We start from the raw sequence: 72,089 nt of genomic DNA on the forward strand, positions 1-72,089 counted from the left end.
CATGTTTCAGTCTTCTGATACCATGGCTATTGGCATATATTACTGCTACATAAAAGCATCTCACTGGGCATGACCTAACATTTTCCAAGGGCTCTTGTTTGCTTTGTGCAGAATAAGATGGCTCCCAAACATTCCCACATTGGTGGAATCTTTCCCATTAGCAAGAGAGGGACATTTGTGTGATTTCTCTTATTTCTCTTATTGTCTGTCTAAGTTAGGTGAAACAAAATAATTTTTAGTGGTCACAAGGATGTGTTTTAGCAGCACTTAGTCTTAAAATGAGAATTTTTGTTGTGACACGAGCTTCTCTGTTATAGATATTCTTGAAATTGACTTGATCTTGGAAAATTCCTGCTGAGTCTAAGTGTCATTTCTAATCATGCAGACATATTTTAAACTTCTAGACATGCATAAATATATGGATAGATTACCTGGTTCATGTACACATGTGGTTTTGGTCACCTTTGTTAGGAGACACTGAGTCCAGCAGCCTGAGAGAAACAGAGCTGGTGCAGCTCCATGGTCAAGCTTCCTTGGTCCAGCCAGTAGCATGTATTCCTTGTGGTAACACGTGTATATACCTGATACACACACATCAGCCTGGATAGGCACACAAATTCACACAGACAGAAGCACTCATGCAAACACAAACTGTCTAATCAAAGATGTACAGGAAGAGATAAACAACTAGGTGCTCAAGACAACAAATTCACTATACCTTTAAAATGAACTAAATTGTAGTAATTTACAAGTGAGCTTTTAGAAAATAATTCAATATTCTCCACTTTTACAAGGTTAACTTTTCCATAGCTTCTTGATCACACAGATATCTAATCAACATCCCAATTTAGCTTTTGAAAGCATTTTCTTGCCCTCTGGTTTCCTTCAATGCTATTACAGTGTGTAGTTTAAATCTTCTTTAATCTGCTTCAATTCTGGCAGACTGATTAATAAACATTAATTATAAAGATGCTGAGTAGGCATTATGAAAGAAGAGGATGAAGAGGAGATACTGGCTAGGGAATGGAGGATAAAATGTGGTGATCTTTCTAGTCTGATATGTCATTCTCTGTGAGTATGTCTTTATGTTCCCTGTAATATCAAGTCCAGCAAGCAATCACAGGTAACTAACCCCTGACTTCTGCTGCCACTCAGCCAGAGCTTCCTCTCATGCATCTGCACCCCAGCCTCAGTCCCTACTCTCCCCTGTGACAAAATGTTACAGACCTTGTCCATCTTGGGTTTGCCATCTGGTTATACCTGGCACTCAGCAAAGCCCTGCTCATGAGCACACTCACAGTCAGTCCTGAGCTTGGATTTCCCTCATTACCCAACACACTGCTGGCATCCTTGAGCCCATAAGCCAGCACAGCACTGCTCCGTGCATCCCAGATGACATGTCCTGAGCAGCCTTCGTGCCAGACCCTGGCACTGAGAATGGGCCTTGCTGGGAACAAACTGCTCTATCCATTTTCATTTTCTTCACTGTGAGTTTTTTGACTCTTGGTTGAATAAAGTTAAAAACAAGAAAGGCTGCTTAACCAAACATAAAACCACCAAGACCCATCAGTTTGTGCCCCTGAAAGCTCAAGGGATAGTGTCAGCAATGGAGGGTGATGAGATAGAGCAGGGTCTGATGTTTTGGCAGGAAAAGCCAAAGAAACCATAGAAATTTGTGGAAGACAAGAAACTTATTTTCCAAGTCAGAAAAGTGAAATAAGGATAAAGTACTCTGGGAATAGAAGTAGAGAATAAAATTCCTGCTAATAGATCATATTAATTCAGGAAGATATTTTTAGACCTGCTGAAAAGTAGTAACAAATATTTATGGGTACAAATTGTGATTAGAAAAAGCATGTCTCTAACTTCTCTTACTTGGTAAATCAAACTAACACGGTATAAGATTCCCATATCTATTCATTTGACAATATGATGGTGTGGATGAGTTGGTGGATTAACTTACTGTTGGTCTGAAAAACCCATTAAAATAGGGTACTGTGAGAGATTAAGAACTTCAACTTTGGAAGCAAAATCCTGTGCTTTCTGATTCTACTTGATGACTGCCAGCTGGTTTCCATGTCCTTTCTATGGCTACTGTTCCTTTATTACATCAAAAAACCTCTTCTCTTTCCTATGTGAAGCCATTAAGTTGTTTATCTAAAGTCTCACTAAGCAGAGTGATATCACTCACGGAGAAAGGTAATCTTTCACCAGCCACTATTTGTTTTAACCATAAAGACCTAAAATCCTGCAAATGGTTACACAATCATCCCTTGACTCTGAACTGGAGCAGGCTTAGGCTTAGGAAATCCAGATTCTTCTCTTTCTCTGGTCATGGGTTTCTCCTATTGTGTTGGGCAGTGGCTTAGGCCAAGAGTTAAAAACATTTCTGTATCTTAACTTGAAAAATTTTAAGCTAGTTTTCCAAGAAAAGGAGCTAAGAATATTCAGGAGGTACCAAATAATTTTTAAATGCTACAGTTTCCTTCCCATTCTTTACTTTTTTAAAAATTTCAATGCCATTGTTATTAGCATTTGTATTGAATGGAGTAGCTACATGAGCTGAGAATTCAAAGTTTAAAAACAAATCTCTTTCAGAAAGTCCTGATTTAAACCCTTAAGCTTGGTGTTCTCAGTGTTCATTAGTCACTTGTGGTCCTCTTAGTATCCCTCTTGCTGGGTGTCAGCAGGACAGGCACAGTACAAATACACTTGCACCTAAGCGAGGTGTGCTGTGGAAAGATTTGGAATAAAACAGACCTCTGAACTTCAGCGATGACTAAGTGGCAAAAGTTTCTGTCATCTTTCCCTGAAGGCTTTGCTGCAGGGTCATTATCTTTCCCTTTTATGTTAAATGCCCTACACATTTTAGAAAGTTTTCACCATAATGAAAGGACATAAACTTAGATAGCTACAATGACTGATTGCTTTTTCTGTGTTACTACACTGTAGTGTTTTACATTTGTGTCTTCAATTTCACGGTGGATTAGAATATATTTCTACTTCGCTAGCAGAAATTGGCGTCTGTTCAATAAACTATCCCACAGATATATTCCTTCTTATGGAGGTGATGTTCTAATGCTTCCTTCCATTTTCAAAGCTATTTTGAGGCACTCAAAGTCAGCTTTATTAAGCTGATAGATCAAGAGTGGAGATTTAGGCACAGAAAAGCTCAGCACTGCTGAACCTAACATATGTGTCTAGTCCTCATAGTGTCATTTACACTGCTGAATTATGTGTCTGGGCATAGTATTTCATAAGGCTCTTAGGTCCTCCTGGCTTCGTCCCAAAACCCAGAACTTTTGGAAGACAGTTTTTGTTCTCCCTAGACCCCATTCTATTGTACTCATGGACACAACTCTGTGAAAAAGCTTCTAGTCTTCATGAAATATTACTTTCACATCCTGGCTAAATGTAGATTAATACAAGAGACACTGTCAAAAATGCACTCATATACTTTATCTGACAGAAAATGACTAATGATTATTTGGCAGTTATGGCATTTAAATATTGATAGTCTTCCTTTAAAGCTCTTATATGTCATTATTTAATATTTTTTTTGCTTTGTATAAATATGCAATCAGTTTGCACCTAGTTATGCGCTTGTCACTTAACTCCCACTTACAGTTTTCCACACTGCTACTCTGGATAAGCATGAATTAAAATTATTTAGCCATGTTGGATTGTTTTTCCTTGAAAATTCTTCATATCCATAAACATTGAGGTAATAATAAAGATAATAATGATGTTGGTGATAATAATAACAATAGCAACAGCAAAATAACAATAATAATAAAATAAAATAATAACAGTATTAAAAAATAATTATAACAAAATGAAGACAAAGAAGAAGAAGTAATATTCTACCGGAGTAAGAGTAAATTAATAATGCAAAGTACTGATGAAAGGTAGTAGCATCCATTCTAGCTATTACATCCAGATATCCATCGTTTTGGAAGGAAGATGTGATGGCAGGGTTTAATACGAGCCTTTAAAATATTGGCACTGAAAATGGAAATGAAAAAAGCACCACTGGCTAGACCTCTGACTGAAAGTTAGAGAAGGATTATCAAAAGGCAGGAGCTGTGAGAAAGCACAAAAAAGCTTTTGAAAGAGGAAGCATGATAATAGCATGATATTTACTCCATAGTAATTCTGGTACAATAAATTTTAATAATACTAATGTATTTTTATAAGGAGTAGACAAGAACAGTAACAACATCGCAGGAGGGACATTGATTAAGCAAATTAAGTCCAGAGGAGGGAGACCAAGATGGCTGGAGAAATGGAGCAACTCTCCCGTGAGGAAAGGCTGAGAGAATTGCAATTGTTCAGCCTGGACAAGAGAAGGCTTCCAGGTGATTGTATTGCAGCCTTTCAGTACCTAAAGGAGGACTACAAGAAATCTGAAGGGCAGCTGTTCACAAAGGCTTGTGAAGATACAGCAGGAGGTAATGTCTTCAAACTGAGAGTAGGATTAGCCATTAGGACAAAATTCTCTGCTGTGAGGGTGGAAGGCACTGGAACAGGCCTCTGGATAGAGCTCTGAGCAGAAGGTTTCCCTGCACACAGCAGGAAGTAGTTGATCTTTGAGGTCCTTCCCAACCCAAACCGTTCTATGATTCTATGACAATAGAGAATGCAATTCCAATTAAGTTGAAAAGCATATAAAAGTGAGAGATTTTGTCTAAATTTGTTCTTTAATGAATTTTCATTGCAAATGAAAATATGTGAAGACATAAAGTGTATTCAGAGTCACAAGGAATGCCTCAAAGACACTGCAGTAAAGAAAACCATAATAGTTAACACATGTAATATTAAGAAATAATAAATCCAAAGATGATTTAACTTGTGTTCCAAAACCCATTGTGCTCTTTAAGGAGAAAGAATTGCAGGACTTGAGGGACTGTGAATTAGCTGAAACTTGCAAGAATACAAAAATGTTTCTACTGCTGCCTGACCCTGCTCCCTGTACAGCAGCAGGTGAGGCAACATCCCAGCCAACATGCTGAGCAGCTGAAGCTGATTGCCCTGAGGGGGAAAGGGAATCTCCTGAAGTGTGAATGATGTTTAATATACTCTATCTGTACAAAAACCATATATCCATTAATAGCTCAAAACTCTCAACACATCTTTCAATATTTTTGGGGGAACTTTCACTAGGATTACTTGAAGATGTAACTTTTGGGTAACGTGTATTTATTATAAGTTTGTGATTGGTCTGATATCCCTCTGTAATTTCTGTATGTCAGAGCTACAGGAGACCTGTGTATGTGGTTGTGCACAGCAGGGGAGGTATTGCTTCCCTCCCATTTTGTATTTCTCAACACAAGAATATAAGTCCCCTTACGCCCTCATATTTTATTTAAACTGTGTTTCCCACAAAAGCCACAACTAGCAGTTTGTACAGAAGTGCTTGCAGTTTAGTACATAATTAGCAATGTGGATGGCTCTTTTGGCTTTTCAGCCTTTAAAAAAAAAAGATGTAGAAACACTCCTGAAAATATTTTCATAAGCCTAATGTTTGTTTCAGAATTTGGACTGCAAAGAACAGGGCAATGACTACTCCCATGGTATTTCCTGATCGGTCTTTTTGGTTGGCATTGGCAAGTTCAGAAATACAAATAGTGCACTTTTGCATGTTTTTGATGCTGAGACATGATGTAGCATCTCATGGGAGGTGGTTCCCCATGTGCTGAGGTCAACACCTGCTGAATCATTCTGCAGGCTTTATCTCAGCTGTGCACCTGAGCTTCCCTCCCATAGAAAGAGGGGAGGAGGGGAGTTGTTGTAGAAGTGCCTTGCCCTGAGGTGGAGGTGGGAGGCCAGCTGACCCACAGGCAAACCCACTCAGAAACTGTCCAGGTTCCATGGGCTGATGTTGTTCCTGTTAACTGAAGTGTGTTGGAGCAAAGAGGTGATAATAAAATCATGTAAGCGCAGCAATCATAAAGTGCTGAGGGGTAAAGAAGAAATAAACTCAGAGGCATCTAGGAGAAAAAACTATCAAAATTCAAAATGGGCTTCATTCAGTATGTAAATCAATCAGAATCTGCATTTGGTTTCTGTCTCACGGCAGTCTGTAATTAGAAGTGTTCTGACTACTCTTTGTTGCTGGCACAAGAGCCAAGAGAAATTCTAGTTAATTGCCTAACATTGCAAAAGCCTTATAGCTCAGAGAAGAGTTTCATTTAATGAATCAAATTCTGAATTTCGCTCCTGCTCCAGGAGCTTTTATACATCCTCTTTTTCACGCTAGAACATTTCTGACTATCCCAAAACCCAGCTGAAGGTTTGAGGAGAGGTATTACTAAGTTAAAAGTTTGACCCTGTCTGTCTCAAATTAGAGGAAAAGGTACTTACTGATTTAGTGAATGTATTTAGTATATACCAGTTCAGTTGCTTATAAGTCTCCTTAATAGCATAATAGTGCATTTTTGGGCCATGGATGCTGTTACTGGTTAACATTTCAAAGCACCTTCTAAAATATAATTTACAAGATACGTGGCCTTTAAGGACATTTTCAGCTGAAGGTCTTCTCTGATAGCTGCTGGTCACTTGTATGTCCTTGGCTTATAATATGTCTGGCAGGTTATGATGGAATAGCTCTTGATAACTCAGCACATCACTTTAAAGAAGCTACTTAGATTTGCTTTTATTTTTAAATTAACCCAGTCTAATGAAGACTGTTACCTTTAGAGAGAGGTCTGAATTGCCTAAAAAAATTAAAATGTTCAGATCACGCTGAGAAACAAAAATGAAGTATAAAGGACATAAAATGTGGTGATGTCACACAGCTGGACTGTCACATAAATAGCTTTAGGGAAAGATCTTGAGTCTTTAGTAAGATGCTCGATATTTATAACACAGAAGGCTGTCCTAAAGATATCAGGCAGCCCAGATTTTATCAGAATGTGATGAACCAGATTGTAACCATTCTTTAATACTCAAAGCCATGTAATGGCCAGTGCACAAATATGTTGCCCAGTTTAGTTATGTAATGAATTAAAACAGGTAACATATTAAATAGTTTGCTGGATGTATTTTCTTTACTAAATAGGCTTATGATGATTTCCTGATTCCATTCCCTTAGGGAGTCCTGATTCCATTCTTAGGGAGTTTTAGCTTCCCTAAATGAGCTCCAGTAAATTCAGACATAGAGTTAATTGTTGTGGTGAGGCTCTTATCCAAGTTTCAAAAACATTTGCCACAGAATTTTTTACCCACTGTCACAGGTTTGAGTCCTGGGTTTATATGCTGGATTTTAAAATAAAAATAAACAAAACATTTTAAAAAATTAACAATACAAAGATAAAAATGTACATCAAAACGAAATCTGATATGACATGAAAAAAAAATTATACATTCCAATTTAACATGCAATGTCTTAGGGACAAATTCATATGACCTAAACTCTATCAAAACCTATCTAACATGCCATCTGCTTTTGACTGGCTCTTTTTTTGAGAAGCCTAACCATGAAAAATTGTGGCTAATCTCAACAAAATCTTCCTAGGAAAACAAATCTAAATAAGCCAGTGTTTTGGTAACTGGTTTTCAGTCTTTATTTTTTTAAGAATTTCCATCCCTCTAAATCAATAAACTTTTTGACTTCTCTGTTTGGCAAGTTTTTCAACCAGAACTGCCAGAAGGGCGGGGTTCTGTGAGGTGATGCTGTAGGTGACAAAATCCAGGAAAAATCCCCCTTTCCTGCTAGTGCTCTTGCTGTGAGATCCAGGCGGCACTTGGGTGGTCCTTGAAGCCTCACAGTGAATCATTCTGTTTTAATAACATTTAGAAAAGCAGCATATATATCACCTGGTGTGACTTCGTGCCAATAATGAGTCATTTCTTCTCTTAAGATAATAAAACATTTTAATTATCATGTATTATCCCCGAGATTATAACAGAGATGTAGTATTCACTGCACAACTGTCTATAGATTTCTTCCACAAACATTTACAATAGTGAAGGTGAGTGTCACAGTGCTTAACAGCACCTTTTTCAGACAGAAATCAATTCCATGAGAGGTAAAATTCACAACTTCCATTGATTTCAATACAAATTAAATATTCATTTTTTCACAGAATTACATGTAATTAAGTGGGTATATGACATCTCACAGATGCTCTGTTATTAGTCTATGAATAGCTTCAGTTGAAAAAATTATCTTTGCTAACACTGAATTGCTCTAAAATAGACTTTGAGCATCGACAAATTTAAAGTTTTCTCTGCAGAAATCAAATGCCTTCAAACATTCCTTTTATCTGTAATCCCAGCAGCTCGTAGTGTAATTACATTCAGACTTATTGATGCACCTCTAATCACACTGGTTTTCCTCAGTTTTACTGACCACAGTGGCATGATGTCTTTTGTGCACAGCTTTCTGTCTTTTGATAATTTTTCTTCCTTTCCTCTTAAATATGTGATTTTTAGCATCACTTTGCTTGCCCTTTCCCATTTGCCCATAGAGTGAGCCACACTTACAGAAGATTTTTCCAACATTCCTCTAGATGCCTGTGCCAAGACTGCAAGTAGAGAGGATTCACAAAGTAATTTTACTTTCTTCCCTTGAGACAGATGCATGAGACACTCTAATCTTCACTTCTTCTGCAGTAATATATAACTTATGGCTATATTATTACATGCACTTTTCCCACTATGCAGTGACATGAAGAATTTGTAGCACAATCAGAACGCCATGGCACAAACTTTGCAATGAGTCCATGATGCTTGCCATGCCTATCTAATCAATCTTGGACATCCTTCTATGACTATAGCATAAATTGCTCAGCTAAATAACATACCAGTACCTCTTATGGGCAAACCTTTATCGTCATTTATAAAGAACTCCCTATATTTATTTTTTTTAAATAAATGAAAACTTCACCCACCTTAATTTTATTCTGTACAATGTGCAAAGATGTAACCTGACTCACATTGTCTTGATACTCCAACTACAAATCCTGAAAATGAGCCATTAACATAAGAAGTCTGAAAACATCCAGTTTTCTTCATTTGGCAAAGTTGCCAAAGAAGCAAAAAAAAAAAAGTATTGGCATTGCATTCTGCCAGAATGCTAATGGCAATTACTCTATCTGTCTATTAAGAGTTAGTTTAGTTTTCATGCACTGAGTCCTCCCTGTCTACACAAATACTGATAGATGAACTAACTGGCACAGAAACTTTGAAAAAACCAAACCAGTTTTTTTTCCAATCATGTAGATATGGTGAATACTCTCCTGCAGAACACATATTGACAAAAAAAGGAATACATTCTACCAGACTGGCAAAACAATTTTTATCTTCTTGACCTCTGAACTAGTATGTCCTGTGTGGTAATCTGCAGTATGGTAGGAAATAAATTACTCATTCTGATAATTGTTAAACATAGAATCATAGAACCATGAAATCATAGAACGGTTTGGGCTGGAAGGGACCTTAAAGATCATCTGTTTCCAACTCCCCTGCTGTGGACAGGGACACCTTCTGCTTTACCAGGTTGCTCAGAGCTCTATCCAACCCGGCCTTGAACACTTCTAGGAAAGGGACATCCACAACTTCTCTGGGCAGCCTGTTCCAGTGCTTTCCACCTTCACAGCAGAGAATTTTGTCCTAATGGCTAATCCTACTCTCAGTTTCAGAGCCAGAAGACATTACCTCCTGCTGTATCTTCACAAGCCTTTGTGAACAGCTGCCCTTCAGATTTCTTGTAGTCCTCCTTTAGGTACTGAAAGGCTGCAATACAATCACCTGGAAGCCTTCTCTTGTCCAGGCTGAACAATTGCAATTCTCTCAGCCTTTCCTCAAGGGAGAGTGTTGCGGTGTGACCACTCTTCTGTCCAGGATTATGTTCTATATAAGTTAGTTTTCAAGTTGTGTTTTATTGTTCAAGTTACTTAAAGTTGGTTTATTCCGTTTCCCCCTGTGTTCTGTTGTAAAATGGTTCTGCCTGGAGCTCTTTTCCCGCCAGTCCTCCTGCCAATTCCCCAGTTGTTATGGTAACTCCCATCCCCCTCCATGTCAATCCTTTGTCCCCTCCTTAGTTGCTATAGTTTCTCTTTAACCCCCCTCCTTGGTTTCCCTGACGACCACCCTGTCCATCACTCTCTGCCCACACCCTTACCCTAGAACCTTCTACCCTGGGCAGGGAGTGGTTGGATCAGGAGCTGTTTCCCCTCCCCAACGAGTCCCCCATTCGCTGGTTTGTTTTGTCACTCTTTGCGTACTATATTGTAACTGGCCCGGGGGTGGGTTGCTCCGCCCCTCTGGAGCCCTTTATAATCTCTGTTCACCCCACCCCTTTTGGCAGTTGTTTGCGGCTTTTTCCCTCGCCTGAATAAATTTTCTCCTGCTGCGGTCAACTGTCTCGCCTCCTTGGATTTCTTTCGTGGTCCGCGCTCGCTGGAGCTGTCTTCTAGCTTGCTTGACAAGGGCAAAGCATTCCCCACCAAAGTCGTGAGGGAGTTTGCCCTAGGCAGCCATACGACCGGCCCGTCTCCAGTCTGGAGCTGCTGCAAGGGGGCCACGCAGCTGTCGCTGCCACGCTGCTGGTGTGCTGTGGAGCTAGCCAGAGCTCAGATTTCCGCACGCCAGCAGGAGAGTTCCTCTATCTCTCTGACCATCTTGGTTTCCCTCCTCTGCACTCACTCCAACAGGTCTCTGCTCTTCCTGTTGGGCACCCCAGAGCTGATGCAGCTCTGCAAGTGGGCTGTCAGCAGAGCAGAGCAGAGGGATCCCCTCCCTGGCCCTGCTGCCCGCGCTGCTCTGGCTGCAGCCCAGGACACGTTTGGCTCTCTGGGCTGGCAGTGCCCATGGCTGGCTCATGTGCAGCTTCTCAGCCAGCAGCACCCCCAAGCCCTTCCAAGCAGGGCTGTTCCCATTCTGTTCATCCCCAGCCTGTGCTGATACCAGGGTTGCCCTGACCCAGGTACAGCACCTTGCACTTGACTCTGTTAAACCTCATGAGGTTTGCATGTGTTCATTTTTCAAGATCCCTCTGGATTCCTTATTTCTGACAAAGTTATAGTGAGGTCTTAAACAGAGTTATGTAGTACCTGCTGGCATGGCTGAGCGCTCAGTCATACAAATAGCATTGTTGGAGCCAAGAAAACTCCTCCCAGGGATCAGCCTTCACACGGCTGAATGAAGACTCTTTATCTGGCTTGGGGCTATTAGAATTGTTTCTATTTTCTCCTCTGTTTGAGATTGAAAGAAGCTGTCTCTGGTTTATGCTGAGTCTGTACCTTGTCTGAGGAGAAATGTGCTTCCAAGAAGATGATGTCATAGGAGGATTTATTATTTGCATGTGATTTATTGCATTTATGTCAGGTTATTGTATGATTATCTTGGGAACGCTGCAAAATTTTCACACACAATTACATTTCAGTAGCACACCATATCAAGAATTACTTAGTTAAATGAGAACAAGAGGTATATATTTTCCCTCAAAATATGTACTCTGTTCCACCAGCTGTGAGCCCCTCCATTTTCTTTCCGAAAAAGCAGAAGGGCTGGGAGGAGGATGAGAAAACAATGCATTCATTGACTGATCCTAGAGCAGACTTGTAATCCTGCTTGCCTTTCTGCCTTAAGTCTATTATTCTGGAAGCTCTTGGGAGCTAGCACTTCTTTTTCTATAACGTAATTGATTATTGGTGAAAAAGCAGAGCTGGGATCTGAGTTAGAGACTCTAGAAGCCCTTCTTCCTCTCTCAAGAAAGGCTGCAGTGGGAAAGTTGGGATTCTCTAAACTGAATCTGAAGTCAGAAAGGCTCATCACTCACTTGTGAAATAGCTTTTATGTTCAAGAGGAAATGTAAAAAGAATAGATACAGTAATAATTCTTAAATTATTTCTTTAAGCTTTGAAAACATAGAGGAAGGTACACTGTGACTTCTCTGTAACATTAGCTACTGTATCCTTCTTCAAATTAAGATAAGGCTAAATAATAAAATTAGATCTAAAAATAAGATAGTTAGATGAGGATTGCCCATGTTTTATTTTTTATTGCCAAGGAAAAGCAAATTCCAAGCAAAATTTGAATGTTGTTTTCATGCCATGGAGTCCAAATATATTCAAGTGATAAAGATGATTAATAACAATGCAAGTCAAAATTAGGGTAAATTGAACTGTAAATCATTAAATAGTAATGAAAAACAATAAAGAAATAAAATCAAGTGTATTTGCTTAAGTCAGTGCTAGCTAAAAATGTATCTGAATGTGCTCTGCCAAATACTAATTAAATCAAATAGTGTGCTACACTCTACATTTGTCTTCTCTGTTTAAAATCTATCAAGCTATAGGGTTAATAAGAGAAAAAAATAAAAGCTTGAACTAATACTTTATTAGCCTTCATTTAGCACTGGAAAAGCAAGGGAGGCACTCTGAATGTTCAGTAGGTTCTGTAAGAGGATTAACAGCAATGAGAATTGATAACTTTGACAATATGGTTGTACAAAGAACAAAAATTACTGCCAGCATTTCATAAGCTCAGCAATTCCTGTGTACAACTCCTTGATAAGTTTAACAGGAGTGTTTTCTTGCATAATATTTATTTACTTTACAAACTGCAAACCTTTGGGAAGGAAGGAAGGAAGGAAGGAAGGAAGGAAGGAAGGAAGGAAGGAAGGAAGGAAGGAAGGAAGGAAGGAAGGAAGGAAGGAAGGAAGGAAGGAAGGAAGGAAGGAAGGAAGGAAGGAAGGAAGGAAGGAAGGAAGGAAGGAAGGGAGGAAGGAAGGGAGGGAGAGAGGGAGAATTCTGGATCCTCTGTCATAAACATCTTTGTGAAACCCCATCCCTTTTGCAAATGTTCTGTCTTTGTTATCTTCTTGTACATGCTCCGTTCTGAAGCTGCCTATTTCTAAACAGCTCCATGAACATGAGTTTCTCCTCTCAGATTGCTGTAACAATGTCTCATGTCTCTCAGGCTGGCTCTGGGCCAGTCCAGCTTCTTAGTTTAGCTTTTTCTGTTCCAGTATAATAGAAAAGATAAGCCGCTATCAGTCTCCTTACAGCAAAGTCTTCACAAATTCCATTACTTTGGAAGGACTCCATCTCCCTGCTGTCTCACATAAAGTTATGGAGACTAGTTTGGCTAAAAAATATTCCCCAAGCACACATTGCATGGCACATTACACAAAAGCACTGCCTGTTTACAAACATTTTAATTAGAGATAATGACAAGAAAAGCCATGTTCCAGAAATGCGCATATGCAAGTGTAACACAGTTTGTCGTACATGAATTAATTCTTTCCAAGGTTAGTAGAAGGGATCTTAAATTCTCTATATTTGTATAGACACAAAAATATTGCAGCTCTTTCCTATATAAAGGAGGTCATTCAGATCTCCTGTTACCCTCACCCTGCAGCAATAGGTCCTTGTCTATCAGAAGCCCCACATATGTTGAGCAAAACCTACCAAGACAAAGCAATGGAACGATTTCTTAAGCAAGTTCCAAAACACTCTGTCTGTCAGGAAACAGTATCTGATGATGAATACATGTTCAGGGAAATATGTTAACTCTTATTGAACTGATAGATACAGTCAAATGAAAAAGTTGGTTTTGGCATAGGTGACATTGTTATGGTCTAAGACAGACGTAGCAAACTCCACAGGATGAAAAAGGTGTTTGGTAGCTGTGAAGCAGAAGGGGATGTTTGCAAGAAGTGAGAAGGTAGCTAACCCCTGTGTTTCAAAGAAATAGAAACAGGTATTTATCACATCTAGATCACTGAAAGAATGATTGTGGGAAAATTACAGTAGGAGGTAAAATCAGTGTCTTGATGGATTCCTTGATTTTAATATCTCCTAGACATATTTTAAAAGTAAGCCTGGATTGCAACAAGACATCCTCCACTCGAAACTGATTTGTTATGATGACAATTGTTTGCTTTAGGGAGTGTATCAGGGTGCATAACCAAAACAGGTTTGCCTCCACACGTTCTATGAAGGTATAGTGTGTACTGAATAAGGAGCATATATTTTCACTGATGTGGGAAATGAATTATGTGAGGAAAAAAGCATGCAAAGGAGCCTGGGAACACCATATATTTCCCACAGCCACCTTCTGGTTAACTCCACAGAAGGTGGTGCTAGTGGGAGATTGCGTTCTGCCTCTTTTTATTTATTTCTTCACTTAGTATTTTCTTGTTTAAGTTTAAAGCTGTTTAGAGCTACTACTGTTTGTAGAAACAGCTCTTGTTTTGTTAAATTAAAAAAAAAAAATCTTATTTCCAATTAAATTTTCTTTTTTTCAAAGTAAAGAAATTCTTCTTAAATATATTACAGCTATAGAGTGAATGTCTCAGAAATGCAGTCTCATGATCTGTAAACCTCACTGGAATGATTATTCCAAAATCTTTGGGTTTAGAACTAAAAATAAAGATTCTAATGGAAAAGCAGCATGTATTATGACTTGTTGTTTTCCAGCTGTGCTAGTGACAATTCTTCAGTCATTTGAAACATTTTTGCCTAACAGGATTCTCATTTTTGCAATTGTAGGGTGTGTTTTGGGATGAACTCTGCGGGTCTTGTGCTCCTCTCTGCTGAACAGAGCAGGAGGATCAGTGCAGCATGATTTTCTTCTTTCTGCAGGTCCACCTTCATGTCACACCTGAGGTCTTGAAGAAAAATATAGCAGGAATTAAAATGATTGGAGTGGGACAAGAGAGCAGTAGCTATACAAGACTGCGTGCCATCCTTTATAGACTGTGGAGAGTAAAAATACATGAAAAGACAAGACATAATTGTTGCATAAGCCAATATCCAAAATGACACTGAGCAAACAGGAAAACTGGACAGATGCGTAAGACAGTAATACTGGTGTTCTTCCATAAATCCTCGTAATACTGCACTGAATTTTTTAAATTTATCTTTCCTCACATGCCTTTAACTTTGCCAAATGCTTCCTTTGATTGCACATTTTCGTTATAAATGTTCCATGGCAAAAGTCAGTTACTTTCTATTTTCACAACTGAGCTTTACCCTGTGCTACAGAAAATGGCTAGTTATTTTTGGAACAGACCTGGCTGCTGCTGCAAGGGGGGAACAGATTAACTTCTGTGATTTTATCCAGTGGAAATCTTTTCACAGGCACAGCTCCAGCTAAAGCAAAGGTGCGTCAGCCACTGCCTGTCTCCAGTCCTAATCCAAAGCTGAAAGGATAATTCTGACTGTGGTTCACTGATTTACAGTAGCCAAACCAACAGAATGGCTGGAAAGATGCTGCAACTACACTATACACAAGTACCCATAAAAGATAAACATATTTGCTATTTAAAGTGTGCTCAAACCTTGTTGCCGAAAGATCATTTTACCAAGAAGCTTAATGGTAGATTAAGTAACACTACAGTGCAACAAATAATACATTTTGTTCTACATGCATCATCATAAATGTGATATGAAATCTCTTCAAACCTCTTTTTACAAAGGCTTACTGATGTAACGTAGCTTGGATGGCTGATATGACAGGGCAAAGATGCAGAGTTAAGATATGAAGCCATGGCCTCAGTATCCTGTTCTTATCTGGTATTAGCAACAATCACAAAACCTTAATGAAAGTCCTGAGGGCTCTTAAAACCCCAATTATTTTAGTAGAAACTTTCCTGAGGCATAAAGCTAAACACAAGTTATTTAGCTGGCTATCAGACTGTAGAATGAGTGATTTTCTTTGTACACTCGAAAATCTCTTGTCAGTGGGAACAAGGGCTCCCCACGAGGATCGTGGTTATCAAATGATCTTTTCCACAGTCTTGAACAACAAGTTTGCATTTTAAATTCAAATTTGAGAATGCTGTGAATCTATGTGCTTATAGCTATATACATTATGGCCCAAAAAAAATGCTTGCCACAGAAGTATGTTTGATGTTAATTTTGTTTGCTAGATCCTCAGGGAAGGCTATTTCAAAACAGTGCTGTTTTCAATAAAACATCAAAGCTTTTTCATTCCTTCAAAATGACTCTCTTATTGGAAAGCTGTAATAGCTTGGTTAAGGTTTATGTGAATGTGTGTATCTACCTTGCAGCACACACATAACTGACAAGTATCAGATTGTAGTCCCAGATGTTATATACTACATTACCAAATCCCAATCAGAATCACCTTTTTTATTCTATTAGCTTATTCTTCATCCGTAAATGTTGCAAACTAGAGAAGTTTTCCCATTTTAGACATCTAATCAGGACTAAATTATTTGACTGGGGTTTTTTTCTTTAGTTTTATGATCTAATCTACAGCATTATCTGCTGGGACAAATTATTTTTCAATGTCAAAAAAGAAACTAGTGTAGTACTTCTTTTCTAAGATTAAATTTTTTTGCCAAATAAATGCCAAGGATATATAGTTAAATGTGAACAGTTTGGGGAGGTGAGGGGGAGGTGAAATTTGAATAAATGTTTCCATAGGATAGTTCTCTAAGTATATAACCAACAAAACATAGACACCAGAAAACTCCACTAATTCAGATACTTCTTTGCCAGGATGATGAGTCATGCTGAGTTGAGGCGGACATCTATACCTGATCATCATTTTCATAGATGTTCAACTGAGCAACCAAATATGATTGTCATACTCCCACAGCTACACCTCATCAATAGATAAAGACTATACTAATATATTTTATTATATTTCTCAAATTAACATATTAATCATAAGATTTCTCATTTAGCAGAAAATTCATCCACAGCCCACAAGCCAGCTCTAGCTGGGCCCCTCAACTCGGTGGGATGAACTGACAGCTATTTCATTTTGCTTAAACATGAAGTTAAGCTGCTTTTTTTCTCTTGTGGAGGGGGATGTGTTATAATCTTACTAACATTGTGTCAGTGACTATGCATTTATGTTGTTAAAAGGTCAGTTTTAGGATTTCTTTTCAAAATGTTTTTGTGAGAGGATTTGGTGTAGTCTTGTAAACCAATCCTGAATTCAAGGGAGGATATTATCAAGGTAGCAAATATATTTATTTATAGGGAAACTTTAATCCTATCAAGCAGCTGCTTATGCTAGAAATGTAATCTCTGACTTTCTTTCTTCCATCCTGATATGACTGCAGTGCTGATCTTCATTTGATAACTATTATGTACAGAGTCACCATTTTGTGAAATACCTGGATATACTCAGTAGGGAAATCTTCCTGGAACTTTTAACTGATTGCTGCAAAAACAAGAGATGTTTAATCCTGCAATCTCCATCCTCTAAAATTCAGGATAGCTGATCTGGGTATCAGCTGCCTCTTTTCAATGAAACAACCATTTGGGATACAATTTTCTGTAGTTCTATACAACTACCAATTATTCACTGCCACAATGGACCATTAGGGTCCCATCACTCAGTGATTCATGTCTGCTAGTTATTTTAGATATCTAAAAATCTAGAAATTAAAAAAAAATAGGATTAAGAAAATAAATAGAAAATTTCCCAGTCTGCTTCCAGAAAAAAAGAAAAAACTTTGGTAAAAACATGAAATGAAATTTTCTAGAAGTCACATCAAGATAATACAAAGGACTGTGACTTGACTAAAACCAATATTGCAATGCAGCCAAAGAGAACATTTTTTACACAGGAGCAAGATATTTTAGTAGTGGGGGGTTTGAAAAAAAAGCTTATATATTTTATAAATTGTCACTAAACATTTCAGGCAGTGGCAGTACATATGGCTGTAGTGTATATGTGTAAGTATACAAACAGTTGGTTTTCCCTGTCCCCAGCAGGCCTAATCCAAATCATTCCATAATTGTGTCTGATAACATGCTGCCAGTTCTGTCTACATAGAGCCACCAGAGGACATTAGGAAATCTGATATTTTGCAAAAATTTTTATCTCATTTACTGCCATCTCAGAGAAATTCAGCTGTTCACATCTCCTGCTTATTAACTTCAACACAAAGCTGTACTGACACAAATATATGGGTAATGTACCTAAGAAAAAAAGTAGCTCAAGTATTGCCTTTTCCAATTCTCATCTCTTTCATGCAGCTCAAGGGAAACACTTGGAAACACACTGATAACCCAAGCTTTGAAAAGATCATTTGAATAAAGTTGGTACCAGGCACCCCCTGACACATACTGAAAAACAGATTACCTCTCCAAACAGCTACCCAGTCTTTATTTTTAATCATTAGCAAATCAGGTTTCAAAGAAAGCTCCTCAGTAGGCATGAATTTGTTATGGATATTTTTGTTCTTGTTCTTAAAGGAGTAGGTAATTGTCATCCTTACTGCCTTAGAAATAAAAATAAAGAAATAGTAAAAAAAAAAAAAAAAAAAGGTAAAACCCCAAATCTCAGAATTGAAATAAGTATATTTAATCAATTTTTCTACTGGACCAGATCCAATAATTTATAAATTGGTTTTTTGTCATCAGTAAATTGATTTTAAAACTGCTACTCTATAGAGTGATAGCAAATCAATCTTTTAAGAAATGATTTATATTGCATTTGTACCAGATCAAGATAAAAATAGAGATAGTAGTTACTATGAGAGCTCTAGTACTTTCTGAATGGACTCATCTGCATGTCTTGCTAATAAAAAATGGTAAATAGAGAAGCCAGTTTGCAGTAGATTCCATATGTAAATTTTTTGTCTTACCTAACATGCTCAAAGTAAGGAGAAAAAAGATCCCAGTTAAAAAAAATCTCAGGACAATCTTGTGTGGTATTTATGTATGTGAGGGAATATTTCTCCTTCATTTCTTTACATGACCATGCAAACCCATCTACAGAGTGATATGCTTTCACAGGGATCTAAAATAGATAATCTTTTTTTTGTGGCTAAAATTCTTGTGGAATTTAAAGAGCACCTCTGTCATATACGATGTCTTCAGGAGCTAAGATGTATTCAAATAGTTGTGTTTTGCAAAATGCCATATATTATGTATATGATATATAATCACCATATTTTTATCTTTAAATGTATATAAAATAGCAACATCCTTTGTTAATTTGATGGGATTATTTAATACTGAGAATAAAAAGTCCTTAGCTACTAGGCAGTTCTTAGTTTTTTGAAATAGACTTGACTAAACTCTCAGGTAAATTTGTTTAGTAAAGTAGGTTTGGGAATATAAAATCTTTCATGCAGCTCAGAAGGGATCCAAAAATCCTTATAAAATCATTTTTACTGGAGAAATCATTTAGAATGCTCAGCCGTGAGGCTGGTTCAGTTATCTGAAAAGTCACTTTTCCTTCTGATAGCATTAATTGCTTGAGGGCTGTGATGGATAGGGAGAAGTCTGATTGTTAAAATTTAACTGCAAGAGAGCAGGAACATTACATCTGCCAAGGAGCTAATGAGTAGCTGAATGATCAGAAAAGGCAGCACTGACATTCATGCAATAAAACCAGAAGAGATGAAGTCAAATTATGAGTCCTTCAGAGTAAATATCTTATTTTCCCCAGTGTATTAGAGCTAGCAATTAAACAACTGGTATTTCCAATATTAGATTTTATCTTTGACCATATGGTACAGCTTACAGAAGTAATTTGGGCAGAACCTGATGTGAGTTTTTTATGTGTTTGCTAAGTTTTTTCTGGGTGCAAGCAGATGCCAACATTAGAAACATATCACTGGGTACTATTAGAGTAGGTACATTAGCTAGACATTAAAAAAATGAGCCAGTCTATATTTTCCTCAATGAATAAGTATGCAATTCAAACTGCTTTAAATTCATAGGTCTAAGTCACTGGCCTTTATATATGATACTGATAAAGGACATATGTCAGAACCTGTAGATTTACTCAAAACTTCTCATACAATCTGAACTGTGGAAACCTGCTGACTGTGTGATTTGTGGGTGGATGGACAACAGCTCAGTGGAAAAGCAAGAGGCTGCTTTCAGAGAGAAGGAAATCTCAGCACTGCCTGAGACACACTGCTGTGTAATGCTGGCAGAAGCAGGAATGAGTTGTTGCGCAGGGTGATGCCAAAAGAGCATCTATAGTTGGATCAGAAAAAAATTTATTGAAGTTTGTTTCAAGATAACATGACTTTCACTACATTATAAGGAACAATTACCAGTTTCTCTGAAAAAGCAAGGCAAATCTGATGTTGGATTTCATAGGTTGGAAATGTTTGCAGCACTTTCTTTGATGCTGCTGTATGCAGCAGTGCTCACTCCTGATCACAAGTAGATTAACTCAGAACAGCTGATGCAGCCACTGCCCCCTCTGCCTCCCCCCATCCCTCCAGCAGATGCTAAATACAGTGTCAGGCATGAGAGTCTGGATCCAGAGCAACTAAATTCAACAGGAGCCATTCCTTTCTCTGCAGAGAAAATGAGCTAGTGCTTTGGGTTTCTGTGCTGACCCCCTAGGAAAGACTTGGGAAAATGCCTCCCTGTGTCCCTGGCTGCTGTTGCTTACCAAACACAGTCCATCAAACCTCAGCATGGCACCGACAGAAATCAGCACTCGGCAATGGCTGTGGGGAAGGAAGCAGGGACAGCCTCCCTTACACACTCCAAACCTTAATGTCACCAGGCTTACTCCCGTGCTCGGCTCCGTGCTGGCTGCACATCCACCTGCACACTGCTGGGAGCAGCAGGAGGGAGCAGCCAGCGAGCAGGCACGCTGCTGCAGGGCCGGGAGGTGCCAGGAGAGGCTGGCTGCTGATTCCTTGCTGCTGGACCAGCTGCTGCACCAGTGATGAGAGCTGCTTGCCCCCACGGTTAATGTGCCAGCTAAGCATGGATAACTGCAGCAGTAATGATTAATTTTGCAGCAGCATCCAGTGTTCAGTTGACATTGTTCTAATGTGATAGGAAATACATAAACACCTGGGAGGCAAAGATCTTTATTACATTAACTGGCTACCATTTTGCAACCCCTTGTTATGACAGCTGGCAAAACAGCCCTTTCTTTGGTAAATGGTATTTGAGGGTTATATACTAAATTCAGGATCATTTTGTTATGGTACTTCTAGTAGGTATATTTAGGATATAAAGGGATAATTATCAGAGGGAGTTTTAATATACACTGCTCATTTAAAATCTAAATGAAAGATACTATTTTCCATCAAACAAAAAACATCAACCATAATGTAGAAAATATTTCCCTTTTATTACAAGCTAAATGATCTAGTCTGTGTCTAAGCCAAGAAATTTTATAGCTGTTTCTCTTCATGCAGGTCATAAATGTCCTGTTTATATAAGCAGATTATGGAGGTATTTATGTAAAAATGGCATCAAAATCTTTTTAAAAAGACAGTGAAAATCTGAAATGTTATATTTCAAATCTGTATTGATTCCCATTTTAAAAAAGCTATATTGGGAAAAGAAGAGATAATTATTAAACTTTGACTCAAAAGTATTGGCCACAGTAACTAATACGAAGCAAAAAATTACCTTATATCAGCCAATGTGTAAAGACAGTCATCTGCATGCCCTTAGCAAATTTAAATTGGCCAGGTTCTTTGTATCTGAAAGCCATGGTAACTGAAATTACCTGACATTTTCTGTAGCCTAAATAAGGCCGTCCTGCTGAGTCTGAGTTAAGAGCAATGGTTCCTTAGAAAAGTCAGGTAATTCTACAACCTAATTTCTATTTCTAAATTGCTGCAAGGATAGGGATGGGGGATTGGTCCTGCAGGAGGGGGTGGGGCCAAGGGATGGGGCTTGGGGACAAGGTGGTGGCCAGGGTGGGGGTAAAATTAGACTCCCTGAATACTCCTTTTTGGAGTGCACAGGTGATGTGTGTATGCATTTGCAGGTGGATTTTTTGTTACCTTTTTTGTTTCTGATCTTTAAGTCTGCTTTCTTTAGTCAGAATACTCAGCCCTAAGAGCTGAAAGAATTTTATTTTTCAAATTTGCTTTCTTTTCCCAGCTGCATTTCATTGCTATCTCCTATGCCAAAAATGTTTGTTGACTTATTGCATCCTCAAGCAAAGGTCTTAAGAATTTTTCAGCATCTTGTATGGTCAGCTTGCTTCTTGAGAGAACTAGGAAACACATACAAGTTACCAATGACAGGAGCTCTGTGCAAGTGCACAGAATTTACTGGAATAATTAGGCATAGAAGCCCTTTTCAAAAATGAGAACTAGAATTTGTGGCATTCAGCCTAGCAACACAGAAATGGTGATTCAGACATGCTACATTCTTTGTTAATTTCCATGAAGGCAACACTTTCCAAACAACTTCTTTTGTATCAACAATTGTTAAAACATCACATGCCTATACTAATTGAAAAACATGTCTAGTCCCCAATTAACAAGTTTGCATTAAAATGATTGGCGTCAGGTGAATTGAGCTAGAGGAAGAGTCCAATTGGCTCTAACTGGCCCTAGTATGAACGGTGGGGTTAATCTAGGCCATCTCCCTCCCAACATCAGCAATTTTGTAATTCTCTTAATCTGCTAGTGAAATATCTGCCCTGCCATTTAAATTCTGAAATGCTTCTGAAAGGTGCCAGCTGACTGCAGTTCTTAAGCAGGGACCTACAGTTAGGCTTATTAGCACTTAATATTTTCTTGCAGCCATGGTTATCCTAACAAATCAAGCAGTCTGGGCTCTCCAACTGCTTGGTTTTTATCTCCAGCTTTTCAGCAGTGTTAGTGAACAAACCCTACAAAGAACTGCATTGCAGAAAACATTTGTTTTACCACTGGGGACAAGCTAGCAAAGAAATAGAGTGGGTTGACCCTGTCTGGACTCCAGGTGCTCCCCAAATCTGCTCTGTCACTCCCCTCCTCTGTTGGGCAAGTTGAGAAGAAATATAATGAAAGGCTCAGAGGCTCTCTCCCTCATAAGTGTAGGGAGAGACCACTCATCAATTGCTTTCAGAGATAGGAAAGACTCAACTCGGAGAAATTAATTTATTACAATCAAATCAGAGTTGGATAATGAGAGATAAACCCAAAACTTTAAAACACTTTTCTCCCACCTGTCCCTTCTTCCCAGGCTTTACTCTATTTTCATGTTCTCTACCTCCTCCCCACCCAGATGAACAGGAGGATGGGAATGGGGTTTATGGTCAGTTCATCACACCTTGTCTGTGCTGCTGCTTCCTCCACAGGGGGAGGGCCCTTCACACTCCTCCTCTTCTCCAGCATGCAGTCCCTCCCACAGGAGACAGTCCTCCATGAGCTTCTCCAATGGACAGTTCTTCACAAACTGCTCCAGTTGGGAACTTTGGATGTGGTTCAGCCCTTCAGGAACAGATTGTGTGGTGAGGGTCCCCCACAGGGTCACAAGTCCTGCCAGCAAACCTGCACCAATGTGGGCTCCTCTACACGGGACCACAGGACCTGCCAGGTAAAGCACAAGGGTCCCAGCCCCCCTTGGGCACATCCACCTGCTCCAGCATGGCCTCCTCCATGGGCTGCACGTGGATATCTGTTCCATCATGGATGTCCATGGCTGTAGGGACTGCTGGTTCTCTAACCTCAGCTTTCTCAGCATAAGCAAGCAAAGTTGAAAATAGACCCAAACTGAAACAGAAAAATAAGGCATAAGTTTCCTGATTAATTTCATTCTACAGGGGTTATTCATTCTCCTCCCTTTTTGTTTTCCTGAGTTCCTTTACAACCTTTACAAGTTTGGGCTGGAGGAAATAGGAGAAGAATAGTTTCTAGTGTTACTTCCTGGAGATAAAGATCATGTCTAAAATGTGAGACAAATAAAAGTGGTGAACTTTAAAACATTGATTTAAAACATCTTAAGCATGGAGCAGGTTAGGTGTTTTGGATGGAGCCACTGAATTTCATACTATATACAATGTTTGAGGCATATTATTTAGTGCTGTATCACAGCACAACACACTTATCTTGCTACCCATGCCATCACCTGGGAGATGACTGAGCTGAAAGCTCTTTAAAAGGTTATAGCTGAGGCTGGATTTCACAATACAGCTCTGAGGAGTTTGCAAGGCAGGAGTCACACAAAAAGCCTTCCTTGCTGAGCCAAACAGGATCTCACCCTGACCAGCATGGAGATTCTCCCCAACCGTTCCCACATCATCTGCCCAAAGCTGGTTCCCATAAAAGCTTACTGAATGGCTGGTACCTAATTTCCTTAAACAGAAGTCAGTTGAAACTTCATATCTGGGGTTTTGATAATCAGTCCAAGGCACACAATGCAAGCCCCAAACCAGAAACTTGATCTGAAGTGCAGCTCCTTTCAGGCAGTACATGACTCTAGCTACTGTCACCTTGAACAGTGCATAAAATGAAATATGTTTTCCACTGAAAATAACTGAAATACTCAAAAATCCCCAATGTCTTTTCAAGTTTAATGAGCCTTCTCTATGCACTTTCTTTTAACATTTCTTTCCCTTGAAGAACAAAGTTATTAGACAATGGTTTAATGCACTGTACATATTTACATGCAATATCCCTCTAGTATTGTAAGCTGTCTTGCTCTGCCTCATCTATATTTTTTCCACAACATAACAATATTCAGAGCCCCTATCTACATATTTTTATCAGTCCATTGTTCATTAAGTAAGTCACAAACATGTAAAGTTTTGATCAGTTTTGAAACAAAAACAGGGATATTTTTAGCTAATTTTCCAGCAAGATTTCCATCACCTCATTGATAAACCAGGTGAGTGGGTGCACAAACAAGTGAGAAACTCACTTTAACAATTAATGAAATCTGCCCTTTCTCTCATTTTTTATTAACTCTAAGGCTGACAAAGATGCAATATTCCGGAATTAAAACACAGGTGCACACTTTAAACATGATGGTAAGTATATCTATACTGGAATAGATCTTATTTTGTACAACTTAGGAAGAGAACCAAGCTGGTAATACTTATTCCACATATTTAGTCCTAAGGGTTTAAGACACTGCAGCACAGACTAGACAAACCAGCCACATTTAAATGAACTGTTCAAAGAATAAAAAGTAGCTCAGTGCAAACTTGGCTATCCTGCTTCTCCAACACATTTTTTCAGCTTGTATTTATCTATATTCTGTCGTGTCTGTACCAATAAAAATACTGGTGTTAAACAGTTTAGGGTTAGTGGTAGGTATATGCTCAATTATGTGTTACAGAATAAACAGTAGGGATAAGACTTTTCTAGTTTAAATGAAATAGGACTGACTGTAATGTGGATACCTAAAGAGCACTGCTGGACTCTTCTTCTAGAACCACACAGGATTGCTGGGGCATAAGTTTTAACTTAAACAAAGAATGAAAGATTAATTGATGTGCTTTGCATTCAGAATAACTCAGTATTTAAACCCATTTTCTGAAATAATTTTATGCTTCAATTTCCAGGATGGAACAAAGGCCATGCAAGTGAAATATATGCTAACACATAGCAAGGACAAAACATCTGTGGCAAAATGTGGGGCAAGGAAAATTAAACAAGTCCATTTGTATTATGCCACAGGGAATAAACATTGACACAAGATTGCAGGAAGAGAAAAGGATGTTTGTAACAGTGAAATATAATCCCTTCCCTAAGATGAAATTCTGCTTTTGTTTGCAAAAGTCAGGTGGGATTCTCTTTCATATAAATGAGAACAAACAATTTGATAATGAGCATTTTGTCTTCATTCCTAATGCATCTCAGGTGAGCCCTGCTCTTGCCAAGTACATAATTTGTCACCACAAATCTGTGGATATTCTGATTTCCTTGGGTGATGAGCAGGATCTGGATGAATGTATTCATATGAATATGCTAGTGTAATATATCATAAGAGTACCATTGGCACTGGTAAGACTTATTATTCAGAGAGCAGCACTGGCCAGCAGATCTGTATTGTGTATTTTATTTGTGTTAACTTTAAAACTTGACAAGGAAACAGAATCTTTCATTAGGAAGGGAAAATAAAGATGTGTAAAACAAGCTGCAAATTCTGCTAAGTTTTGTCAACTTCTGGGAAAAGTTTTACATTATTTCTGATTGTTAGGAAGGTATATGAGGAGAGGTAAACTATAAAGTGTTGCTACAGTAGTCCAAACCTAAGCAAATGGATATTAATTCATGAAGTATGATGAACGTAGCAACCCATTTTATTTGCAGCAATGATAGAGTGAGATTAATGTGAAAAAGGAGTAATACTATGATTTAAAATAATAGAACCCTTTTGTGTTTTGGCAGATTAATTTAAATGTCTTACAGAGGGACTGTATGTCAGATTTGATAGAATGGATATATTGGTATGAGCAACGAAAATCCACACACATGAGTTAAATTTCCTTCAATACAGATGGGCACAAGTGGCCAATTTTTGCTGTGCTTTTGAGAGGAAATTTGCTGACCTCGCTTTACACTTAATGTGATATTCCAGAAAATTTGGTTAGGTGAAGCCATCCTGATTTTAGACCATGGACATTTGTAACAGTAATTAAATAGTGACTAAAATAAAGCCGGGGTGAAAATAAGGCAAAGAATCAGATAAGTTTATTAACATCAGGAATGGCTTCTCTGAACCATTTTCTTAAATATCCTGCCACACATTTATCTCAGAGATCTTCACCCTTCTGGAATAGGCTGGCTTGAATTTTTTCACTGAAATGCGCTTTAATGAACATTGCTACTTTCATTTAGGCCAGAACTTACAAGAACCTGTGGTTTTTATGAAAAGTCACATGGAAGATCTAGAATTTTATTTCAAATGTAATTTTCAGACTGTGCTATATATTTATTTCTCATATGAACATAATGATCTTTCTGCTGGATTCTTACAAGTATTTTGAAGAGTTCTGCTGGTCGGCTCTTCTTGCAAAAGAAGAACTACTGCACTACTTTTTCTGTAGTTCAGTGTAAATCTCCTGTTGTTTACAGAGAAACAGTTTGCTTATACAGAAGAAAAAAGCCAGTTAAGTATAAGGATGGAAACCAATCCCACCACACAAAGAAAACCAATTCCTAACACTTCCCTTCTACAGTATGTGGGGAATAGAATAGGAATACACCATGGGATAAACAGCTCTCTCTCATTGATCTGTAGTTGGAGTCACAGTTCAATACCTAAATAAATCATTGTAGGTGTAGAAATTCTTAAGTCTGGTTTGATATGAGTATTGCTTGGATTAATTAATGTCTGATAAAATGCAAGTTCTTCTTGAAGATTTCCTGTGACTGCAGTGTCCATAGTAATTCTCTCCAGGGGAATCTTTTGTTTCTAGTAACATAATTGATCTCACTCTGTGGGGTCCCCAATGGTACAATGCCAATTTGACTCTTTCTCTTCTCAGCAGCCTATTTTCTTGCAGCTTGGAGGAATTTAATATTACTGAGCCCTCTACACTTCGGTCCAAAACTTTGTTTTAAAATAGCTGGTAGGCTCAAGGAGATACAGAATGACAGATTGTGTTCCAAAATACCATATATTCCAAAGTAATGCATCTTTACAAGATCTTCAATGGTTAATTTATGCTCATGAGCACTTAGTGATCTGTAATTGATGGCATATTAATTTTCTGGGAAGAAAATCCTCTGAATTCTAATTATCAAGAATACCATATCTAAAATCAGAAAACATTAGTATATGATCTGGAGTCAAAAACTAATGTTGGAAGTTAAATAATTAAAAGTATTTTCCCTTTTTCTAAAGAATTGGTGAGCAGCCTTTGGGCTACATTAATTATTTCCTCCTTCCTCCGCCATGCTTATAAATTATTTTCTTCCCTGAGGCTTCATACCTATTCTGGAGAAGTTAAGATTAATGTAACTGCTCACATTTATCATTTGGTCTGGCAGAATTCCAAATGGTGAATTTGAATTCTGGAACCAAAGTAATTCAAGGTTGTCTAGATGCAAAGTTTTGGATCCATCTTTATTAGAAATGAGATTTAATAACAAGATCATTTTCTCTTTTGGACAAGCTCTCTTCACAGTAGCTTTTCCCTGCTGAAATTCAGCATGGATTGGCTTTGGGTGTGATTTGAAACCTCCTTTCTCTGCAGCTGCATTGTTAGAGCACTTGTACTGTTTTGAAAGAAGAGTGTTTCCTGCCTTTTCTGTGCCTGCTTGAGCTGTTGGTCTGATGCTCAGAAAGTTCAATTTGACAAAATTGAATGTCCTGGAGGATCCACTGCATGAAGATCTGAGCATTATTTTTCTTCATTTTGTGAAACAAGCAAAGCCTTTTTGCTTCAAATTATTAGCTGTTTATTATATTCTTAGGTGTATCTTTGGTGATACACATTGATACTACTATTGAATAAAACAGCACTGGAATATTTTTTTTTAAAAAGTAAAGCTACTAAAAATGAATTAAAGCAAAAAGTCATGAAGACTGATGTCTAAGACTGGGTAGATAAAAGCATTTGTGTTTCTGTTCTCTTACCACTACTGCTTCTATTTTCTGCCTTTCAGCAATGCCCTTTGCAGAGGCTTTTGTCACCTAAGTTACAAGCTGTTGTAGATACACTGTATTTGGGTAAAATATAGTAAATAGAATTGCATGACCATGTCTGTTTGCCTTGCAAATATCATAATATGCAAATATATGTTACATTTTTATTTGCTTTTTTTTTCCCAGTTATAAGATTTCTGTTGCCAAGGAAGATAATTATTGCATAGATTTTCATGACACTGGAACAACATTAAAAAAATCAATTAATTTTCCTTTAGCCTGGAAAATTACTACAGATTCCCAAGACTCCTTGACGTAATCCACAAAATGCCACATTTCTATGGAGTTCCCCTACCTATGACAATTATTAGGGCAAAAACCATTTTGACAGTATACTAGGAAGAGGGTCCCAAAGAGTAGCAATATCTCTTTCCAATGAAGTCTCATGTCTCCTCCACTCTATATTTCATTTTTTTTACCTTCATAAATTCTTCTAGTTCTTGATTTTCCACCAATTATTTGTTTCCTTTCAGTCTTCCCATCATTTACATCACTGTTTTTCCCCCCTCTAAATTGCCTACCAAACATTAATGATTGTAAATGTTCCCAGATTCTTGTCCTTCTGAAATGTATTTTCCTGGCACACTTCGCAAATTCTTCTGTGAGAAGAAAGGGCCCCCTTCGTGGATTGGTCTTTACCACCAATGTTAAACAGGTAAAAAGGTATCTCAGCCTGGAACCAACCTCCTGCTTGTACTGAGGAAGTATTTTTCAGTTAGCAGCAGTGGCTAATGGGTACTTGGTTTCTTATTCATTTCCCTCTATCCCAGTGTTTTGAAAGATCAACTAAATAAAAAAGGCAACAAGGTTCTACAAACTCATCTGTATTGTCTGTATTTATTTACACCAGAGAGAGATAACATGATGTTTGGAGACTCTCTACTCCACAATCTGCGGGAAGAGGTGTTGATATGACTTGTAGAATTTCAATGAAGAACAGGGGAAATTCTTCCTGTCTTATCTTCATGGTACTTATCTGTGTATCGCTAACACAGCAAAAAAGGCAGTAGGAAAGGAGCTGAAGATGGCAGCACTTGAGACAATTACGGTAACATTAGAAAATCAAGCTTTTCAAGAGCAGCTTCAAGTATTATTGAAAAAAAAGTCATTATAGCTTTTTTAATGTCCCACTTCTGTGTATCAAGTGTATAAGAAAAATTATTTGCATATAGCTACAAAAAGATTACTCTATGAAACACTTTCCCACCCCATAAGTTTTAAACAGAACAGCCTGTCCCTTGGGCTTTGCTTTTCACAACTCTCTTTCTGTGTCGTCGGTTGGACACAAGGTTTTCGGGGTGAAGGAAGAGACGAGATGGGCTCCATGATCAGAAGGCTTGATTTATTATGTTATGATATATATATATATATATTATACTATACTAAAAAGAAAAAGAAAGAGAGAGTTTCCAGAAGCTGCTAACTACCTAAGAATAGAATAGAAAGAATGATCAACAAACCTTGCTCTCTCGGACTGTGTCCGAGAGAGCTCAGTTCTGGATTGGCCACCACCTCCAAACACTCAATCTGGGCCAATCCAGAACTGACCTGTTGCATTCCACAGAAGCAGATAACCTATTGTTTATGTCTGGTTGCTGAACTTCTCAGCTTCAGCAGGAAAATCCTAAGAGAGGATTTTTCATAAAAGAAATGTCTGTGACATCTGACTATTTTTTATTTAATTAAATTAAAAAGAAAAGTGTTTGTAATTTTCTCTGCTGAGCCATGCAGAGGTAAGAACAAACACCTGCCAGTTTTGTGCTCCTGTGGAATGAACAGAAATTTCTTCACCTATAAAACATAAAATTCTATGATACCACTAAAACAACCTTACAATATAAGAAAATGCAAAAACAATGCAAAACAAAGTCCAAGTCCCAACAGCTGAGTTTCAGGAAAAAGTCCATGGACTGAAGATGTTCTTTGCCATATCTGAAAGTCTCTTTTGGTCCTGAAACAGACTTGCTGCACAGAATCCATCAATAGTTATCAAACAGTTCCAAACAATTTTTTAAAAAGTTTCTAAAATGTCTTAGACACAGCCCTTTATTGAACAACTTGGGCTGAAGCTAGGTTTTGGCCCTTCAATGCTTTTTGAGCTGCTGCTGCAGGTATTTCAACCCTTTTTTTTTTTTTTTTTTTTAAAACAGCAAGCAGCAGAGGGGCCTGAGAGAGACCCTGGGGGGCCAGGCCCCTCAGGCAAGCTCTGCATTAACACAGGCCACCACCCAGCTGCCAGTTTGGCAGAAGGGGTGACCAAAGGCCTCCATTCCCTAAAACCACTGACACATGCCAGCAGTGAGGGAATAGAAGCCCCCCCGAGAAATTCCATCTCGCGTTTGGGAACATTTGTTCCCCAAAGCAAACGAGCCATGACGGCTTTCCGTTGTCCCTCCTGCTTCTGCCATGCAGATGCAGAGGGTGTTGTTCTCATTTGCCCCCTCGCATCACCCCCATCCTCTCTGGACTGGGGACCGGAGGCAGAACTTTCGAGATCCACCCCCAGCTCGCCACTGGAGAGAGCGAGGGGTGGCAGAGAGATCTGCGCCCCCCAAGGGGAAAAAACCAACCAAACACCCCCTTTGGGCTGCAGACCAAAGGCAGACCCCTTGGGACCCACCGTCCCCTCGCCACTGGGGCGCACGAGGGGCGGCAGAGATGGCAATCTCCAAGCAAGGACCCCCAACCCCCCAAAAACTCTGATTTTGAAGGCAGGGATCTTGGCTACACCAGCATTCAGCTGACGAGCGACACCCCCCCCACGGAAAGGGAGGCTGAAGCCCTCTTCCCTTGTCCCAGCTCCTCCCGCAGGGACAGCCCTGGGACAGCCCGAAAAACTCGGGGTGGGAGCCACGCTGGGTGCAGGGGATGGGGCCTCCGAAGGTGCCAGAACCTCTGGGGCGGGCAGCTCTGAAGGCGGTCCCGCGGGCTCATCGCCGCACTCAGCATCATCTTGAACTGGAACCGACTCGGCGGCAGACGGTTGGGCTGCTGGGGGGTCTGGTTCAGCCGCAGAAGGTGGTGGGGCCGGCCCGGGAGGGGCCGGAGGGGGGCGGGGGGCGGTGAGTCGCTCTTCTCAGGTGCAACCTCCGACCTCGGCGCTATGGGCAAAAGCGTAACCGCTGGAGATTGTGGGGCCGGCAGGAGCCGTCCCCCCCGGGGACGGAAGCAGCCGCGGTCTGCAAAACGCGAAGCCGCCCGGGAGACAGAGGAGGAGGAGGCGGGGCCGGCCCGGGAGGCAGAGGAGGAGGCGCAGGGGCCGCCCGGGGAGGGGCCGGGGGGGCGGCGGGGCGGTGAGTCGCTCTTCTCAGGTGGAACCTCCGACCCGGCGCGCTGCGGGCAAAAGCGGAGCCGCTGGAGGCTCTGGGGCGGCGGGAGCCGTGCCCCGCCCGGGACGGAAGCAGCCGCCGCGTCTCCGTCGTCACCAAGCAACGCCGGAGCCGCGGGGGCGGAGCCATGGCGGTGCCGCGGCCGGCGCTGCCGCCGCCGGGGCCGTGCGGGGGGCACCTGCCCCGCGGCGCCCGGCTGGGGCGGAGTGTACGGGACCGGCTTGAGCGGAGCCGGCAGCGCTGGCTGCCCCCTCTGAGAGCGGCGGGGGGAGGGAGAAGGTGGCCCCATCTGCGCATGCGCCAAAGACGGAGGAAAAAACCTGCAGCTCTGGGCGAAACTCGCCCCCCGCTGGGACGGGGGGCTGGGAAGCAGCCGTTTGTCCCCCCCGAAGGGGGTCCCCCCCGTGAGTCAGGGGAACGGCGCCTGCCCCCTCGCTTCCGCGATCCAGGGAAAGGCAGCTGCTTTTCGTTTCAAAACCGGGAACAAAGCCATGAAGACGGGATAAAGGCGAGGAACACGGAAAGTCCGATCCCAAACAGCTTGGCAAACAAATTCCATGCATTCCCATACATACGAATCCAATGCATATAGAACATTAGTAAAAAATCCAAAGAACTTTACCCATCGAAAAAAGTCATATAAATCTTTTTTCAACAGGAGAATTCCATCCTCCTCACCCCATTTTTTCCAGAGGGAAATAAGCCTCTCCTCTGATGGAGAGAGATGGACCTCTGCTTTAGTGGGAAAATTCGTCCACTTTTCCAGCCACCACCATTGCAGGGCAGCATCTTCAGGAAGGGAAAACCTAATAGTACCTTCTGAGAGAGTCCAGCACGCTCTGGCCAGCTCCTGCTCGAGGCTGAAAGGCTCTCTGGGCATCTTCCTGGAGGCTTCAAAAGGTCCTTTTTGTGGTCAGCCTTGCTGTGAACTCCGTCCAAATCTGGATCTTCGGTTCTTCAGCTCCTGGCTAAATCCACTTCTGTGGTCACCTGTGAGATGACCATCAATGCCACATATTCGGGGTTTACCCAAATGCAGCAATGCTCCTCTGGAGTCTCACCAAGTGATAAATGTCCTCAGAAACACGAGGGGTCACCAATTGTTGTCGGTTGGACACAAGGTTTTCGGGGTGAAGGAAGAGACGAGATGGGCTCCATGATCAGAAGGCTTGATTTATTATGTTATGATATATATATATATTACACTATAACTATACTAAAAGAAAAAGAAAATGAGAGTTTCCAGAAGCTGCTAACTACCTAAGAATAGAATAGAAAGAATGATCAACAAACCTTGCTCTCTCGGACTGTGTCCGAGAGAGCTCAGTTCTGGATTGGCCACCACCTCCAAACGCTCAATCTGGGCCAATCCAGAACTGACCTGTTGCATTCCACAGCAGCAGATAACCTATTGTTTATGTCTGGTTGCTGAACTTCTCAGCTTCAGCAGGAAAATCCTAAGAGAGGATTTTTCATAAAAGAAATGTCTGTGACATTTCTGAGTCTAGTGAAAATGCCATTTATGAAAAAACAGTACCTTTCTTTCTAGATTATTTCCTTGGCTTTCTGTTTCTTACTGCATGAGATTTGGGGTTTTTTTGTTCTTATCTTCATATTCACACCTCTCCTTTTATTTTCATCCTTTTGTAGTGTCACACAAATGTGTCAATTTATGCAGTAAGGGTTCATTACAGGTTTGACTGTTTTAATTTTATTTAAATTTAATTTTAAAATTTTTTTTTAATAATGATTAGTAATTATGTGGAACTACTAACAGAATCCACCGATCTATTGTCTTTGTTTAAAAGAAATTTGTAACAGTACTAATTATCAAATAGAAGAGCTGTAATGGTTTTGCAATATCCCTTTTGCTAGTAGGGATTGAAATTAATGAATAAGGTACAAAATTATATTAATGTATCAAATGAAAACACACAGGCCAAGAAGGACATCACATGAATATAAATTGAAATCTGCTAAGACTTAGGGGAATTTAAGTTAGAGACAGAATCAGATCAAAATCCACAACACTACAAGAACAAAAATCCAGTAAGTAAAAAATCACTATTGACATGCAATGGGTGTGATGCTGCCACCTGTAAAAATAAAATTTCCAACATACTGACTGCTTATCTCCAGGAACATCTGCAAACCACAAACACACATTGTGTGATTGCTGGACATGTGGCAAGCAGGAAGGTTTAGATTCATTAAGCTACTTCTTCAAAGCACTTTGTACTAAGAGTAAATTAGATGTAAAGGAACAAGATGAATTTATAACTGCCATGAAAATTTAGAAAAGAGACATAATTAAAAATAAGGAAAAGCATTAAAACCAGTGCAAGGTTTCCTCAGGAAACACAGCCATGTGTTTTGCCACATATCTACTCTACATAAATAATTTAGCTCACAAACTAAATAATTATCCTATAACATGTTGTTGAAATGCCATCAGTGCCTTTCACCAATGAAAGACACCGTATGCTTATGGCGCCTTGTGACACACTCTCTCCTGCCTCATCTAACTAATTATACCTGTAGCTACCTAGTTCTAAATATGTTCTACTACCTCCTCTCACTCATAATCCTCCTTATTCCCCAATCCTGACTAGACTCATGGTTGCCATATCTTTGAAATATCTCAAATTTCTTTTTCCTATGCCTGAAAAATCTCATTTCTCTCATGCCCTTTGCTTCCTTTATCAATTTGAACAGCAATGAATAGGCAGGAGGGACAGCCTGTTGCCCAGCTCCATCCCACTTAAGCACAACACTCCATCCCTTCCTGTTCTAGTTTTGCCAGGACAGGGTTAATTTTTTATAGAGCAGAGGGGAACCTGGCCAGACCCAGATGTTTTTTAATTCCATCCATGTCACTCGCCGGGGGCAGAAGTTGGGGACTCTCTCATTTCTCATGGAAGGAGGGGGAACAGGGGGGACAAATAGTCTAGTGTTTTACTTTCTGTGTAAATTGTTTCTTATACCTTTTGTTGTCAGTATTGTTGCTGTTACTGCTCATTTTCTTGTTTCATTGCTGTTTCCAGTAAACTGTGCTTATCTCAGCTCATGATTTTCATATTTATGTGCTTCCAATTCTCAACTCCATCCCCAGAGTAGGAAGGGAGAGGAGAAGGAGAGGGAGTGAGCAAGGAGTGTCTGGTTTGGGAGAGTCTCTTTGGGAGAACTAAACTGGGGAGTACCATTTCTAAACCACAACACTTCCTCTGATCTCTCTGGTAGCTGGAAGCTGATGGTATCATTCTCACCTCTAACCTCTCTTTTGAATGCAAGTAGATGCTATCGGTGTGTTAAACAGGTGTTGCTTAATGTTTATGGAAAGCTTTTATATTTTTAGTCCTGCTTGGCAATTGTTTAGGAAGGCATGGCTCCAGAGCGGCAGATCCTGTCATATTTGGCACCCAATCTTGTGTTCTGCGCAGCCTGAGCTGCACTTTGCTTGGAATTGAGTAGAGAACTCATCCCTAAACGACGACCAGAGAGCCCAGAGAGGCCCTCGCAGGCACAGTAACAAGTATTGCACAGGGTGTGCGAGCTAAATGACTGTGCCTTAGGTGGATGGCACCCACCATTAGGTAGGTAGGTTTATGCAAATTTCAATATATTCATTCTTTTGCTTTTTACTCCCTAGTGTGCTAATTTGTTGAAAACTTCCACCTTGTAACCTTGCAGAATAAACAATGTTTCCTCTCTAAAACTGACTCTTTGTCTGTGTTTAGAGAGCTCCTAAAATCTGGCAACATCACTTGCAAAATCTCCCCATGTCGTCTGACCCTGAAGCCTCTGGCAGTATCATCCTTCATCTCATGTCAAGACATATGAGCTGGATCATTCAGAGCTGGCAAAGGTTTGAGAGCTTCCAGTGGGGATGCTGTCTTCAGAAAATATAGCTGTTAGAGTAAAAAAATGTTGGACATACCGAAACAGTAATTTTTTTTAATGCATGTAATGGAGATGAGATGGTTTCTCCCCAAATCTGCAAGACAACGTCTCAGAATATCCTGTGTTCTGAGGATAGCAAAGAGGCAGGACAGCATTCTGAAAAGTTCAGGGAACTGATGTAACTCAGAGTTGCTTAGATTTCCTCTTCTCACTAGAAGTGGTATTCAGCTTCCAAAAAATCTCAACTATAATCTTTATGTGGAAATGAAAATGTGGTTTTGTCATAATTTAGAAATATTTCTCACTTCAGTTGTTAAAATTGAAGAGCAGATTGGAACTTGGTTTCTCCAAGGTTGTAGACGTCTTTGTGACGAATGTATTTGTCCTGCAGACAATGCCATCATAATAAAAGAAAGGTGTCAAGTTCTAACATCATCTTCTAACATCTCTTTTATCTGGTGTGCCTCAGATTTAGCATTAACAGATAGAAATACTGTCTCACCCTCTCAGCACATTACCTTCTGTAGACATTCTAATTTTGTGTTTTCAGAGAAAAAAAGGTAGCAAAATATCTATCTTCCAGAGGATGAAACTGAATCAGAGAGCTCATTTTTAACAGACTACTCATTTTTCTGTGGCAAAATCAGTAAAGAAATCCATGTTCCCTCATACAAGCTGAGAACTATAGCCATTGGTCTTTGTTTTTTTGATTAATTCACTTGAAGAATCATCTAAATATTTCAGTTACATTTCCTGCACATTTTACATACCTTAAATGAAGGCTGGATGTTACTGGAGCAGCTTCTTTCCATGATCATTTACAAAAAAATAGAAATCAAGAGCTTGAAATCTAATAATTAAAGTAGTCAAATAAATCAAGAAAGGTGAAATGCAGCCTTAGTAGATGAGACCTTTTTTGGTCTCAAGATGTGCATATCCCTTCTTTCTCTGTCATTCCAACTTTGTAAACCAGAATTCAGATAGCTCGATTTAGTTAAGAAGCGGGTAGTTATAAAGCAAAGTCAAATAAACACACCAATATGAAATAAAAAACTGAATCCAAGAAATTAAACCTCTCAATTTAACTGTTTTGGGTTTTTTCCACAGACCTGTCCATTTGTCAAAAAGAAGAGAAAACTTGAAAAAAAAGTGGGAAATACTTTTCACAAATTCTTCATTGAAATTACCCAGAGGAAATTAACACATTCTGGAAAAACAATGGGTTGAATGTAAAGGCCAGCAATATAGGAGACAAGCACAACTGGCTTCTCATGGGAGGGGAAACCTGAACAAGTGTTTCCAGAAAGCTCAGGACATTGTTGGCTGACTTCTAGTATTTGAGGAAAGGAATTCTCTTAGGATCCAAAATTGCGAGGCCTGGGCAGATCTCCCGTACCAGGCACATATCCTGGAGCAATGGGTGGTGTTTCATGGTACTGGCCATGTTATAGCTGAGGAAAGGGTACACTTGCTGTGTATTTCTTCTCAATTTTTGACATTTAGGAAGGATAATAGGTTATGTTTTTAAAAAGCTAAGTGGCTAAGGCTGCTGAGGGAGACAACATCTGCTCTTCTATAAGACCATGCTACTCTACCACAGCCACAGTAATAATAAATCCTCAGATATTACTCTGAAAACTTGCTTTAGACTTAGCTCTTTCACACACTGTTTCTGCACTGCTATTTAAATCAAACTAAGGGCTAAAACATAATCAAACTAACTTGTCGATTTTTCACTTTCTTTTTTAAAGGGGAAACTCTTTTGAAACACAAGATATTGTATGCCCTGAATAATACTCAGATCTTTGCAGTTTTCTAAGCTCTTCTCTCAGATACAGCATAATGCAACCAGCATAATAATCAGTCAAAAGCCTTGTTATACACAGGTATGACACCTGAGTTAAGTACAACAAACAACCTTGTCAATCAAAATTCACATTAAAATGGGAGCTTGTGTCAGTTCTAACTTCCTAACAGCTGAATGCAGACAGAAAATTTTACAAACCTTCAGCACATCAAAGAAATGGACTGCTCTGCTATCTCTTTCAATTTTCTATTTCTGTTAAACCCCCTTTAACAGCTTTTAAGCTGTTAAATCAGCTTTAAAGCCTCTCTGGCTTCTTTTTCCTCCTGTGAGCTGAAGCTTTACATGGGTGAAATACATCTGTGCTCTACTTCTTTCACAGGATGTGGAGTTTGGTTTAAGAATAAGTGCATTGAAATTTAAAAAAAAAAAAAAAAAGCAATGTCCTTTTTTGGCCTTAAACACTGCAAAAATCTGCCTTTACTTACTCATAAGAGATTTCACTTCACATGGGAACTCTTCTACCACTGTCTAATAATAAATCATCACTCAAGAATCAGTTTGAGTTATGTATGTTCACATTAAATCCACACAAGTTAGTCTAAGTTAAGTTAGAACAAAAAATGGTACTAAGCAGCCTGTGCTTGTGGTGATGGGTGGGCAATTTTGTGTAGGCAATTTCCCACAGACAGATCAACCACTGTATAGGCATTGCTACACTTGAGTTAGGCATGTTTTCTTGCAGGGAGGGCAGGATTTAGTTGCAACACACATATACCCACTAGACAAAAAAGTAGAGTCATTCATTTAACCTCTGCAGTGCAGACAAATCCTGAATACACCACAGCATCCACAGAGCTGCACCATTGAAGGGATCTTTGCCAGTAAGGTGGAGAAATTACCTTCAGGAGTAATGGGAAATGCTGGAATGCCTAAGCCCCATCTTTTCCCTTGTTCCCAATAGAAAATATCCTGACAAGTGAAGTTGGCAAGCAGACCTCTTCTTCCACTAGAAATGTATGGCTCTGTTGCTGCTTTTTTGACATCACCCAGACGTCCATGCTGTCATTCAGCTGGCTCTGGCAAGATGTTATTAGGTGGGAGACCCACAAGTCTACTTGCTCAAGGCCTTGAAGTAAAGCTGCAGCAGAGTCAGCATGTTCTTTGTAGGGATGGCACACGAGAGCAGGTGCTACTGAGGCTCACTGCTCCCTTCACCCACGGTCCCCAGAGCAGAGGTGCAGGCATCCAGCTGAGCAGTGGGGGCACATCTGGAGGAGGCTCCATGGAGGGGGAAGCCCTGAGGGTCCTTCATCTCTAGTATGGCTTTGTCCCCAGGCGACACTTCGGGGCAGCTGCTAGCGAAGGATGAATTTCATTAGGGGGAACCTCATGTCAAGGTAAGTGTCATTTCACCAAAAGACAAAATGAAACTTTTTACACTCTCGCACCAGAGAAGGAGATTAAAATGTGGGGAGTCATTTTCAGTTATAGTGCCTTTTTCTGGTCTGCTACAAAGTGTGTGCACCTGTCTGCAAATAAACCTTTGACTAATCTGGACAGAGCTGATTCTCTTCATAACCTCTTCCTTCTCATTTGTGATCTTGTCTCTAAGGGCTGCTTCTGAAACAAGAATTTATGTGCTGTAGCTCAGCATATCGCATCCATAATTGACAACAACAGAACCAAAAATTGCATTTACATCCAATGCATGCCTGGATCATTTTCTACACAAGAAATAATTAATTTTCCAGAGAGCTTTTCCATCAAATTATATGGTTGCTTTGGGAATTAAATTCCCTTTCTTTTCTTCTAAAAAATTCATTAGAGATTAGAGAGATGAGAGAATAAAGTGGACAAGAATCTTGCCTTTCACTTCAGCTAACAGTATATTAGAGCTGTACTTGATCATCAAAGCCCCCTAAAAGAATTTAGAGACAAAAAGCTGGGTTTGACATGAAATCTGAAGCTTTTGTGATTTGAAGAACTTGAGTGTTTTTTGATTGTGTTCTGAATCAACTTTTCTTGTATTAGTTCAAAAGTTATTGTTATGATCATCTGCAGAAAATAATGCTAAATTAATTCCATAATTTTTTATGAGTGAAATTATACAACATAGTAATGAAATGCAAATATCCTTGTTCATTGGTCTCATCCATTTCAATTGTTCCTGCAGTACATTTCTCAGCAGGAACTGTTAATCATACAGCAGCATGTAGAAAGGAATATATTATATTAATTAAATAGCCACATTATGCGGCTGTGTGCTGCATTATGCCCAGGAAATTCAACGCAGCATACATTACTATTTTTATTAGATCAAGATCATTTTCTGTTTATGGAATTTGGGATGAATACAGTATCACTTCAGTGTGCACTACAAGTAGCAAAACAGTCCAATGTTTCACTGATAACAGTATTCTCCAAAAGAAAACCTCTGCATGAAATTTCACAAAGCCATGATCCTTCAAAGAGCTATTTGCAGGCACATGGAACAGTGCACGCAGACCACACTGAAAGACTGAAGCACATAGGAAGATTAGTGTTGGACAGAGAAAAAAGAATTGGCAGAATTGAGCCATCCAATTTTTCAGCCAACCCCTACTCAAGTTGATCCAATAGTGAATACAATTTATTTGCAAAGATCACTTGGCTAACTTACTCACTACCCATGCCTTCAAGGACTTTGAGTGCTTTAAAGATTAAGCTGCTACATACACATTAAAAAAAGTTGTCATAAAGGCAGTATGTGGTATGCTCTCATTCACAAAAAACAAACAGTGTTTACTGAAATGTGTTTTTGAAACTTTTTTCTTCCATCATACACTATGCATATCCTTAATGATGCCTCAAATTTGGTTTCTTACTAGGATTTTGAACATGTAAAGTTAATGGAGGTTTACTTCTGGAATTAGAGGTAATATGCCAAAGACCCTCTTAAGAATGCTGGAATCAATGGCACAAGAGAAGCAGAAAGAAGTCTACTTCAACAAATCTACTCAGTTTAAAATGTCAGTTTTCCCTTATATATAAAATAGAGCACTTCACACTGTAGATTATGCTACAAAGAGGAAGAACAGGGCAAATTTATATCTTACAAGATGCTCCCAGGTTACTGAAGTCTTCAGCTTCCCTCTAATACACCATGATGTAAGGCCTGTTAACCAACAATATTCGAAGAAAAATCACCATTTGCATTTACAGATAATCAAGTATTTCAGATTCCTTGAAGATTTGTGGCAATGACATCAGAACACCTAGAAAATGAGCATCTAGCCCTGGCAGGACATTAGGTTTTAGGCTCTTTACCTGATCAATGGACACAGTCTCTTCTGAGGCTAAGCAATTCTGTAAGAAATCATGCTTCAGTTCCTGGATTTGGAGGAGACGCTGCAACCTGTGCCGGACAATTCCCAGAGGGCTTAAACCAGTAACATGTCTCACAAAGTGCTGATGACTGTACAATTCCATCTCCTTCCTCTGTGTTTCAAAGTAGCAAGGCCTGCTGTTCCTCACACTGGACTGAAGGCTGGCCAGGGGCATTCAGCATCTTCTGGTTATGCCCCAGAGGTCAGGTCCTCTGGGCTATAGAACTGGATTCCTCTTTATACCCATTATGCCATCAGACCATTCTTGCTCTGTGAATGTCAGGCCACATTTGTCACCTAATTTATATATGGTTCTGACACTCTGGCCTGGAAGGGTTTATTTTACACCTACATGGCATTAATTTTCCCCACTGGATGCAGAGACACACAGCTCCTGTACCGGAAGATCTAATTTCTTTTACCTGTAGTAATAGGTAAAAAGAAATTAAGTATATTGTCACTCAGTCCAAGGGACCTGCATCTCTGCCATGAAGTTATTTGTGAATTTGTGACCTTTAGACACTTCTTGAGCAGGAATGGTATCAGATCGGGCAGATTTTGTTCCATTTTTTAAATAAATGACAAGATCAAGATGGTGTCATATATGATACAAGGCAAAACTTTTTAAATTATTTTGAAGACACATTTTTTGTTACTTCCTTGTGTACCTAATTTACTCCTAAAGTGGCTCTAGTTTTTTACTCTTAATAAACATTTTGATACGCAGTGGTTGTACTGCCTTTCACACTGCAGTGAGGACTCCTCCCATGATAGCCATGTCTAGTTTCTCCACTGATTCATAAGTGAGTTGTAAAACTTTGTTCTAGTTTCAAAACAAAATAGCATTTATTTTTGAAAGCAACTGTTTAAAACACAACTTGACATATAAATGCATCAAAACTACATTATGCCAGTTTGCTGGACTCCCTTTACAGAAAATGAATGTTTTTAAGACCCTTTCCTTTCTTGAGCATTGTGTCTAGATTGATAATCATCTAAATTAATCAAAACCTACTCAGACTTGAGGTCTGGATTCACTTGAATAAGATCATTGTTCTGAATAATGTTAACTGCTCAACAGTTAGCAGGACAATTAATTCAATAACTCTTTGCATGCTGGCTCAACACATGGATCCTGACAAGCCATAATGAACTCGTGATGGATACCATATCATTCAGCTCACCACTGCAAGGCCCATCTAATCTGACACTTGAATTGAATTCTGATTTTTAACAACAGATCCTCAAAATGAGAAGGAGAGATTTTTTGCGCACTAGTAAGTCAAAGTCATGTTTTCCTGTTTCCCCTATGTTTGTCTTGACATTTGTTTATGCAGAAAGCAAGGTGCAGCTAAGGATCATTGCAATCACCGACTCTGAACTTCTACATAAAACATTCCATAGTGTTCAGGGATGTTTCCATATCTGTACCTTACAGCACTTGGCACGGGCTTTTCCCAGACACTGGAGGACAGATGCTTATCTGTTGTGGCAGTCAATCCATTATGATCTCCCTTATCACTTTTACTACAGCACCAAGAGCAAATCCAGCAATCACAACAGTAGCAGGGATTGCTACAGAAGGTGAAATTAAACTGCAGAATTCAGATGGGAAGACAGAAACACACAGCACTATTCCCCAGAGCAGCACCAATTTTCGGTGGAATATCAAAGCACCCCAAAGGACACAAAGGGTTTGCATCTTCAAGACACATAGGTTTCAGAAAACAGAAACTAACATTCCCACTTCCGAGAAAGGGATATTTGTTAAATTTTCAACTGCCTACAGGAGATTAAAGCTGAACCTTTTGTTCCTACTTCCATAGTTCATAAATCAAACTCAGACAAGGAACTGATTGTCAGCAAGTGAAGACCTCAATTATAATAAGTAAGCAGGTAGATGATACATATATAAATAAACACACCAAACATAACTACATTTCACTGGAATTTTTTAAAGCTGTAAACTAGAACAACTGCCTATAATGTCAGCCAGATCTATTATTCACTGTGATGTGGTCACCCAATATTGACATGTCTACTGCAGGGAGGCATTCTCGTAATGGCAGAGTTGAAAGCACAGCCATTGATTGTGGTTCTCTTTCCCAGGTCAAATTAACCACCTTCTTTCTATTCCTCTTCTTAGGGCTTTCTTCATAATCACCCTTGCAGCAGTGCACATAAGAGAGTGCTAATAAGTCAAACACTTTTCATTTAATGTCAGTACAAATATTGCCTCTTCACATGGGATTATATTTTGCTCTTTTTGCTCATGACTGTGTGTCCTTTTGACAGCATGGGAAGGGAAGGGAAGGGAAGGGAAGGGAAGGGAAGGGAAGGGAAGGGAAGGGAAGGGAAGGGAAGGGAAGGGAAGGGAAGGGAAGGGAAGGGAAGGGAAGGGGAAGGGAAGGGAAGGGAAGGGAAGGGAAGGGAAGGGGGAAGGGAAGGGAAGGGAAGGGAAGGGAAGGGAAGGGAAGGGAAGGGAAGGGGGCAGAGATGCTTAGTCATCACAGTGGTAGGACATCTTGAATGGAGCTAAATTATATGTGCTGGCATCTGTGTTGTTTAACATACTACTAAGTAGTCTGGGAAAGGAGCAGACAATGAAGAGTTGGATTTTCCTGAGCTACTCATCTCAAACTGGTTATAATAGAACTGAAAAAGTTCCAGTAAAGATCATAAGGACAATCAAAGTCAAGGAGCAGTTTCTGTACCAAAAATAAGTAAGTAGGATAGGACTCTTTAGAGAGTAAAGACTGAGGGGAATAAGACTGATCAGAAGTGTCATAGAGAGGGTGTATAAGGATTGTTTTGCCATTAACTCTCCCAAGAAAAGAAATGGGAACATGAAATTAAACTCTGAAGAAGGCAGTCCAGAACTAAGAGAATTGTTCTTCACACAGTCACTTAAGCTACAGGACTGCTGGCCACAAGGTGCTGTAGAGTGTAAACATTTACAGGACTTTCAGGAGAGATTAGCAAAGCTCACAGCTCGCTGTGCTATAAAATAAAGAGAAAATACAGCTGTCTCCACAAGGCCTTGAGCTGCAAATAACTGGATGGCAGAGGAATAATTTTGGGAACCATATTTACCTTGTTCTTACACTCTTCTCTCCACATCTGCTTTTGGTCATTGTCAGAGACAGAATACTGGGCTACATGGATTGACCTCCAGGCTGGCTCTTCATGGGTCCTCTGCCATTCTTAATTCGGCTGGGGTCCACATATCAGCTCTGCACCTCTGCACAAGGTCATTATGCAAGACATCCTATCACATATCCTCTTCCTGCTCTAAAGTGCCTTGTCAGATTGTAGCTGCCCTTTCAGCCTTTTGAATGGTGGAATATATAGGTAACTCCAAAATGCAATAGGTAACTCCAAGAATACTGGCAAAATAAATACAGCATGTTGCAAAATACTGAAGTCAGAGAAATGCATTTAATAAATAATCTCTTTTATAAGTCAGAAATTTTGTTTTCATATGAGTTGCAAACTCAAGATTGAATGGCATTTTGTACTCAAAGTAGGATTTTTCAACATGTACCATTTTCTATGTATACTGTACAAAACTCTTTCCCTCCATAAACATTTTCCAAAGGTCCAAATCAAAGTCACCTAGTAGTCTAGTTGTTAAGTACAGTACAATTGTCACAGAAAAGCTTTGGAAGTTTGGGAAAGTAGTATATATTCCTTGGGATGTTAAATACTGCAGAAAAATAAAACATATATGAAAGAATTCAAGGAAACAAATCATATTCAGTAGTCTTCACTTATACAGAAGTACAATATTTAAATGTCTATACTCCAATTTGCATTTCAATATACTACTTTAATACTATTTTTAGTTGTTTAGTTATGGAAAATGACCCATAAAATAGCCACTGAAAACTGCAAAATCAAATTCTATACCAATTTGCATTGCCAAACAGATCCTTGGAGATTTCCCCCTTGAAAAGTCACAACAGATGGGTAAATTGACAGTGAAAACCTTTCACAAACTTTAGGTCTGTATCTAATTTTCCCATGCTAGACTCAATCCTGAATAATGTAGCTAAGAACTGTGTTTACTGTTAGAACCCTGCAAATGTGTAGCAGCTCTCATTCATGTCAGGGCAATAGGATATTCCATTAAAAGTGCTGTGTGTTTCTACTCAATATGCAGTGTGAGCTCCCCTTGAGAGCATAAATCAAAATAAAAATAGAAGAAATAGGCAGGTTTCCAACCAGCCAGCCACACTAAGTTATGGAGTGAATTCTTGGTCATGTTTTTGATACACTGATCAGAATTAGAGCTAAATAAATACTACATAACACATACAGAACATAGGAGATTTTAAACTAGCTCATTCTGTGCTAGTTCCATACTGAACTGCTTTTTCATAAATATTGTAATGAATGGTTCACACCATGATGAGCATTCAGTCTTGGACTATTATTGGAAAATTTGAAGACCTTGAGCAAGAAAGCTGTCAGGATCACAACATAAAGATAAAAACACAAACATTCCCCTCAGAATTCAAACATTGAGTACCTCTAAATCTTTGCTGTGTAAACATTCATTTCTGGAAAATATAAAGTATCATTTTATAAACAACTATTCACAACAGCCATAATTGTTTGCTATTCATAGGTTAAATTGCTCATGTTTGGTGCCAATAAGCTCAGCAGGAATGAGACTGCATTTGGAAGTGTCATCATACCTATTAAAGTCCAGAAGACACTAAAAGTGGTGCATTACTCTGCTACAACCTACTAACTAACCCAATAGATCTTTATCTCAAAAATCAAAAGTAAATAGAATTCATGATAAAGGTCCAAAGTCACTGTCAGCGACTCGCTCATTCATCTGGCAAGACAACAAAAACACACAACAATTAAAACCAGGCACCATTGAAGCTAACAGTAAAGCTGTTAGAATGGAGATCTCTTTTACATCCAAAAGAGATATAAAACATAAGATTCCATGAAATTACCTAATTCTGTGCCAGAAAGTAAATCTACAGAGCACTTGGTGGCCCTTGCAGATCCAGCTTCTCAGATTGCCAAGGATGGGTCACTCTGATTTTTTTTTTTTTTTTTTGAGGGGGAAGGTTATCCTTATTTGGAGACTCATACATAAAATAAAAGCATTTGTAAAGAACAGAGAAGAAAATTGGAAGACTAGCACCTCACAACTACACATATATTTATGTCTTCAATTTTATAGTCAATGCTTTTAAAAATACCTGTTTGCAGTGTTGTTTGCCATCCCTACAGAAAAAATAATCCAAACTTTCAAAATGAAGTACCAGCTGTAGCTAAAGTTTTGCTAGCTCCCTGATTTCAGCTCTATTCAAAAATAAGAAACTTGTTCATGTCAGCTGGTAAATTTTCTGTCTGGGACAATTCCCCATAACTCAGGAGACCCTGACTCTCATCTGCTTTCTAATTAAAACATTTTATCTCTGTGTGAGAAAATTAATGGTTAGTTTGTACAAAGTGGACAACATTTGACTGCAGTTAAGAGACACTTGCCAGTGTGATTCTCCACATAATTATTCCCTAGAGTAAACTACAAACAAGTTTTCACACAGTCCCTCAGACATTTAGTGCCCACATTTTGAAGGTATCATTTTCATTTCAAAGTACCAAAGAAATCCAAAAACCCCATTATTTTTTTAAAGAACTGTGTTATTTTCTGGTCAATCCTACTCCAGAGCTGCCATCTGCTAGTTCTTACCGATTGCCATGTCAGTATTTTCATAGAAGGAAGCCACTAATGCTGAACTGCCCCATTAACTGAATCATTCATTCAGCAACTGGATACTTTGCACATTGTGTCAGCCAGGATTTTTTTTTTTTTTTTTTTTTTTATTAGCTGTGGATCTCAAGCCATTATCTCTCAGTGAGGTATCTCCTTTTTGTATCATTTGTGTTAAATGCAACCTATAGACAAAGAAATCTTCTAAACAGATTTGAAAGAGAAAATTTTGTCAAGAACCTCATGTCAGCTATGAAAATGTGAGAAAACAAGTGAGATAAAAGAATGGAAGTTGGGCTGGTAATGAACAGAAGCACACTTTTCCCATAGCTGGATCTGATTTTGCCTGTTTGTAAACACGTAGAAGTTTTAATTTATTTTCCCTATCCTACACACATAGGATGTTTCACCAGCATTACACAGGAAAAGAACTCTCAAAAAAAAGTGTGACACTGTTCACAGAAAGAAAAGCTCTGTGAGGCTGCTCTGGTACTATGTTGACTTCTATGTAACCAGGCTTTTGTCTTCACTTGTCAGAAGAGACAAGAAAAGCTTTTCTGCTAACACTTCAGATGGCAACAGACCTGTTCTAAAACATGTTGCTTATCCAATTCCTTTATTTTAACATTGTCTCTTGCAGTCAAAAAGAGAGTATTTTCAAGGGTTATGCAAAGTGTGTAGAATGTAACTTGCAGAAGATTACAAACAGATCAGAGGTGTTTCAATAGCCTGTGAGTGTGGGCCAGTGTGGGAAATAAAACAGTTCTGCAGGAGAAGCATGTTCTGACTATGGTGCACTGAAAGAACCATTAGTCTTTCAATTGGGCATTGGCTTCTGTTTCTCTCCTCTCCAGTGCCATCTGAAGCATCAAGATGTGGCTAGTTAGGTGATTAATAATAAGGAAGCACTCCATCACCTTCAAGGAATTGGAAACTTCTGGACTTATTAGAAAGGTGGGTAATGAAGTCACTACCATCAAGTCTACCTTAGAAACTTAACAAGATTCCTTGATCTACTGGTAATGTCACCAGTCTGTAACCTGACCTGGGAGTGGTCAGGGAAAGAGAAATTTAATATTGCTGCTTATTATTCAAAGTACTAAGACTGAAACATGCATCTTAAAGCTTTTATTAAATGAAGCATAATAAAAAGGGGCAGCACAAGGATTTCTGCATATGCAAGTATGCATTCATTCAAATACTTGTCTACACCTTCCCAGAAAGTTCATAAATCCCTCAAATATTTCTGCATTAAATCACACGCCAGCATATACAATGTTTCCATGTTCAGTGAAGAACACTCTGTACATCAGCCTTTAGAGTAATAGGAAAGAGAAGAAAAGTTATTGTGCTCTTGGCATACAAATATGGTTTGCCAAGAAAGAAACAAGAACAGGATGAAAAAATCCTCTCAATCAGACTCAGGTCTTTACTCCAGGGTGAAATTAACTTTTTCTAAGACGAGATTAAGTTTTCTTTTTTAATTTTTCTCAGGTCATTACTCTTTATGTTCAAATTATATCTCTTGACAAACTTGAACTTTGCAGCTAGAGAGCAACATTTCTTCCATAATTAGCTACAGAGTTTTTGCTGCCCATTCCTGTGCAAACACAAATTTAACTGGCTTCCTTCTTTTGCTTCCTATTTCTAATTAGCCAATGCATTAATGCCTTCCCTTTAGAAAATGAACACTGAACAATGTTTACTGGAAAAGGTTGGTCCTCCTTCCTATTCCCAGTGCAGCTATTTAACCCTTTCTTGTCTTGGCCAAGGGTAGAACATATCTCACATTCACATTCCATTGTCCAGAATCCTGTTAGGTAAGTTTGCTTGATACTGAAAGTATAATTTAAAAAATTCCTAACCTAAATTAATAATTTTAGAGTAACATTATAAATATCCTTGTAAATATCTGGAATTCTTGTCAGCAGTTTCAAACCCGCTACCCAAGATTTTTTTTCACAGTTATTCAGCTGTTAATAATTAAGCGTTACATAACAATGCCAGAAAAAAATCTTTCATTCTGATAACATGAACAGAAGGAATTTGTGGTTTAAGGGCTTTTCTGAGACTTAGAATACCAGAATTCAGAGCTAAGCTCTGCTAATGGCTTTACTTGCCACCAGCTCTTCTGACTCCACTGAAACTATTTGTGTGTCTAACTGGAGCTGTCCTTGTAGCTCAGCCACCTGGGTTATGGTCCATACAAATACACTAGGCAATGGTAGACAGCACCCACAGGTGCAACAACAATGGGGTTAGGCACCTAGAGGCATTATGAGCCAGTTTTATCTTTCCCAATTTTTCATCTCTATATGAAGAAATTTCAGAAATATCTGAAATGCCAAATCTAATATTTTATCAGCCATCTTTGAAATGATGACAAAACGTTTTTTCCAGATATGTTGCCTTATATATTGATGTATAATCTGTCATTGTTTTATTATATACAGTCGAGGAGAACATATGTTTAATACATGAAAAGCATTTAAAAAGAAATAGCACCTTGACTGAAAACCACTGGAAATTTGAATGGTCGATGAGCATTTAAACTAGTGCTATGTTTTGTTTGTCATTGTATACCAAAAAATCTACAGTGATAATCATCCTGTTTGGGAACTTGACTACCCTTAGCGTTTCCAAAACCAGTTTCTACAGCACTTTTCCTGGTTCAGTTTAAACCATTTATCTTTTATCGCAAGGCAAGGCACCAAGCCACTGTTGCCTAGCTGTTGATCTTCTAAAAGCTGCAGATCCTCTTCTTTAGAACTTCACCTTTTCTAGCATTTCCCATTTGCATATACACAGCTTGTTATCGTCATGTGTGGGAATTCTCCCCTTCTGTTTTACATTGTGTCTGTTTCATCCTATTGCTCCAATCAATCAACATTTCACATTCTAATCTTCCCAAGTGCTTGTAGTTTTCCTGCCCTCAGTTTTTTGTTTGTTTGTTGTTTTGTTTCTGAAAATTTAATAAGGGCATTCTCTATTCTGCTGTCCAATCCCTCAATGAAAACAGCAAATAATACTTAGCTTGACAAACTTTGCTTTGCTCCTCTTTTCAGTTTGTGGACAGCAGATAGCTACTATCAGTAAGAATGTTTAGCCACTTGCTTACACATTCCCTAACGTCTCTGTATCTCAGTTATGAAAATGCTGTGCAAGAGAATCAAATTCCGTTGAAAGTCAATTTGCTTCCTTCTCCACAAAGCATGTCCCTCATATTGTAAGAAGAAGTTAGGTGGTTTGAAGCTCATTAATTCTAAACAGCAGAGATACTTTATGAAATGAAATTAAGTTTTTCTAAGGCCTTGGAAATGGCCACTTGTTCTGAGTGAAAACTGGTCTTGAAAATGCTACCAGATATGTAAACCGAAAGAATTATGAGTTTTTCTTACCTTATCTGAATTAGATTAAGCCATCTTATTGAGGTACTTGAAAAAGAAGCATCTAGACAAGCTTTGATGGGTAATCTCAGCAGTTGCCATGATTGCACCATTGATTTCTGGTTATTGAGCAAAATCTTATCAGTAGACAAATGCTGTAGGTGCCTTTGTAACTTAAAAAGTATAGATATAGACAGTAACAATTCTACAGTCTTTTAATCACACATTTCATTATGTCTCCCTCCTAATAACCATTGAACTTTAAAATATGGAGGCATATAGATATATCTAGAGCCATATTTTGCAATAAACCTTGAAGAAACTATCAAGTGCAATCACACACTTTAGGATTCCCTATTGACAAAAATATCCTGCCTGTGGGCCATTTCTTTTATTAGCAACAATACTTGGAATTGCTAAACTTAGTTTGAGTTGTCTTCTTTTGTCCATTGCAATTTGAAGCTTTTGACTGCTCCTTTCTTTGTCCACAATGTTCTCACAGTTTATTTCTGAAACAGTCATCACTCAAAGCCAGAGTCAGAGAGTTGGCTTCACTTTCTGTCACTTGACTGCTCAGTTTTGTACATCACTCTAAATGGGTTCTGCCAGAGCTCCTTACACATCCATTTGTCCATGGGTCTGTGCAACTGCTCCCTCTTTGTGCATGATTCAAGCAATCTCTGAGGCTGCTACTGCCCATTTTTCTTTATCCCAAATTGTGTAAACACAAGTTTTATTTCTTTAGAGGTCATGGAACTGCTCATCACCTACATCAATCAGTATTATAGGCAGAGAAATAAAGTCTGCATTGTACTGTGGATACAATTTTTTGTCATTACCTGTCCCTGCAAAGAGCTGCATATGAAAAGATGAAAGTGGAGAATCTGTGCAGAAGATGGAAATATGGATGAAGCTTTGAAAATTCTTGTTATTAGCCTTGAATAAAAAGGATGAAATTCATAAAAATATTCAGTTTTGTGTTTCTAACAAGTTTCTAACATGTACAAGCTTAAAAACCTGCCTACCCAGTTTTGAAAGAGTAGCAAACATGACAGAAGTTTTTCTATGGAAAAACTCCTCGAACCAGATTTTTAAAAGTCTGAAATTGTTAGAATTTTCTGGCTAGTTACTGTTACTTTTCTGCCGAGTAACCATGTGTTGCTCACACAGTGACCACTTTGTGTGCCCTATCATCCTCGCTGTGAGGTGCAAACACTTTGTGACATGCTGCATTTGGATCACCACTTTAATTAGTCATTTTAATAACAGACTGGCCACTACAGTGAATAATAATAAACACCTTCCCATCTGCTGGATTTCAAAGACAAGAAGAGATGTTGTTCCCTCCCAATCTCAACTTTACACACCTGCTAATTTATCCATTTTTCTTCTTGTCTTCCACTGAGCTAAAGAACACAATAATTCCTGTCACTAAATAAGCAAGATAGGAGTAATAAGGACAGGACAGAACAACGCTGCTGACTGTGGTGGTAAGAGAGAACCTGTCAAACCAACAGCAGACAGAGGTAAAAGATGGTTCTAGAAACTCCCTCCTGGTTCAAATCCAACATATACATTTTAATTCTTTCCTCTGTCTGGTTTAATATTCAGTTTCACTTCAGCTGGATGTGAGTAATAACCCACATTATACCAAACTTTCCAGGTACATACAACAAAAGCACTTTGTCTCCAAAGGAGGTAGCTCCCTGCAGTTGCTGTCTGTTTTTGGCAGGAATTCACTGACCTTCACTGTAACCACCTAGTAGCAAATGGATCACTGTCATAGAATTATTAATTTTTTCTAAAATTCATGTATTGTGGAAGTCTTATGAACTTTCAGGAAAGGATCAAAGTAAATTCATCAAGTTAAATCAACTATGTTTACTTTGTCTCTACTATTATACTATAAAAATTAAGGGGACTACATATGGTCTTGAAAGGTCTGAAGTCCAATAATTCATACATTACTCCCACTAAGCAAAAAAAGCCCATTTTAACTTTCATGTATTAAAATAGGATGCAAATTTACAATAATAAAAAGTGATACTAATTGTCTCAGCCCTTAATGCAAATCCAATAGAAAGCACACACACAAAAAAAAAGTATTGAAGATTGAGATTTAAGTACAATTGTTAGTAATCCTAGAATTGTGGCTGTTGTGAAGTTATGGTCTAAAACTTGATACATGTAGAAGGATGCTTTTCTCAAAAGATACGGTACTTGATACTGATTTTTTGGAAGTGCAACCACCTTCTCTTCTCTTTCTGAGCTTTGTGAGCTCAGTTCTAGTGTTGTATAGCAAGAATTCTCTGTCTATTCAAGCCCTTAGCTAAAGAACTATTGAGCAGTAAATCAGATGTCAGTCCTGATGTACAATATTGATAATTTAGATCTTCCCTCCTGAAATCCACACAGGGTGTTTTTTTCATAGGGTGTGGGCTTGGGGTTTTTCTGGCTGGCTGGTTGTTGGGGGTTTTTTATCCTTGCCTCATCTTCTTAAAGTAAATGACAAAAAGATTTCATAGAAATCCTGCATCTTAGATATTCTGTCTATGGAGTGAAGAAAAAAATCATGTGAAGTGTTAACGCCCTTTGGCAGGTGCAGTTTTCACCAGGTTCAACAGGATATTGTGACAATGCAGCAGTGGCAACACAAAACATCAGAGTTTAAAAGAATGAGATAATCTCCAATACAAAAGATAGGACATGGAGCCTTTTACCTCAGGAAATGAGATTAAGATTTTGTCCAAACAAATCACATCCTGACAGCACATCATCTGAAAGTATTTTGATAGCATTCAGTGAAGAGTCTTGGTAGCAGCATTGGAAATCACAACCTCAAACTAGAGGAATTCAGGCACTGAAGGAAAATGTTTTCTTCTTTTTACTGGTTTGTTGGTTTTTTTTTTCTTAAGGAAAATAAATCTTAGTTTTTTCACAGGAAGATAGCTTGGGGAAGCTGGATCATCAAAGAGTGCAGAACAAATGAGCAGAGCAAAAAGGAATCAGTGAGGAGTGGAAATATTTGTCCATGGCAGAGAGATGGAGCCGGTCTCTGTGAGAAAGCAAGATATGGAACAGGTGGAACACTCTTTGTTGCTGTGACTTGCATGGCATGGGAGAAGCTGGATCATGAGAGAAAAAAAAGAACTATTTGCTAATGTTTGTTTGAAGTTCTGCTTGTGGCTAAATGTGCTTCCCTCTTGTCTGCCTTTGACTCTGCCTGCATCTCCAACATGGAGCTACTTCCCAGCCTAAACTACTGCTGCAGGGAATGCCTTTTTGAGCCAATATAATCACATGTTTGTCAGGTCTTTATATAAGGACCAAAAAGAGAAGATATATATGAAGCAAAGAGGGAACTAGCAAGAAATTGAAAACTGAGCATCCAGTATTTTAAGTAATCTCCTGAGGAGTTTCATTTAACAATTTCCTCATGTTGGAAGAGCCTACTTTCTTTCTATTTTGTTGTGGTCACAGCCTTGTCAGTTTGGAAAGCAAGTACTCACTGTTTCATCTAGCCCTTTAGTACAATTAATATCTCACTACATTAATTTTAAAACCAGACTAAAATATATTCTTTCCTGTGTAGTCTTTACAGCTGCTGGCTAAGAATCAGACTTCTCAAACTTGCATCTTTCTTCTAACTATTTTACTTATGAATTTCATATTTCAAGATATTAGGTAAATAGGGGTTGAAGTAAGCATTGACATTTGTGGGTTTTCAGGACTATTATTACCTTACAGATGCTTACAGGTGAAGAAGACTGGAGAATTTCTTCTCTACATCCATGAATTTCTGCCAAGGTTTCAACATAGCAAAATTCATGAAGATAATTGGCTTACTAATAATAACAAAGTTAAAGTAACCTTGTATTTTTCCACATAAATAATATTTTAGTGCAGAATTACAAATTCAGTCATAAAGCTAACACAATATTTAGCATTTTTAAACAGAATTAAATATAATTTTGGTTACAAGCAAACTCAGGAAGACTCTAAGTGTCAATACTCTTTCACCTTTCAGCTTTGATGCCAAGTATAACTGACTGCTGAGATGTCCTAAGCAGCCCAAAGTAGGGGTGGGCCCAGGGACATTGCCTTATTAGCTTTTTTTGTCAATGCCATCTGATGCATTTCAATGAACTTCTAACCTCTTGCTGTCAAAGAGTTTGGATATATGTGTTCCTCTAATTTTTATGCAAATTCCTGGTCAATTCTAGGAATAGATTGCACAGGTAAGGGGACTCCCATTTCTGGTACTGTTTGGCTATCTTTTCAATACTGTTTTACATAAGCAAAGGTGAATGATAAGACAGAATAACTATAAGAACAAGAGACAGTCCATGTGATTATTTTCTCCCAAAAATTATGGAATTAGACCCCTAAATAATATTTGGTCTTACTTATTGGCTCTACCAATATCAATACAATACTTGGGTTTAGCAACAGTCAAGTCAGAATTCCTCTTTGAACTAAGATTAGGGTTTTTTTATTAAAAATTAGTGAACCTATCAATGTACACAGATATCCATCCATGGGCAATGTTAATAATAATGCTCTTATTCTACAAGTACAGGAAAAAAAACACAGATAACCAGATTTTACTCTAGTTATGGAAACATACCTTGACACATCAGAGCTTCCTCTCATATGATACATGCTCTTTTACTCATCCTGATGGTCTTTCCCTGGGCTCATTCAAGTTTGTCTTTGTTTCTTTTGTCCTTGAGGGCCCAGAATCTATCCCAGCACTCCAGGCAGGGTACAACCAGTGCTGCACAGAGAGGACTAATCACCTTCCTTGGCCTCCCGGGCACATTGTGATGCTATGCCATCATACATGTACATCATTCAGTAACAGGAAACTCTGCCAAATAAGTTTTTGATGCAGGAATTTTCACCTTCTCCTTGCATAAGCAACATCTCTATTTCTGCACTTCTACAGCTAGGAATAAAGTATGTTAGGTAATAAAAAATGGAATCGCTCAGAAAAATAAATTTTTCCATCTCTCAATTTTCTCCTTTAGCCACCAGTATTTTTAAGCAACTTCTCTGAGATTCCTAGTCTGTAGCTCTCTGCTGAATGCACAGTTTTAGCACTCAGCTGTTCACAGTTTTTCAGCTCCATGATTATAAAAACCATATTTAGCTTTGTGAGTCATGTGAAAAGACTTTACAGCCAAGATGCTTTATTCTTGGGAAGGCGTCTCTAAAATTGAGACTTACCAAATTGCAGGCTGGCGATTCACTTCTATGTTGCTCTAGACATGGTAATGAAATGATGATTAGACCTTCCTTGGATTTTGAAAGCCTGGCATTTGAGACCTCCAGAAGAAATCCTAGGTTCAAACATAGCGTACCAAGTCATGTAACTTCAGACTATTCATGAGTAATTCTACAAAATATTGAAACTCTTAAATTATTATCTGTTATTGTCATTTTACTTTGAGATAACAGATTCTACAGAGTGAGTTAGCTATTGCACAAAGTTTAATCATATTTTCCCATCTTTTTTTTTTCTCATCTCTCTTTGCTTATTTGTTTGAGGGACTTCTTACATTTTGGACATAATTTACTTGCAGCAGGAATTAAAACATCTCTCATAGCTTCAAAATTATAGTTTTGAATTAAAAGGTATACTGGAGAAGCCAGGAATAAAAACGATCAGCAATTGAGATAAAATCATTCAAATGAGTATTCTGTCACCATAGTAACCTTTCTTCCAGAAATGTGCACAGGAAAAAACCCAACATGGTCTACAGTCATGAAAGTGCATCTAATTATGATTTATTCATGACATCAGTGATGAGCACTTGCACATAAAATGCACTGTACTGATTGTATTTGGTTTTTTTTTTTGAGTAAGAATCTTATAGACTAGTCCTAATACATTAAATATTTTTTCCAATAAAAAGTTTATACCTGTTTTAGAAAACATAAAATAAATCATAATATCATATTTATCACAGTGCATATCACTATCCTTAAAATTATTATCTTGTAAAGTGCATAAATTTTTCAGCTTAATTGTTCAATATTATAAAATATTAAGATAACTCCTCCCTCTTACATAATAAATACTGCTGCTTTTCCTGAGCCTGCTTATTTCAGAGATATTAATTTTCAGCAAGGGTTGTAGAGATAGATTTAGCCTTGATTTGAAACATGATCTTATAAAGACTTGTGCATATTCTTAATATGATAGGTGGATTTATTAAAAAGGTCTGTACCTCCTTGCTGCATAGGGCATAAATTAACAAAAGACAAGGTACTTTTCCTCCAGGAAAAAAATGGCAATATGTTCAATGTGCATAGACAAGACTTCAAATTAAATTCGACTTTTCAGAGAATTCAACATGTTCTATTAAAAAGGTCATTTGAAAAGGACATTGCATACTGGCAAAACAGCATCGTTTAAATTGTGTGAAGAAAGATGGCACTGCTTAATATATTATTCAAAGTGCACAAGTAGTATATTTCATGGCTAAAACTTTCTAATTCAGCCTTTAAGAAAAACATACTAATGAATATCTTTTAAGTTATATTGTTTGCAGGACATCATCACAGCCTAGATAGACACATTTTAGGACTGATCTTTTCCCATGGGAACTGAGACGTTCCAATGAAGATATATTACAATTACGTAATAATCAATTATGTCTTTGTGAGCCAAAGCTTTTCTGAACTTATCAATTGCCAGATTTTTGCCCATTTAAGAGAAAAGCAATAAAGTCTCCTACAACATGTCCACAAACTGTACAAAAAATTCCAAAATTGTTACAGTCCCATATGGCTTTTAGAAGGAACAAAATGCTTTGAAAATATAAAGCAGGTAAATCTTTTGAAGCGGATCTATAATTTAAGCACTGTAACATTATTAAACATCAAAAATATCCAAGCATCTCAGAAATATATTATCTTCTCCTAGCATGCCTAAAGTCCTTAGACCCACTAATTATATTTTGCACTTATTAAAGTGCAACAGGGAGGCTGTAGCTCCATGATATTTTTCTTCCAAGAGATTGGTTAACCAGTGCTGTATCCAAGTTGGATGGGAAAAGGACAAAACCTGGCTAGATTCTAGTGCCTGAACAACTGGTATGACTAAGGCTAGCCCCACATCAGAAAACAGAAGGACTGAATAAAAAAAGGCAAAAGACAGAGCTGTTGTGCTGTGAGCTTCAACCAATGACAATAGTAAGAGATTCTCTGCCATAAGTTTTGTGAAGGGTTGTGGCTAATTTACCTGAATTAGGTACTGAAGGGAGAACTTGGAGAGGAAAAAAATAACAAAAGAGCAAGACCAGTAAATGGGTCTGAAAGCACAGATAGGATTCTGGAGAGAGGCAAAATGGCAACTTTGTGCACAGCTAAGGCAAGAAAAAAAAAAAAGCAAGCATTCTGCTAAGATGGAAGAGGATGTGTTATGCTGAACAGTGTGCCTCCAGAGAAGAGAACCTATGTGTAACCAAAACTTCAGTAAAAATCAAAGAAATTTCGTAACACCAACATAGGATTAAGAAGTAAGCATGCTTTATTCAGCCAGATGCACCAGGGGATATCTCCTCCAAAATATTGTGCATAAATTCCTGTTTATACACTGTATTGTACATACATATTCATTGATTGTCCCAGAATAAACATACATATGATAATAAATTTCCTGCAATCATTCATGTATTTTCCTTCCCCTTTATGAATGCATTTTTCTTCCCTGGGGGTCCCTTTGGTGGTCTCTAGTGGACAGTCTCTCTGGTGAAGTGAGCTCAAAGTGAGGCAAAACATGATGAATAGCAAGAAAACCTAGTGTCATAGAAATAGCCTAGGAGTTAGGTCAGTAGTTGAAAGAAACTGGATCAACTTCAAAACTAATGATGAAAGCTAGACCATGCTGTGAATCAGGTCATTCACTATGCTAGAAGACAATTCAGCAAGGGGAAAAAAATGATGCAGTATAAATAAGGCTGCAGAACACAGAAGTCATCAACCCTTGCAACAGGGATTGGAATAGCTGACACAATCCAGATTGTGCCAGATCATATCTATCAGCTTGCTACAGGAAGGCATTGCTTCCCTCCACAGAAAGAGTCAGAGAAGGTAACACTTCCCAAAGTAAGCATAAAACTGGTGACAGTGGGAATGAATGCCATAAAGAGACCAATTTATCTTCAGACCAACCGAGAGTTGTAGCTCTTCAGTAGTAAGGTTGCAGTACAGTGGATGTTAGGAAACCTCAAGAATTATATGAAGGCCTACAAAGTGAAAACCTGCAAAGATATTGCAAGGACATTTACACATTCATCAGATTGAGAAACAACCCATTGTTAGACAACAAATGACAGCTAGTACCTTTAAACTGCATAGTGTCCACTTAGAGTCTGTTTGCAAGTGCTAAATGGCAAAACAGAGAGTCCCAACACTGCCTCCTAATCTGATTAGCACAGGCTCTGCATAGGATGCATGAGGCATAGAGGACTGAAGCACCTGCAGTAAGATACAAGTAAACCAAATGATAATTGAAATGCAGCATTGATGGTCCTTTCTAAGAAGTAATAGCTAAAATCTTTAACAGGAATTTTAGTTCAAGTCTTTGGTCTTTTGTCTTCATGGGCCAGCTATTCAAACCCAACTATTTGTCTACAGAACTTCAAGAATGGCAAAGAAGAAAAGCAGTAAATAGGTGAAGATTTCCAATTATTCAATGCCTTCCAACTGCTCAGCTTTGTACTGTTTTTATTCTACACAAAAGTCTGTTTTCCACAAGGCCATTTCTTTCAAAGTCTTTGTATATAAGAGGTTTTAAGCAAGAGTGCTTTAAATAGCTGCAGGAAACAAGTAGACAGAGCTTTCAGAGGAGGTTCAATGAAAGAACCAGATTTTTCAGAGTCAGTATCTTCTTATTCCAAGGAGTCTGACAAAAAAGCTTATTGTTTCTATTGGCTAAATCAAAAGCATGTAAATTTGAGGTATGTTCTTTACAAAATCTTCATCTGATGTGTAAGTCCTTTAATAAAGGGAGCTTTACATTTCAACAGAAAGGAACAGAAAACTTCTTGAAAATGCATGATTCAAAACCCCACAGAAACAATTGGATACTATTTATTAGAACAAAGATTTTTGCATTGGTTCTATTTGAAGAATCAAGGTGCAGTCAAATGAACTGTTAAATAAGAGATCATCAAAACAGTTTTGGAACTGTTATTTTGCGACAATTAAATTAGGGAGCTTTATGAAGTGCTCTTATTTTAGGAAGATTCTGAGATGATACATTTTTTCCAAAATTAAAATTTGTCTGATACCAGCATTTTTATATTTCATGTTATACTGCACACAATTATTCTAGCAGGACTTGAAAGAAGCTATAAACAACAGGAAGAACACTGCTACACAATGCAACTGCTAACAGTTTCAGCATGCCCTACAGGATGACTATATCATTATTAAAATGGTTTTTAAAAGGCACACATTTTCAAAAATTTTTATTTGGACTATTTCTTCCTAAAATGTTTTCAGAAGTCATATTTTGTTGATTTTTTCATGTGAAGTTTAAAACATTTTTATTTTCTCTCTATACAGGGACAGGCAGCAACAGCAACTTCCTGAGAAGTAACCATTCTGTCCTTCATTGAATTCTGGCTGCAAATGCCACCAGAATTCTTCAGACTCTCTCAGTAACCACATTACAAAAGGTACTTGGAACTTCAGAGTCAGAGTGTTAGACCATAAATATCTTCTTTGAATATGATAAAGAAAAATATCTTATTTGAATATCATGTTCTATGCCAAAGGAGATAAAGGATCCATAAGCAGGTGGTATGTAAAAAATTTGGAAGTGAAATTAGAATAATCAGAGACAGTACTGACAGCTTTCTTTCGCAGCAGTTAAGTGCTGTGTCTAGTGAGGGAAGATTTCACTGTCTGGCTTTTTTGCAGTTTAGGAATTTCTGTTATACTATCATAAATGGTATCCATTTTATGAAATGAGCTCTTCATCTCTTTTCTGGAGCAGTGACTGCAAAATCAGGCACTTTTGACATCCATGTTGAAACAGAGGTAGGATGACAGCTTGCTTTTCATCTACCTGAATAGTATGAGATTCTGTGTCCCCATATTTAAAGGTTATCAGTGTCCCTTGATGAGTTGCTTGAACCTGAGGCTAAGTGCATGCTTTCTGAGCACAAGTAGAATTAGGGTGTTCTGCCTGACACAATGAGTCTTATTGCACTATTGAAGTCACCAGTCAAAAAAAATTACTACAAATATGTAGACTAGTAAGAAAACAAAAATTTGTCCTGTTCTAAAATAAAAATGAAACCATTTAAAAATGAGGAAAAAATACATCATAATAGCCAACAACACACTGATTAGAGAGATTCAAGATCACATTCCAGTTTTGCCTGATACATAGCACAAATCTTCTGTGGCTTGGATTCAAAGAACTACTGTTATGAGTATCGCTTGTCCTTGCTCCATCCTGACTTGCAAATTGATATACATGATTATTCTTCAACAGTTCTGCCTTATACACTTAAAAATCCCCATATACTCTCTTCTGTTTTACTGTATGCCAATGACAACTCTTATTTTCATTTCATATCAGAACAAAAATTCTGTTTGTCCAGCTAGTGTTAATCAGATTTTAACACCTAATACTTGTGTAGAATATCCCAAATAATACATTGCAAACAGTGAAATAAAAAAGTCAAGCTAGTTATTATACTCCATAGCAATACTGAGAATTTCACTAAGCGCTTTATATTAACATTTTGTCTGCATTTACATAAAAATTGGGTTTTCCCTTCTATTTCCTGATAAATGATAAATGAGGCCTTTGATGTACCAGTATGTACATACCTAAAGTTATCATTTCAAGAGGATTTGATTAGAGTAACAGAAATCCCTTTATACTTGTGCCAGATGTTACAATGCATCAAAGCATTCTGATGCTATAAAACATATATATTATTATGTCAGGTTCTACCATCTTTCCCTACAGCAGCACCAGCTCTCTACTGATGGCAAATGAGCACTGCTAAAAGAAAGCTGAAGAGACAGTTTATCTCAGGAGGCAGACAGCACATGCATGTTTACCCATATGATGAGCTGTCTCCGTAGTAAAGTTTGAATTTTTGCTCTTTCAGAAGTGTTCTGCTTCCTAAAAGATGAACTCTGGCCAAACTGACAACAATCACTTTGTAACCTTGTGTTTGTCTTTCACACAAAGGAACACAAGATATCCTCTCTTATTTTTCTTGTTTGTTTTGTTATAACTGTAAAATTGTTTTAAAGCCAGTGCCTGAAGATTCATGAAAAGGCATATGCTGTATTCCTCACACGTCTGACTGACAGCTACAGCTACTTCAAAGTTTGAGATATTAACATATGTTACATCCAAATATTTCAACCCAATCCTAAAGTCCTAAAAGCATATATTCTTAAATCAATTTTGGCACTCAGATATCATGATCATTATTAGAGTTTAAAGAAAGACAGTCTTTATAGATAGACTAAGGGCATTTTAAAAATCAGAAATTCAAGAATAAAAGCTTAATTTTGGGTTGGCAGTAATTAAATATGTGTGAACGTGGAGTAAGATTCAGAGGTCCTAAAGCAGCATTACAGAATTGAAACATGATGACAAGTACTGTATGTTATTGCTTCCCTAAGCCCTAATTGTGCACCTTGATCCCCAGGACAATCTATTGCACCAGGGTAGATCAAAGTTCAAGAACTCTGACTAGAAGATCAGCCCTAAGGCCTGCCTTGCCCAGTGTACAACACTTATCATGTAGAGCCTTGAGCTGAGCAAAACCAACAGAAGTTATTGCCAAGAATGGACAATGACTTGGTAATTAGATCTTGAAAAAGAAAAAAAAGCCTAGAGACCTTCCAGGAGTCTGTACTTGTACTGGAGTAGTTCCAGTTACAGATGAGGGCTCTGTTGTGCGGAGCTAAACTGCTATTACATAATTCTTATCACTTACAAATGTAACTGAATGCATATATGCATTACATGTATGTACATATGTAAGTGTGCAGTATGAACATAATTCATATTACATATAAATATGAAAAGTTAGAGTTCATAACCCTGTGTGTAATCCAGATACAAGTCTTCCTGTCTTCTACCGTATGAAACAGTCAGTCCCTATAACACCTTTGGGTTTAGTCACTTGGAGAGCCTGAAGTAATATAGAACCAATGTTCAGGCACTATCTGTAATTTTCCTCTGAATAAGAGAAAAAAATTTACAAAATACAATTTTGATATCCTATGCTTCCCTACTCTGCAATAAATTATTTAAGCCTGCAATACTTACTTCATTTGAGAAAGGACCATACCAAAAGTTAGTATGCAGACCACGGTTATAATTTTTAAAGATTTCAAGGAGGTAAAAAAATAAAAAAGGAAAAAGTCTATTCTTACAGAGCTTTAATGATAACTTGCCTGCAGGCAGTAATTCCCTAGAGACAGTTCTTTTCAGCCATACAGCTCTGGGCGTAATCTCCCTGATAAGAGTAATTCCTGAAGGGCATCATATCAAATGTTGGCTGGAAATTCAGAGAGATGGGGGTCATGGCACTATTTCAGATTAGGAAAAAAGAAGTCTTTCATCTTTTCAACAAAACATCAGGTTTTTCTGGCTTATATAAAACTTTTCTGCATGTTTGCTGCTCCCACTTGAAGCAAAAGTTGCTTCCCTGCAATTGCCTTATGATTGTTAACTACTCTTTTCTTTGAAGCTGTCTTTTAAGCCCCTACTTGACTAAACCAAGAGATTGCTATGTCAGCAATTGAAGCTGGTAGTCATTAGAGAGCTGGCCTCACATGTGGGGTGTTTTCCATACTTTCTAGGACACAGTCAATATCAATCTGGTTCTTTGACATTGAGTACAACACCCATGGGACTATTGCAGCCCTCGTGCACAGAACGGATCAGGCATTTTTCTTTGATAATTTACAAGCATTGTCAAGAAGTTTTATGGTTTTTGTCTTGTGACAAATCACAAAAATACAATAAATTCCTTCAGTGCAGTGGCTCCCCAGAGGCGGCTCACAAAGAACTGAATTGTTCAAGAAGGCTTTAACTGTTTCTTACTGTACAAAAAAGCCTACTGTGGTTAAAATACATAATAGCACAACTGCTAAAATACACAATAGCACAAATAATAAAATGAAATCACACTCCTAAATGAAACCTCCTGTGAACAAACATCATTGAGTCTTAGGAAGATTCAATAAAAATAAGTTCTATATGAATGAGGGCTAATTCTCCCTTTGAGTATGTAGGCTTCTGTAGGAAAAATGTCATACTTGCCTAATAAGAAATATCCTAACCAGTGAGGAAAGCAGGTGAGGAGTCCCCCAGAAGGGAATTGATTAATTTCTCCTAAGGATGTCTCACAAAAATCAGTGTTGTGATTTGGGGCAGTGGAGAGTGTTTCTGTCATTTCTGCTGTGTACCAGGGGCTATTAATAGACAGGATGGCATACAATGAATGAATCTCCATCCTAGCTGAAAAGAAACCCTAGAATCTTGTTAAAATATGACTGTATTTAAGATAATATGTGCTGTACCTGTGAGGAACACAGTCACATTACCTAGCCTGTAGAGCTAGGTCAGGATCCTATCAGATCAAGGCAGATTAAGCATTTCACATGTTGAATAGAGATGCTGAAAATATACATTAAATGCCTAATGATATTAACAATCAAATCTTGTTTACACACAAAACTGAAAGTCCTTTTAACATAAAATGCTGGGAGGAAAGGGTCAAACCTAAAGATTTAGTGAGAAGGGAATAGTTCTCACTCAAGGTCAGAGTGATCTTGCAGCAGGGAATGCTGAGAATGTTGGTGTGGGAAAACTTCATTGATTATGTACTGCTCATCCTCTGCCTGTTTTGAGTAGAATTCCTGTATAGAGGAACTCTCACAGCTTTGCTGGGAGAGAAAGAGGTCATAAAAGCAGAGTCTTGTGATAAACTGCACATGGTAAAGCCCTTTGACTTATTGGGGCAGGCAGTGCCCTGCCTGCTGCTGCCCACTTGGGTAACCTGAGCCTAACAGAGCCTGTGTCCCCACGTGTGTCTTTTCTCTGGGATGAGCTAAGCCCAATAGAGCCTGTGTCCCTGTGTGTCTTTGCCACACGGTGTTGTTAGGGAGGTAATGAAATAAACTCTGCATTTCAACTGTTCTTTGGAGGTTGCCCTGGCTACCTCTATGTGTTGATTCACCCAAAGTCCGCTACAGGTTTGTAACATTTGATAGCCCAGATGGAGCACTGTCATTAGCAAGTGTTATCATTGAGGTCAATTGCTCACATATATAGGAAGAGCAAATTCGCCCTAAGAGGATTAAAAAGCTATCAACAGCTTCACAAGAGCATAAATGTTTAGAAGTTCCCCCTGTATCCTTGGAGAAAATTACTTCTAAATTGCCTCTTTTATAGTATTCTAATGTCTCTACATAAAATTCCTTGTTATTTGTGACTTGCCTTTAATATGAAGAAGACTTGCAATGTAATAGACTCTAGAATCTATTTCCATGCAAAAGAGGTTGGCAACAAAAGGAATTATTTACATAACTCTGTATCATAGTTTAGAGCATCCTATTGTCATCAGCATACAGTTATTTGCATAGCACAAGCATGTAGGTGTGACCACCTGATTATGCCAAGTTGTTGTGAAACACAGCCTTAGCCCCTGACAATGGAAAACTGCATTTTGCTGATAATATCAAATTGGGAGGGAGCAGTCAATATGCTGGAGGGCAGGGCCACCATTCAGAGCAACCTGGGCAGACTGGAGAAGTGGGCTGACAGGAATCTCATGAAGCTCAATAAAGGCAGTCGGGAATATAATAGTCCTATGCAATGGTACAGGCTGTAGGATGTCTTGGCTGAAATGACCTGGAGGTCCTGGAAAACAAAAACTAAACACAAGACAGCACTGTCCCCTCACAGCCGTTAAGGCAATTGTATCCTGGGCTCTGAGAACAAGTCGAGGAAGTGATTATTCCCTTCTCTGTGGTATTTATGAGAACAGTTCTCCAAAGATTTTCACACAGTGCATCAAGTCCAAGAGCATGTGACAGGTGAGGAGAGCCTGAGGGAACAGTGTTCATTCATTCTTAAAAATAGGAAGGCTCAAGGGAGATCATATCTCTGTCTACAGCTATCTAGTGGGAAGATATACAGAGGATGGAGCCAAACTCTTCTCAGAGATACATTTTGGAAGGAGGAAAGGCAACAGACATGAGATATGATGGGAAATTCCAATTTAAATAAAGGAAACAGCTTTTGTTTTGTTGTTCACTGAGTTATTTTACCATAAGCATTATCAAAGATGGCTGGACTAGGAGACCTCTGGAGACCTCAATGAATCTACCACTAATAACAAACCTGGTCCAAACACTGCTAAAGACATAGTTTATTTACTTAGTTCACTTTACACAACAGTTTGAGGCTTCAACCAAGACCACAGCCTGACTCTGATGTGTGCTGAACATAAAGATAGTCCACACTAGAAACTCTTTGCTGTCTAAGAACTGCAACGTTGGCCCACTAAAGTCAAAGCCCATACAGGCATGACTACAACATATATCAGATTTTCAAACTCTCAAAACACAGAGAAATTGACTAATCCGTTATTTGCCTTTCGATCTCCCATAATCAAAATAATTAGAATTTAATTAGAATTAAATTGTTACCACATCAAATAGTTAAAGGTATTTTGCATCTGTTTCAAATTATTTCTGTTTTAGATTCAACTGTAATATCTTTTTGAATATCTTAACCTTTTAAAATACAGAAATCTGTGAACTGTAAAATACTATTATTTCATTTTAACAATATTCCACTTTCACCTCGATTGCTTGGAAATGTGCATTGATAATGATTCCATTTTAGGTGCCTTTAATTGGTAAGAAAACATTATCTCTCCCTTTGGATGAAAAGAAAAATATTGAAGTAGCTCATACTGTTACTTCTCTCTTCCTTTAAAACTATACATAAGCATATACAAAGGGAGAGAGAGAAAGCAGAAACATAAAAATGCAACATTTTCTCTTCTGCAAATTGTCATCATCTCCATGCTGCTGGAGAAGCTTAGATCCATCACAACCTTTCTGTGCTGGGCAAGCCTTATGACTGCCAGACAAAGGAAGTTCACCTACTGCCACACTGACTACAATTGCAAACAGTGCTAGAGTCACCTAGACCAGAGCTCTCCACAAGCACCTTCTACCTTCTCTTTTGCCTGTCCAAATACCCAGGTTATGAATTCTGTACTAATTCTCATTACAAAAAATCTCAGTGATTAAGCCCATGATTTTATCTAAGACAATCTGATTACCCACAGCCTGCCTGTAGATACCTGAAACTAATGAGGTAGCAACTCCCCTCTTGTTACGTGGTTTCTCTGCCTTGCTGTCCCTGGTCATAGCTAATACTTCATTTACCCAGCCTTTTGCTGGGGTTTAGTGTCTTAGAGGCTCTACAGTTATACTCCATAGTTAGATATTTCTTCTGATGAGGAATTTTGCAGCCCATGCCTTAAAGGCATTCATTCAGTAAGTTTTCCAGAACTTCAACTCTTTGAAGACAAGTTGCTAGTGCAAAGAAAACTAGGTGTTGAGATTTGGTCAAGCTTCCTCACCTAAGAATTGGTTTCTGTCATTAGCCAATGAGAACAAGAAAGTTTCAAGGTCTCCATGCTTTTGCACAAATAGGGCTCGTGAAACAGATATTACTCAAAGCAGCAACAGTGCCACTGATCTCAGCTTAACCAAGCATTGCTCATGCCAGCTAAGCACAGCCCCAGTTAGCACTAGAAAATCATACTTGACGTATGACTTTGAGCCACTGTGATTGGAGCGCACAGGCTGGATGCTCAAAAATGGCTTGTCATTGTAGACCTTTGCCCCACCATGGCGTCCTGCTGACCGATCCCTTGAGCAGTAAAGGGCAGCCATTTCATTACTTTTCTTAACTGGAAAGGATTAGGACAACTGTGACATCCAGGTTCCTCCTCCAACCTTCTTTCTACATTAGTTTACTGATGTGAACATGGCAGGTAGGGAGCATTTTCATATTCTGGGTCAGTTACAGGCAAAATACCAAAGCAACAATTTATCAAACCCTAAAACAAACCTTAGAATATGATAGATCATCTCTGCACTTCAGAGGCCAGTATTGTAAAATATTCTTGCACAATGCCTCACAATATTTGCTCTAAGAAAATGAATGCATTGTTTGTAATAGCTATGGAGTATAACAATGCGTCCTTGGCTTTCAAAGTCATTTCTGATGACTTCTATTAAAACAGTTCATATTCTATTTAATATTTTCATTTCATTTTACTAGCCAAGAAATTAAACTGCCTTCTTCAGGAATATCAATATGATTTAAAGGAAGTTACCTGGGTAAATAAACCCAGGTGGCTATTATTAATTTGAAAATTTGCCTTTGCTGCTGTAGGCTTTACATTAAAAAAAATCAGTAAGAAATTGAAAAGATTATTTCTGAACTTAATAAAAAAATTACAGATTTTAAAATCAAACAAAAAATTAAAAATGCCGTGCATCAGTAATTTCATTTCTAAGAAGGATAAACAGCAGTGCAACACTTCTGAGTGGGTATAATACAAAATCAAAGAAGGCAGGAGCTCCAGTTGTAGGAGGGCAAAGAGCATTCTTCTTTTAAATAGTTCTGTCTCTTTGGTTATCAACAGCACTGATTTAAAGTGTCCTCTGAAAAATCTTTTAATAGCTATTCAGTTATTGAAGTATGACCTTTTCACATTTTAATAATCTGGAAATTGCATTTTTATCCATAGATTATAAATTATCAGATACCAGTCAAATTCCCCATGCCAGGCACAATGTATAAATGAAAGCTGCTCCAATTACCTAATTTTATATTGGGGTCATCATTACTTCATCTTTTAAAATATCTAACAGATTGTAGCCAAAATTTATTTGATGAGAAAATGTTGATAAATCTCCACCGCATTATCAGAATTTAATTTTAAGGCTTGCTAAAGATACAAGTGTGGAGTTTTTTTAATCCAGTTTGTGTCCATTTTAAAAAGTGAAGCAAAGCATCCAGTAAGAACTGCTGAAAGAAAAAAAAACATAGAACAGAGTCTCACTTCATGATTTACACACCCTATTCAGCACAGGTATGGCAAAGGTCCCAGAACACTGTGTGCACTTCTCAAGGCCAAAATAAGAGCTAACCATTATAAGGTGAGCTAATAAATCTTTCCTCATGCTATCATTTACGCATTCTTGTAGGTCAGATGATGGAAACATCATTATGATGAATATAAAATACAAAATGCTTTTAATTGTGATCAGTGTTTGCCTGATCATATTGCTGATCATTATAACTCTGCACTCTACTCTCATTCCAGCTTTAATGACATGGGTTTTATCTGGATTTTTTTACTTTTACTTTTAATTATATAGCGTATTTTTGCAGGAGGCCTTGGAGATGATATTTCTCTAGCAGAACTATTATTTGAATCTGAATCTATGAGGATGCTCACTGATATTTTGAATATCTCCTGTCCATAGTTAAAATTGCCTCATTTTTTAATATGGTAAGAAAAGCACATGGTAAGAAAAGCTTAAGAATTCTGATTCTTTTTAAACAAGTGCATTAGAGTCTTAGATATGCATAGTATTTACCCAGATTTTCTATTGAAATGAAAGGCAAAGTGCCCACTGGCTTCAGGTGGAGTAAAAATAGGCCACCACTGAGGGCTTTCATTAATTCTTCCTTCAAGCATAAGACACAGCGCACATCTATTGAATAAGTGTCAGTCTGAGCCATATTTTACCTTAGCACCTTAGTGTGTATTCAAGAATGATCAGAAATGCTAATACTATGTAAATTTGAAACCAAAGTCCTCTGAATGGCAAGTTATTTATATAAACTAAAGCCTTATTCTGCTAATGCTTACAAGCCTAGCTGACTTTACACACATAGGCAGAGCCTATCACTGAGGGTATTTGTAGGATTGTTTTTAATCTCAGGGCTTGATGTTTTCTTGAGTGTTTTTTGTTGTTTTTTTTACAAGCCAGCAGGCAGAAATAATATTTTATGAGTCCTATTTCCTTGAAAAATTGAATTTGTCCCCTCCACGGATTTGTCTTATTGTATACAATTGCTACAATTATTCTCTGAAAGCAGCAGGACTCAAAAGAGTACCTAGAAGAGAATGAAAGAGAAATAAATTCTGAAAGGCTCATATTGTGCTAAAAGGCACAATATAAAACTTCCTACATGGACAACAAATGGTGCCATGTTTGCCCATTAGATACAAATATCATTAGATTATATGATCAATATTTTTATGTAGTATGTGTCATGGTAAAAAAGAAAAACTCGCTTTTGGAAATATCTTAAGAAAAATTGGTTAAAAAGTGATGGGCGGTAATTTTTTTTTCTTTTTTACTTTATAAAAATTAGCTAACAAGTGTACTAATTGTCTCTCCAAACACATCTGTGGAAGGGCTATTAGCCTAGCCCATTTTCACTTGGAAAGTTTAACACAGATCTTATTATTATCCTCATGCTCAGCAGTTATGTTAGAATACCTTTGTAATGTCATTTGGCAAGTAATATTGCTGAAACTGAGAAATATAGGACTAGTAAAGAAAATACTTTATATGACTATTTATCTTAGTTTCTGTACATGCGAACAGAGATTTCCTTTTGAGAAACCAGCAGGATTTTTTATTATATAAAAAAGTGTAAAATTGTATCATTGTTGATTTGGAAAATACAGCTGCAAGATTTCAATATGTAGGAAAACTAAGCAACTTAGTCAAAATTCTTTTGAAGATGCCTAAACTTTCAGACACCAATATTGCTGAATAATTGGTTTCAAGACGTTGCATGAGAAAAAAATACCTTCTCCTTTTCTAAATTTTTGAATACATTTGCACATTCCTTATCAAATAATATATTAGTGAAATCTATACATGGGCCTAAAAACACATTATTCAACTTCTTTTAATAACTGAACTTCTGAAACTGAATCACATTACATCTTTTCTCAGTGAGGCTTCTTGGGAAAAGAGAACTTTCCCTTAGGCTTTGAAAAACAAATTTCCTAGGCTTAGAAACAGCCCCTCATGCACTGTGGCATACAAATAAACACAAGATATACAGCATCGAAAAAGTCAAGATTTAGCAACATTTGGTATATTTTTCAGTGCCATAAAAGATAACCTTGTACCAGAGATGCTAACTACTAACCAGATACAGTAATGCTTCCTAAAATTCCCTATTCAAATTCCCTGTTATCTATAGTTTCCCTTTGTTCTGTGCAGTGATTTAATAGCTACATCATAGTATTTGTTTAGAAGGTGAAAAAATCCCACTTATAAATCATCTAAAGGAGGAACAGAAAAGTTTTATATTCTCAGTCTCTGCAAAATTCACCTTCTGCTTTTGTGGCTATTTTAATGTGAGTGTACAGTAATGATGATAATGGGTGTAGTTAGCAACTATGAAATTATGAGTTCTCAAATATTTCCAGAAGACTCTAAACCTACAAAAAAACCTATTTTTGCTGTGTCTGATTGTTTTACATGTTCTATTTCATCCAACTCCAATGTATGCCCAAGGTAGATTCCAGTCTTCTGAGAAAGTGTATATTTGGGATGGCTATCAGTTATATCTATGAAGAGAGTAAAGAAAATAAGTGCTCCATATACCTTCAGGCAAACATTTTTAAAATACTTGTCTATTCCATGAATGTAACATAGTCTGGTTTTCTGTGTCCGTGCTATCTAGGCAAAGAAAATTTTAATACTGAAGTTATATCCAACTCTTTTATAAGGGAGCCTATAAACATAATAGAAGCCTTTGCAGCAGGAGTTGTGATCTTGGAAATTATAATACTATTCTCTCTTCAACAGTGTTAAAATCCTTAAAGAGTTTAATATACAAGAAAAAGCATTTCTGGCATTCCTTTTTAAATGCTGTCAAAGTCTAGCTGAAAACTTTGCACCATTTTTTTAAAGAATCCAAAGGCCAAAATGTCACTAAATGTTCTGGTTTTTCTTTCATGTTTAGAGCTTTCAGAAAAAAAATCAAAGATTTCTTGCATAATTCAGTGAATCTGTATGATGCATTAGACACAAAAAACTGCAGAAAATTAGATTGATCCATGAGAGCAAATCTGCATGAAGTTTGCTACTCTGAATGGAAAAAGGCTTGCTAGCTGTATGCAGTGAATACAGTTCAAGAAATAAATTATAAAAGCAGCAACTCAAAAGAAAATGTGGGAGAATTTGTGGTTGCAGTTATGTTCTAAAAACAACCTACAGAAGCAGGCACTTGAACAAAGTCTTTTTTAAAAAGTAATTACAAAACTGAATCTGTATTATTGCCTCTTTAGTTTGGATAATTTTGGCTGGTTAAAATAAGTAATTACAGCACTGCCAGCACATCCAGAAACTGTGAGAATTTTACAGGGTCAAAGCCCTGTGGCAGTTGAGGCCAACCCGCCTTCCACTCACCCTGTAACAAGCACCTCACTGGGAGTTAGAAAACCCTTTCCTCCCAGACTCGTGCTAGGATCCAGCCTCCCTTGTAGCTCCCAGCTCTCTGTGAAGATCAGCAGCAAGGCCAATATTCATCTGAGAGTTTACACATCAAGGTGATCTGCTGATAACAGTGGCTGCCTTGCCACAAAAGGCTTCTCCCACCACCTCCCCTTGTGGGGTTTTGCAACTGTGCAACTCAACATGGCAAAAGTTTTTTGATCCTTTCCAGAAGACACCTTACTCCTCCCACCAATGAGCCATGGTCTCTGCATTCCTCTCTGTTTACACAGTATGTACAGACATTTCTCAAGAAGAGGCCAGTAAAAATGTTGCATCCAACTCCTACAGAGAAGGGAGCATCCAAGATTCATAGGTGTCCGTGTCAAAAAAGAATGGTAAAGCCAAATTGGTCCCAAAAAAACCCTCAAAAAACTACTCACTCAATCTGGGAAAAAAAACTCTTCGGGGTTTTCAGAGGTTTTGGTTTTGCTTTTGCTTTTCACTTTTTTTAATTGCTGCAGGCTGTACTTCAAAGCAGAAATTCAGAAGGACACAGAATTACTGAGTTTAGAAGTGACCTTTGAAGATCACCTTGTTGAAATCCATGATCATCTAGAACAAGTTGCTCTCCAGGAATGTTGGCTCCAGAGCCTCTCTGGGTGCCCTGCGCTGGGTAACTCAAGCGTGAGTT

Source organism: Camarhynchus parvulus, chromosome 5, assembly GCF_901933205.1.
Source record: "Camarhynchus parvulus chromosome 5, STF_HiC, whole genome shotgun sequence".
NCBI lineage: Eukaryota > Metazoa > Chordata > Aves > Passeriformes > Thraupidae > Camarhynchus > Camarhynchus parvulus.